This window comes from Spea bombifrons, chromosome 1 (assembly GCF_027358695.1).
Source record: "Spea bombifrons isolate aSpeBom1 chromosome 1, aSpeBom1.2.pri, whole genome shotgun sequence".
NCBI classification, from domain to species: Eukaryota; Metazoa; Chordata; class Amphibia; order Anura; family Pelobatidae; genus Spea; species Spea bombifrons.
This window is the reverse complement of record NC_071087.1, coordinates 29,027,304-29,099,392: the sequence shown is the minus strand read 5'-3', so window position 1 is coordinate 29,099,392 and position 72,089 is coordinate 29,027,304. Positions and strand designations below refer to the sequence as shown.

Sequence of the window (72,089 nt, the reverse complement as noted above, 5' to 3'; positions counted from 1 at the left end):
GAGTAACAGTATGGATAGACTGTCAAAATACACAAATATAGACTTCCTTTACAAATGCCTGCCCATACACATCCACTTACGAATGCACATTCATGCTTGCCCTTACACACAAACATCCTGGAGCACACTTGCCCTTGCAGCCATACAGTCATGCTCTCACAGGCCCTTAGCCACACTTGTCCTAACCTCCACACACTTTCAAAACAAATTTGTTTCCTTCTTCTTCAATCCTAGGGTGTAAGCGTAATCTCTGTTTCGTCAGACCTCTGCTTCACTGTTCCCTTGCGGTGTGCAAGACTTTAGTGCTGAGCGTCGGGATATAACGTACTACCCTGGCGGTCAGCATCAATCGCTGGCACAGAGTACCAGGGAACACTGAAGCAGAGGCCTGAAGGGACAAACCTCATGCTTCAATAATTTGAGCCAGGTAGATTCATGATCTCCCCAGCCGCCCTGCTTATTGGATAGCAGGCTCCCACCCAGTTAAAGCACCCCAGGCAGATGCCTGGACTGCCAGGTGCTTGTGGCACATTGCACCCCTCGCACCTTCCTTAGCACACACTTGCGCTGAATTTGCAATGCCTGTTTAGTCTAGCCCTGGTCTACAGGTATGTACAACTTCACATATTCAATACATTTACCGGGAAAATGTTTATTGGTTTGTTTGTAAATGTTTGAGTTTCTGTTATAAAATAAAATAAACACAGCCCAATGCATGGTTTACCCCAAATCACCACCAGGTGTCACCATAATATTTTCTTTTTTTCCTACGCAGCATTTTTTCGCAGAGATAGTTTCAGCCATTTTATTCTGGAATGTACAATGAATCCTAATACAAGTATCTTGAGCTTGTCAAACTGTTTGTGTAATAGACCCTTGGTTTAACTTCATAAACATCTTTATAAACATGAAAGACACAATTAGAGACTATCGTGTAATTTTGGGGAGAAAGAGATTTTTTTAGACCACAGGTTTTCATGTCATGATTCTTACATGATTCTGCAGCGTTTATAAAGACGCTTCATAATCTTGGTGTCACCATATGCCCTACATTTTTATATACAAATATACAAGAAAAATTTGGTTCTTTTGAAACAATAGAAATACATAAAATACAATCATTATTAGTGCAAAGATAATGAAATCTAAATATTATTGTATACATTACATACACATTTCATAAAACCTAATTGAATTAGACAATGTGAGAAGAAAGGGAAATTAATTATGTGAATACATATGAAGACAGATCAACTAAATGAATACAGTTGCTATTTTGTTACCCTTGTTTTTTCACGCTAGGAAAATTGTATTTTGATCAGGTTTTGATTTATAGTAACACATCCAGTTTAATATTCTATATAGTCTTTTAATGGGAAATTGAAGATTCCACTCTCTTCCCGAGGTCTTGCTTTTGGCTGTTTTGTTTTGTTATTTTTTTAAAGCTGCTTTAATGCATATAGTTTCTTTTAGATGTATTATAAATAAAGCAGTACAAATACAAATATATTATTATAGATAAAAATAAAATGGAGCATGAGAGGGTAACTACAGTGGGGCAAAAAAGTATTTAGTCAGCCACCAATTGTGCAAGTTCTCCCACTTACAAAGATGAGAGAGGCCTGTAATTTTCACCATAGGTACCCTTCAACTATGAGAGACAGAATGACACAACAAAGTCCATAAATCACATTCAGGGCCGGCCTTAGGGGTGTGCGACCTGTGCGACCGCACAGGGCGCCATGGTTGCAGGGGCGCCTGACCGGGACTTAGATTAAAGCATCGGTTTTTTTTTTTGTTTTTTTTTTTTAAACTTTATTTAACATCATTGATGTTAAATAAAGTTTAAAAAAAAAAAAAAGATGCTTTAATCTAAGTCCCGGTCAGGGGCGCCGAGCGGTTGCTCGTGAAGTTCTCGGCAACCGCTCGGCGCCCCTTACTCTCCGTGGCTCCGTCGCGGTGCCAGCATCTCATGTTGAGCGCCGGACTATACCGGCGCTCAACATGAAATGCCGGCAGAGCGAGAAGACTGATGCCTCCCGCTCTTACCGCAGGACTCCGGCAACAAGGTAAGTGGGGGGGGTAGTTTGAAGGGGCAGAGGGGGGGTAGTTTGAAGGGGCTGAGGGGGGGTAGTTTGAAGGGGCAGAGGGGGGGGTAGTTTGAAGGGGCAGAGGGGGGGGTAGTTTGAAGGGGCAGAGGGGAGGGGGTAGTTTGAAGGGGCAGAGGGGAGGGGTAGTTTGAAGGGGTAGAGGGGAGGGGTAGTTTGAGGGGGGGTAGTTTAAAGGGGCAGAGAGGGCGGGTAGTTTGAAGGGGCAGAGAGGGGGGGTAGTGAGGGGGGGCGCCAGAGGAGTAGTCCGCACAGGGCGCCACAACGCCTAAGGCCGGCTCTGATCACATTGTCTGATTTTTAAAGAATTTGTTTGCAAATTATGGTGGGAAATAAGTATTTGGTCAATAACAAAAGTTCATATCGATACTTTGTTATATACCCTTTGTTGGCAATGACAGAGATCAAACGTTTTCTGTAAGTCTTCACAAGGTTTTCACACACTGTTGCTAGTATTCCTCCATGCAGATCTCCTCTAGAGCAGTGATGTTTTGGGGCTGTCGCTGGGCAACACGGACTTTCAACTCCCTCCAAAGGTTTTCTATGGGGTTGAGATCTGGAGACTGGCTAGGCCACTCCAGGACCTTGAAATTAGGGCTGCAACTAACGATTATTTTAATAATCGATTAGTTGGCCGATTATTTTTTCGATTAATCGATTAATCGGATAAAAAAATGTAAATTTTTCATTTATTTAAAATAATTTACTAAACAAATGATGTTAAATACAAACAGCAGAATAAAAAAACTTTGATAATACATTTCTTGTCTTTATTTCCCAACCAGCCCCCCAATATATGCACATTTGAACCCAGGCTTGCTACGCTGCCTCCCAGACATGCCATGCTGCCCCCCCACATATGCCACGCTGCCTACCACAGCACTCCACGCTGCCTCCCACATATACCACACCACGCTGCCTCCCACATCTGCCACTCCACGCTGCCTCCCACATATGCCACTCCACGCTGCCTCCCACATCTGCCACTCCACGCTGCCTCCCACATATACCACTGTGCCTGATACGCCTTATATCCCCTGATACCCCACTCCATCCTCCCCAGACATGCCACCCTGCCTCCCAGACATGCCACTTCTCTACCCCCAGATATGCCACTCTACCCCCAGATATGCCTTATACACCCTGATACACCACTCCGTCCTCCCCAGACATGCCACACTGCCCTCCCCACATATGCCTTATATACTGTATATGCCTTATACCCCCAGATATGTCACTTCACTGCCCCCAGGATTTAGATTCCCCTAAATCAACCCTAAACTCCCCATTTACCATAACTGCCCCTAAATTAACCCTCACCCCCTTAACCACAACATCCCCTAAATTAACCCTAAAGACCCCATCAACCACAGCATCCCCTAAATTAACCCTAAACACACCATTAACCACAACTGCCTCAAATTAACCCCAAACACCCCATTAACCATAGCTGCTCCTAAATTAACCCTAAACACCCTATTAACATAACTGCCCCTAAATTAACCCTAAACACCCAATTAACCATAACTGCCCCTAAATTAACCCTAAACACCCCACTAACCATAACTGCCCCTAAATTAACCCCCACCTCCCCTAACTTTCAGTAGCCCAAATATATATATATATATATATATATATATATATATATATATATATTACATACATATATACACATATATATATATATATATATATACACACACACACACACTATATATATATATATATATATATATATATATATATATATACTTACAGTTAGATGAGTGTCACAGCCATGTGGTTCTGGCCTGGAGAAGGAAGGGGCGGGGCCAGTTGTCACAGTGATTACAGGGAGGGGGAGTAAGTAGGAGCTGCTGCTGTGAGACGGTGAGTCAGACTAAACGGATTATATAATGAGGGGGATTTTTCAGAGCGTTTGCTCTGAAAAAACCCTCATTTTATAATCGATAATAATCGATTCAACTAATCGATAATGAAATTCGTTGCCAACGAATTTCATTATCGATTATTATCGATGTTATCGATTAGTTGTTGCAGCCCTACTTGAAATGCTTCTTACGAGTGGCATATAGGGGTATAAGGATTTCTGGAGGCAGAGTGGCACATAGGGAGTCAAAAGGCATATCATGGGGCACAGAGGCATTTAGAGGGTTAAAAGGTGTATCATGGGGCACAGTGGCATTTAGAGGGTTAAAAGGCATATCATGGGGCACAGTGGCATATATGGGGTATAAGGCATTTCTGGGGCAGAGTGGCAAGCCTGGGGGCAGATGTGCATAACTGGGGGGGGCAGGTTGAAAAAAAGGAAATAAAAGCAAAATATTTTTCTCAATCGTAGCTTTTATTAACAAACAATTGTTCACATAGTTTACATGAATTAACATTTACTGGTAAAACTTTTTTTCCTATAGGGTCGTCTTATATTCAGGCTTTTTCTTTTTTTCATAAATTAATATTCAGATTTTGAGGGGTCGTCTTATAATCAGGGTCGTCTTTTAATCGAGCAAATAAGGTATTACCTCTCTGGTTTTTTTTACTTGAATATTATAAAGATTTTCATAAAAATCCATGAACATCTCCCAATTTTGGTCTGAACGCTTGCATATTTTATTTCCATGTACAATCTTATAAATTCTCTGATTCAAATGAAACCTTTTGAGTTGATTTGAAAATAGTTTGTCTGCATGGTTACTCATAAGGAAACATTTCTGTTTAATTTTGACTAGAATTCTGTTAGCCTTTAAATTTGATTGGTCGTTAACAACTTGATCTATTAGACTATTTTTATCTGGACCACAGACCCTTTATTGATTAGGTCAGGTTATTTAATCTGACGTATAATTCAGCAAAGTTTTTTTTTCTTTAATTTCTTCTAACATTATTATATATTCTCTAATTACACTTTTATATGTGCACTACTCTTTAAGTAAGGGAAGATTGCCCGTCAAATTTTCTTTAAAAAAAATCTTGATACATTTTCTAGATTCATGATTGTAGAATTATTAACGCTCTGTGATCTTGCTGTCCTTGTATAGTTAATCCTAGCCCTCAAGAATCACTGGCTCATGATCAGAACAAGCAACTGGCCCTGTTTTAATGTCTTTATAATCTCTGATGGATTTCTTGTTAGTTAGAATTATGTGAATTTGAGAGTTTGATCGGTGATGGTGAGAATAAAACATATAGTCTCTTCCTTTAGGGTTTAAAGTTCCCCACCATGCGTCGTATAATTTATGTTTTCCTAAGGTTGTTTGAAAAGATCTGGCCAGACTCAGAGTACTGGGGTTTTGTTCCTTGCTGTTAGAGTTAGATTTTATTAGAAGCAGTTAAAATCTCCCAGGCAGAAAAGCTTCCTTGAATATAATCCTGAATTTTACTTAGGGTACCATTGATAAAGTGCATTTGCCTTTTGTTCAGCATGTATAGTATACATTTAATATTGAAACAATTTATTGTCCAATTTACATACCAAACAAATAAACCTGCCTTTTATTGTCTCATAATGTATACATAAATTCATATTAAATTTTTTTTGAAATAACACTTTTTTCTGGATTTGAAGGAGTGCTCCAACACAAGAAAAACATTTTTAGCAGATCTAGTGTCTACTACAGACCAAAAGGTCTTTTTGTAGGCAAGTCACGTCAATCTTGTCCTTGTATAACATACCAGCCAAGGTCAAACCTTTTTGTGGAGCATTTAGTTCATAGACACTAAGTAACATAAATTGTAATGTACTGTATTTGCCTAATTATAGGCCGCACCCTTAAAGTTTGGTGCTATTTTAAAGAACAATTTATTTTTAAAGAAAAAATATACATTAGTGGAATAATAAAACAGTATTGTATCTAATAAACAGGAATACATGTATCTTAACATTTTTGGTATCTATTATACAGTTAGTCAGCATATGTTATATACAAATAGAAATATGGAAAACGAATAGCCATTTTAAGGTCCCCCCCTTAATTCATAATGCACCTTACTTATAGATACACCACTCTGCCCCTCAGATATGCCACTCTGTCCCCCAGACTTACCAATGCATCCTCAGGATTTCCTCCGTGCTCCAGACTCCCTAGTGTATAGTGGGGGCAGCCGGTGGATGTCTGCGCGATGCGCATAGACAACCTCTGCTGCTGCCCGGCAGCTCCGCCTGGGCTTCCATGATGTAGCGCTGGCGTGACATGACCTTCTGGCGCTCCGTCATAGAAGCCCCGGCATCGTGCAGACGTCCACCGGCTGCCAGAGAGGGGGATCCATGTTCCTTGCAGTGCTGCAGGGGACCTGGATGAAAAAGATTTTTAAAAAAACAAAAACACCTGAACGGCACCTGGAACTGCATGTCGGACGATATGAATTGCGCATCCCTGCGGTAAACCTCAATTTTAGGCCGTGAAAAAAGTGCAGCCTATAATCTGGCCAATACAGTATTTCTCATGCTAAGTGTCACGGACAGGGCTATCGGCCGAGCCGTGACGTGGGAGTATGGGTATATCAAGGGTTAAACGTCAACCAGACTTCCGGGCGCGTTTGGCCACTTTCCCCGCAGGGCACCAAGCAACCACCACCAACCCCAACCAGTCACCCCAAAACTCCCAGTGTAAAACATGCTGCCACCACCAGGGGCGTAACTAGACGCCTCAGGGCCCGGGTGCGAGAATCTGTTAAGGGCCCCCCCACCCCCTCACCCCCCCACCCCCTCACCCCCCCCAAAAAAACATGATTTTTACCCAACAATTTTTTTTCAACAAATTCAACAAATTCAATTTACATATTGAATCATATCTGTAAAAAAAAATCAAAGAAAAAGGGGCGCATGTACAAAGGGCATAATCAAAGAAAAAGGGGCGCATGTACATAGGGCCCCTTTTGTACATGCGCCCCTTTTTCTTTGAATACATAAATAATGTATGGAAGCATAGCATAGCGGATATAGATCAACAGAATAACACACAAACCCAGCATTGCAGATATAGATCAAATAGAATTCACATAAAAACTCTGCATTAAAGGTATAGATAAAACCCCCTAAATTATAGGCATAGATCACAGGTTGCACACCCCAAAACCAGCCCTGACCAGCACCCAGATAACACATGTAGGGTTTGCCATCTTTGTCCCCAAACAGCCCATACTGTGCCTGGCTGGATGGGGACAAAGGTGACACTGGGGAGCTGAACTTGTGTGTCTAATCTATATATAAGTGTTTATATATGTGTCTAGACAATTATATCTATATAAAAATAAATCTAGGAATCTCCATTTTTTTAAAGAATTTTTTTTTAAAAAAACTTATGCGTTTTGTCCCCCTCCACAGACACACACATATATTTATTTTTATGTTTATAATTGACACCTGAGATTTTTTTTTAAATTTTATTATAGTTTTTTTTACATACTAGCAGTAAAGATAATTATTTATTGCATGTTTCAAAAGAAAGCCCTACTTTTTCCTGACAAAAGAAACATATATAATTTGTGTAGGTATATCAAACATGGAAAAGGGGGGTCTTAATTAAACCAATATATAGTAAAAATGGCAAAAACATACATTATATGGGGTATTAAAAAAACCCAGTAGTGAAGGGGTTAAACAAAGTGTTTAATAATAAACATGTCTTGCCCTTTGGTGTTAATTTTTATTTTTTTCTAAAAAAAAACAGTGACTCATTCCCTTAAAATTCATAATTAGGGCAGTTGCATGTTTACATAAATACAGGATGTTTGTGTTTTTTAACCCTTATATCTTATTTTTTAATATGATTACTACACACTATTTCACTTTGAGCAGCCATCACAAAAAATCAAAACATAAGATCTAATTTTCAGAACCATCAAATACCTTATCAACCTTTGATGCCATCCGGTGCTCCTGCACTCTGAGCGTGAGGGGGCGGAGCTTTCGCCCCTCATGCTGCATCAATGACTAGGCGGCCGTCGCCAGCTCCGTGGCCCGGCTTGCCTTATTAAAAAAAAAAAAAAACCCGGAACAAAGATCTTGGGCCCCCCTGCCGCCGGGTCCCGATTTCGGGCGGCCCCTTGGCTTGGGCCCCCCTGCCGCCGGGGCCCAATTTCGGGCGGCCCCTTGGCTTGGGCCCCCCTGCCGCCGGGGCCCGATTTCGGGTGGCCCCTTGGCTTGGGCCCCCCTGCCCCCGGGGCCCGGTCGCAGTCGCGACCCCTGCGACCCCGGTAGTTCCGCCACTGGCCACCACCAAGAACTTTAAAACCGGGCGTCTTAGGTTACCCAAAAACAATCAGACTGCGATAACTACACAATCCCCAAACTGATATCTATATAGTTAACCGCTTAGTAACATGACATATCTATATGTATACAAAAGGCTATCTCTAGGCTGAATTCGATTAGAGAACAAAGACAGAACTGATTAAAAATGTTTAATCTGATTATAAAATGGGTCACAGTGCTGTTACACAAAAATGCATGTAAAAAGAGACATAGACTTAGATGCAAAACAGTGTAAAATAAAAGGGATAAAACAGAATATCATTCCATACTCCCTTGGAGCCTTGATGTTGTCTCTGTGATGGTAAATACAGGCTCTTTTTCCATTACCAATTGCCCACCTTTTTATCTCTCCTCAAGACCGCCCTTTTTCTGTTACCTGAGCAAGGGGATGGGAGTAGGGGGTTCGGAACTATGACCTTCTGAAGGCGGGGTTATATCTGCTCAACTTTGGTCTGAGATCATAAAATATGTAATATGACGACGGCCGAGCTTGGCATAATTATGACACCAAGATCATCATAATTCTCTGGTCCTAGTGATCATTTTCATACCAAACTCCACACCTGTATCAGTTGGCACAAGGACACGTTCGCATAACACTTGCTATGGACATGCCTGCATGGCGTGTTTGGTCTCCCTGAAAACAGCACATCACAGGCATAAGGATGCAATGTACGATGGGGCCCAAAAGTTATGCACCCATCATATTTTGGACGTTATGCATTTCATAATTTTACCCTGTGTCCCTTGATACCCTGTCTCTCCACACCCCAGGGAGATGTAGCCAGGATGTCTGGCCCTTCACTCTTCCACAGGCATACCTTCCTGTCCCAGGTGACAATACCCAGCATGGGGTAATCAAGTTATATTTTGGGTTCTGACTCCAAAAGGAAAGGTGTGAACAAATGTTACTGGACTCAAATCCCTTAACCCATTCAGTGCCAAACCCCAGTTACTCATGCCATGGCATGACACTAAGTCTCTCCCATAATTTACTTTATGTGGATTCATCACTGATTGCAATGCACAGGACACAATTTTTTTAAAAAAAAACATAGATATAATAGGAAACCCAAAGGAAAACTTACACTTTCCAAGCGACGAGTATCAAACTGTAATGTCAAAGAGAAACACTGGGTTAAATATTGCTTATAGTAAAAAGGAAGGAAAAAAAACATGTGCATCTCTTACAGTATGATCCTGCTTACTAGTAATTTACAATTTCTTAAAAAGCGAGATCCATATAGTTTAAAGCAATCTCTATCCTAGTGAAATGTTCTATATTTAGTGTATAAATAAGTGTTCAATTATAGTAAACAATTATGTTATGTGAGCAGCCTTGCTATCTATGTGGATATGAGGAAAAAGAAAGGAGAGGGAAAAAGTGCACCATTTCTTATAGCGCTGAGGATCAGTGTTGTAACGACAGAATGTCTATGCATAAGTGTATGTAATCATCCATGTCTGTGTATAAGTGTATGTGAACATGAATGTGTATGTATAAGTGTAGGTGAGTGTGGATGTCTATGTATAAATGTATGTGACCATGCATGTAAATGTGTAAGTGTATGTGATCATGCATATCTATGTATAAGTGTATGTGATCACTGTGGGGCATGTTGCTTGGTGAAGTTGGGGGGCCCGGGGCAGTTTTCGCAAAGCGGGGCCCTGCGGTTTCTAGTTATGCCCCTGCTGAGGATATTAATATTAAAGTGAATAATGGTTCCTTTGATGCACCTACACAGTATATTTATAATGTTATGGTTGGTTCTTGGAGGATTATTTCCCTTACTTGCTTACTTATGTGCCTGCAGGGCCAGATTAACGTAGGGGCTGATGAAGCTGCAGCTCCAGGCCCCTACCCGAAAATAGGCCCAGTCAGGGCTGGACTGGCCCACCGGGAAACCTAGAGACTTCCCCGTGGACCGGCCGGTCCGGAGGCTAGTTGAACATAAGTATTCAAGGTAGTAGGGGTAATAATACACAAGAGGGGGCTGGCTGGGGCATTACGTAAGTCAATACTAGGGAGTGGTGGCTGGGGGTACAAATACACATTGTGGGGCTGGCTGGAGGGCACAAATATATGTAGGGGCTGTTGGCATCTATACACAAGGGGCACAGCTGGGGCCATCTCATCTCATAAATCAATACTGAATGGAGGGGCAGGCTGGGGCCATAAATATACATAGTGCTGACTGTGTTGAAAATATATATTTTTTATTGTTATAACTTCGCCTGTCCAGATTTTGGTGCCAGACTCTGTCCTGGTGTGTGTGTTTGGGTGTCGGTGTGGCAGAGCCTGTCCTGGTGTGTGTGTGTCTGAGTGTCAGTGTGGCAGAGCTTGTCCTGGTGTGTGTCTCTGGTTGTTGGTGTGGCAGAGCCTGTCCTGGTGTGTGTATTTGGGTGTTGGTGTGGCAGAGCCTGTCCTGGTGTGTGTGTTTGGGTGTCGGTGTGGAAGAGCTTGTCCTGGAGTGTGTGTCTGAGTGTCAGTGTGGCAGAGCTTGTCCTGGTGTGTGTTTGGGTGTCGGTGTGGCAGAGCCTGTCCTGCTGTGTGTGTTTGAGTATGGCAGAGCCTGTCCTGGTGTGTGCTTTGGTGTCTGTGTGGCAGAACCTGTCCTGGTATGTTTGGGTGTCAGTGTGGCAGAACCTGTCCTGGTATCTGTGTTTGGGTGTTAGTGTGGCAGAGCCTGTCCTGGAGTGTGTGTCTGAGTGTCAGTGTGGCAGAACTTGTCGTGGTGTGTGTTTGGGTGTCGGTGTGGCAGAGCCTGTCCTGCTGTGTGTGTTTGGGTATGACAGAGCCTGTCCTGGTGTGTGTTTTGTGTCTGTGTGGCAGAACCTGTCCTGGTATCTATGTTTGGGTGTTAGTGTGGCAGAACCTGTCCTGGTGTGTGTGTGTTTTGGTGTCTGTGTGGCAGAACCTGTCCTGGTATGTTTGGGTATCAGTGTGGCAAAACCTGTCCTGGTATCTGTGTTTGGGTGTCAGTGTGACAGAGCCTGTCCTGGTGTGTGTGTGTGAGTGTCAGTGTGGCAGAGCTTGTCCTGGTGTGTGTCTCTGGTTGTTGGTGTGGCAGAGCCTGTCCTGGTGTGTGTATTTGGGTGTTGGTGTGGCAGAGCCTGTCCTGGTGTGTGTGTTTGGGTGTCGGTGTGGAAGAGCTTGTCCTGGTGTGTGTGTCTGAGTGTCAGTGTGGCAGAGCCTGTCCTGGTGTGTGTGTGTGTTTGGGTGTCTGTGTGGCAGAGCGTGTCCTTTTATGTTTGGGTGTCAGTGTGGCAGAACCTGTCCTGGTGTGTGTGTGTTTTGGTGTCTGTGTGGCAGAACCTGTCCTGGTATGTTTGGGTGTCAGTGTGGCAGAACCTGTCCTGGTATCTGTGTTTGGGTGTTAGTGTGGCAGAGCCTGTCCTGGAGTGTGTGTCTGAGTGTCAGTGTGGCAGAGCTTGTCCTGGTGTGTGTTTGGGTGTCGGTGTGGCAGAGCCTGTCCTGCTGTGTGTGTCTGAGTATGGCAGAGCCTGCCCTGGTGTGTGTTTTGTGTTTGTGTGGCAGAACCTGTCCTGGTATGTTTGGGTGTCAGTGTGGCAGAACCTGTCCTGGTATCTGTGTTTGGGTGTTAGTGTGGCAGAGCCTGTCCTGGAGGGTGTGTCTGAGTGTCAGTGTGGCAGAGCTTGTCCTGGTGTGTGTTTGGGTGTCAGTGTGGCAGAGCCTGTCCTGCTGTGTGTGTTTGGGTATTACAGAGCCTGTCCTGGTGTGTGTTTTGTGTTTGTGTGGCAGAACCTGTCCTGGTATCTATGTTTGGGTGTTACTGTGGCAGAGCCTGTCCTGGTGTGTTTGGGTATCTGTATGGCAGAGCCTGTCCTGGTGTGTGTGTTTGGGTGTCGGTGTGGAAGAGCTTGTCCTGGTGTGTGTGTCTGAGTGTCAGTGTGGCATAGCCTGTCCTGGTGTGTCTGTGTGTTTGGGTGTCTGTGTGGCAGAGTGTGTCCTTTTATGTTTGGGTGTCAGTGTGGCAGAACCTGTCCTGGTGTGTGTGTGTTTTGGTGTCTGTGTGGCAGAACCTGTCCTGGTATGTTTGGGTACCAGTGTGGCAAAACCTGTCCTGGTATCTGTGTTTGGGTGTTAGTGTGGCAGAGCCTGTCCTGGAGTGTGTGTCTGAGTGTCAGTGTGGCAGAGCTTGTCCTGGTGTGTGTTTGGGTATTGGTGTGGCAGAGCCTGTCCTGCTGTGTGTGTTTGAGTATGGCAGAGCCTGTCCTGGTGTGTGTTTTGGTGTCTGTGTGACAGAAGCTGTCCTGGTATGTTTGGGTGTCAGTGTGGCAGAACCTGTCCTGGTATCTGTGTTTGGGTGTTAGTGTGGCAGAGCCTGTCCTGGAGTGTGTGTCTGAGTGTCAGTGTGGCAGAACTTGTCGTGGTGTGTGTTTGGGTGTCGGTGTGGCAGAGCCTGTCCTGCTGTGTGTGTTTGGGTATGACAGAGCCTGTCCTGGTGTGTGTTTTGTGTCTGTGTGGCAGAACCTGTCCTGGTATCTATGTTTGGGTGTTAGTGTGGCAGAACCTGTCCTGGTGTGTTTGGGTGTCTGTATGGCAGAGCCTGTCCTGGTGTGTGTGTCTCTGAGTGTCTGTGTGGCAGAGCTTGTCCTGGTATGTGTGTCTGGGTGTTGGTGTGGCAGAGCCTGTCCTGGTGTGTGTTTAGGTGTCTGTGTGGCAGAGCCTGTCCTGGTGTGTGGGTTTGGGTGTCTGTGTGGCAGAGCAAGTCCTGGGGTGTGTGTGTCTGAGTGTCAGTGTGGCAGAGCTTGTCCTGGTGTGTGTTTGGTTGTCAGTGTGATAGAGCGTGTCCTGGTGTGTGTGTTTGGGTGTGGTAGAGAGTCCTTCAACTTCAATGCCAAGGCCCTGACTGAAGGGCAGGGCAGGTCTTATAAAGGCAGGGCTTCACTCAGGCAATAAGGCTCAGCTGTACCTGATAATTAGCTTCAGAGCACTCCAGAGGGAGGAGGGTGGCCACTAGTGGTACTAGATGATATGCCTGAAGTATGATTCAGCCATGGTTCAGGCAGCGAAAAGTGGACCCTGACAGTGGCAGAGCCTGTCCTGGTGTGTGTGTTTGGGTGTCTGTGTGGCAGAGCATGTCCTGGTGTGCATGTCTGAGTGTCAGTGTGGCAGAGCATGTCCTGGTGTGCATGTCTGAGTGTCGGTGTGGCAGAGTTTGTCCTGGTGTGTTTGGGTGTCAGTGTGATATAGCCTGTCGTGGTGTGTGTGTTTGGGTGTGACAGAGCCTGTTCTGGTGTGTGTTTTGGTGTCTGTGTGGCAGAACCTGTCCTGGTGTCTGTGTTTGGGTGTCAGTGTGGCAGAGCCTGTCCTGGTGTGTGTTTTGGTGTTGGTGTGGCAGAGCCTGTTCTCTAGTGTGTGTTTGGGTGTCGGTGTGGCAGAGCCTGTCCTGGTGTGTGTTTGGGTGTCGGTGAGGCAGAGCCTGTCCTGGTGTGTGTGTTTCGGTGTCGCTGTGGCAGAGCTTGTCCTGGTGTATGTGTCTGGGTGTCACAGTGGCAGAGTCTGCCCTCGTGTGTGTGCTTGGGTGTCAGTGTGGCAGAGCTTGTCCTGGTGTGTGTCTGAGTGTCGGTGTGGCAGAGCTTGTCCTGGTGTGTGTGTGTCTGAGTGTCAGTGTGGCAGAGCCTGTCCTGGTGTGTGTGTTTGGGTGTGGGTGAGGCAGAGCCTGTCCTGGTGTGTGTGTGTGTGTTTGGGTGTCGGTGTGGAAGAGCTTGTCCTGGTGTCGGTGTGGCAGTGCCTGTCCTGGTGTGTGTCTGGGTGTCGATGTGGCAGAGCCTTTCCTGGTGTGTTTGTTTGTGTGGCAGTGCCTGTCCTGGTGTGTGTGTCTGGGTATCAGTGTGGCAGAGCCTATCCTGGTGTGTATTTGGTCATTTCAATTAAAGGTTCTCTGTTATTTACTCTATTTCAATTTGCATATTGTATTGAAAAGGATTAGTGGCACTAAATTGTGGCTTCAGGCGTCCCGTGGATGATGGCATTTGTTTTACTGTACTGATGTACGCCCAATCCCACCACATAAGATTCTATTCTATATTATGTGCCTAGCACTGATGTCATTTTATCCAGTACACGAGGTGCCTAATTTATTTCCATAAAAAGGCCCACCCAAAACCTCAGCACCAGGCCCATGATGCTCTTATTCTGGCCTTGTGTGCCTGGCACATTAATTGTCATCAATGGGTTAAGAATTTTGGCCCACTTTCTGAAGCTTTTATGAGTGTTTTTATAGCAATTCTATATATAACTACAAAGTTGAATTACAGACTCTGTTCATTAAAGAGTAGCGTTTCAACTGCCTCTCTTCACTGATCAGTATGCTCTGACAGGTTTCTGCAGACAAAATGGCAGAGCTGGCCCTTTATAATGCATAGTTCAATTAGTAAGGTGAAATCCTAGAAATATCCAAGACTAGCTAATCTCTTTTTACAGCATAAATTACTTGGAGTGGATTTTCATAATGTACACTGAAGTCTCCTTTGATTAAGAAGGACCTTAGGTTGCATTTGTGATGACAAGATGCTTTTTCTCCACTTTTATGGGATTTCAATGCAATCTAAAAAGAGAGGGTCAGATCTTTAGTAAAGTTTAGTAAAGTTATACTTCGCCAAGAGGGTTGTAAATAGAATAGTCTCACGTCAGAGGCTGTAGATGCTAATACAGTGATAAGCATACATGTGACAGACGTAAAACTATCCCAAATCTAAGACAAGACCAAGTGCTGATAAAGTTCTGAGACTTTATATGAGGACAAATGGGTAGACCAGATGAGCCAAGTGGTTCTTATATGCGATCAAATTTTATGTTTCTGTGCAGCTGCTGCTTTAAAACTGTGTTGCCGGAAGTGTTCTTGCTCATGAGATTTTAGGGCAGTGACAGTCTTCCAGGGGTATACAATAAGAATCATGCGTATCAAATTTTACAGAATTATTTAAGTAATCTGAAACATGGTACACATAATTTCATTCAGGACTCTAGATTTCATACTAGAGGGAATAAATCAAGCATGCCTAGTGTTTACTTTACTGCTTAGCTTACAGGTTTCTTCTGTTATTTTGTACACCCACATTCTTAGCATATATTAAAAAACTGATGTGGTAGGTAAAATTATTTTATATAAACATTGAAATGAGAACAGAACAGTCTTATAGAGAATATGATGATATTCTGTTCAGGGACATATGCTATTTCATTGGGCCCTTTTTGCCATTGTATGGTGTTAGAAGCAAGGGCTCCAGAAGTGCTTCATGGACAACAAAGTTTTTTTAAAGAAAAAATTGGGTATACAGTAGACTTGTGCATTCAGGGTTTTTTTTTTTTACAGAATTTGATGCCGAATTTTTGTATTCGTATAAAGCCCCAAAAACCTGGCCAGAGCCCCCACGTATCGGACAAAAACTGAGCAAAAAACTCTGATTAGAGGATAGAAAAGAGGAAATCATCCGACGTGCCACCATATTGCCCTTAGTTCAACTTAGGACAAAATGACAGCGCTTTCAGTGACGTCCTTGCCCCCGTTTAAAGGAGCAAGGAGAGGACGTAACTGCAAGCACCGCCATTTTGGTTGAAGTTCCTGCCGGACTATGTCCCTAGAGATGCGGGCAAAGATAACAGAGAGCAGAAGATGCATAGAGCAGTAGATCTAGAAGTGTAAGTAGTCGACAGAAGCAAAGGTGAACGTGAACGTAACCCTTATAAACAATTAATTAATGGTCATGTTTGTCATGTCATGTTGTTTTCTCAGCTGGGGTAATGTTTTTACCACCCCTAGTGACTTCTGTTATTGATCACTATTCTCCATTTAGCAGGATGTCTATTGGGTAGTGGACCATCCTTGATAAACACAGAAAAACCAGTGAGCATAAAAATCCGCCCGCATTCTCAACACACTCTAAATGACTGCCATATTCTGTTGAAGGATATGTGCATTTTGTTGATTTCTCAACTATTTCTAAATATACACAATCTCTACATCAATGGAACCAAGGCTCAAACTACTTGTCTCTCATTGGTCTACATCAAATGAAGGGTATTTAACAAGTTACAAGTAATTAATGAAAATTATTATTAATTATTAATAAATAATTAAATATCGCATACATGCATACACCCAGTCTAACATGGGTCTACATTAACATTAGGAAATACTTATATATGTATAAGGAAATTAAATGCAAAATTATTCAATATGTTCTTCAAATATTTGTTTTCCAAAGATTTAAGTGCCATATTTCTCTGACAGTGACTAGCGAATTAATAATGGTATTTGTATAAAAAAGAACCAGTAACTACCAGTAAGTACACAAAGTACACCAGTGTGTTTATTACATTTTGCAAGCACTTTGTTCTACATTTCAAAAACGCCACCATGAAGCTGTTGGCACATTTATGTACAAAACAGATTAATCATAATGCCTGCTACAAAGCATTCTTTGTGAAAATACAAACTCTAATACCAGAAGATAGCCAGAAAAGCATCAACATTATAACACTGATCCATAGGACATTTGGTTAAAAATCACAAACTGAGACACAAAACGGGAGCACTACAATAGAGCATTTGAAAGAGTTTTACAAGAATATTGTTGGAAAGAAGTTTTATTACTGTGCATATATGAGAACTGTTGACAGACTAAATGTGAATATAAAACCAAATAACTAATACTATCAAATGTTTATGCATGCAACAACTATAGTATTATCATGGTCAAATCAAAGGACCGCTTTACAAAACTCATCATAATGAATGAGCAATATTACAAAAGTCAGATGATTTAAAGAGCTTTTTATAGGAGTGATGCACTTACATTGAGAGGATTCACACTGATCATTAAGGTGTACAAAATAATCGAGGATTTTTAACACTGACAAAAATGTCTTGTCAGAAATCGTAAGTTTAAAAGACACTTGATAGCATTCATATAGAGCATTCCGGAGGCAAAGTAGATGAAAACATCAAAATTTGGTCCATTAACACAGTTATGTTGAAACCCTACAATATAAGTAGCTCTGGGTCATAGGAGAAAGACGTTATTTACATATATGTTGTCAGTAAGTGATGTAATGGGACTGTTTGTATGTCATACTTTGATTTGGATGCTTTTTTTTAGATCAGAAAACACAAAATAATAATGGTGAAAATGTAAGTAGTATATATATATATATATATATATATATATATATATATATATATCTATATGCTAAGGCAAATCATATTGAAATGATTTAATGCATATTTTAGCAATGGGAATTTTATGGGCAAACATCAATTACAGGTTTCAATAGCTACAGGGTAATAAATATATTTTTAAATGGGTAGGGCCCATGCGTTTGCATCACAGCATGCATGTTCACAATTTCAGAACTAGTGGGAATAAAGAATAAGCATATGGAAGTGTTAGTAGCAAACAATGATACTAATGTGTTAACACCAATAAAAAGCACCTTGTCACTCGCCAAATAGAACATGAGCTTATGACCACTTCACACGGAGCAACACTATCAAGATGCCCAAAATGCCCATGCACGAGTCAGAACTGTACGCGGTTGTACATGCGTTCTGTACAACTGTCCCTTTGACATTTACCTGTAGGTAAAAGTAGATTTCAAAACTGAAAAGTATAAAAAGCTTTCTCTTTCAAAAACATAGGAAACAATGCAAAATGTTTATGTAAAACACATAGAAAGTGGTTAAAAAAGGATACAACTGTATTAACAGTTACTTTTTTCATCTAAGAAACCAGTCACATTATGACAAATTTGGGAAATATTACGTAAGGGTGCTCCATAGTATGACATTGTCACAAGGACCACTGTGAAGAAGCCAAGTGCTGGTCAACCAAGGTTATGTAGATTGGTGATAAACAATGCACCCCGTCTTGTAGGAAAAGTACTTAATTTTCATTATACAATGGAAGGGAGGCTGTTAGTAAAACAACAAAGAATTGAAATGTTATAAATGTGCTGGACATGTGTTTTATGTGTAAGCATTGAGGCGCTCTTTTGAGCGGGTAGAATGAATGTCGTGAAGTTCCTGTTCTTCCTTGGACTTGATATCTTCATACTTCTGCATTCGGCATGCATCTTTCACATAGGCCCAGTTAGCTGACAGAACCATTAGGTAGTGTACCTATTAACAAAAAAACAACAGATTAACAGTTACTTAAGTTATTTTTTTTTTACTCGCTGCCAGGTGAAGTAAATACGTTTAATTGAATCAATTAAATGTTTACAACACTTTCATTATGACCATAACGGAGCAGAAAAATCATAGTACTGAGAAGTAGACATTTTTCATGGAGTTTTTGTATCTTTCTATATTCTCTCATCTGCCATATTTAAGGTTTTCCTCCCCATCTTTGTAATAAGGTTTATGCTTTACTTTAAATTAAGCTTAGTAACCGTAGTAGATACTATGGTTAATGGTTGGAAGTTCATACACACAAAACAATTACCGGTAGTTTTACTTTCTCATTACAGGAACATTTTTATATATAAATGTGCAACTTGCCTATTGATGAGGCTTGTCCATAGCCTATTCTTTTATGCATTTGTATATTTTTTATTTCTATTTTATAAAGTTGCTTAACATGTGAGGCTGTTGTATTTTGTGGTATTTTTTAACTCCGCTATTCACTACAATTAGTGTTGACTTCACTGCAGTTAGGCTTAAAAGTCTCCCACAGGGTTGTTCTTAAAAACCGTAGGCTTGGTCAGTTTGTTTATTGAAAGACTTATCACTCTTGGCCAACAGGAGTTGAGAGAATGGTGATAGTCATATTGATCTATGACAACTACCTCCCAGGAACATCTGCTGCCACTAAGGGTCACCAAATGCCTCAAAGGCTTGAAGCACAGAGGTTGTACAAACTGTAACCACGTCCATGGCTAACAGAGTTTATGTTGCGATGCACCATATAGCAGACAGCAAGCTTCCACAAAAACATGCGATATCTTTTCAACTAAACAACTCTACTAGTTGTTCAGCAGGGTTTGGCTGAAATGATTTTCTATTACAACTTGAAATGCAATAAAGTTTCCTCTTAAGTTTCAAAGTGCAATTTTCCCAGTGACTTTGGAAAAGGGTAAAGGGATTTGTTCAATTTTTGAATATTTGCCACACTTAAATGTTTCAGATAATCAAAAAAGAATGATATAAGACAAATAAACACCAAATGCAGTAAATGCTGAATTTCCGTATTTTTTCACTAGAAACACCAAAGCAGAATTACTTCCAACCCTAAACATCAATTAAATAAAACCTGCCATGCAAAGTGAAGTAGGCTAAAAGGTCTCAAAAGCAGAACATGATGTAAAGGAATTCAAGAACAGAAACAATGTCATTAATTTCTATCAGTCTGTGGAATGACTAGAAAACCCTCCAATGTGGCAGCATTAAAACAATTCTGCCAAAAGTCCTCCAAAGAGATGTAACAAACTCATTGCCAATTATGACACGTTTGATTGCAGCTGTTGTCCCAAAGGGTGGCACAACCAGTTTTAAGGGAGTGCAATTATATGGCTGATACAGGTTTCAATAAATGAAATGATCATTCAAAAGCTGCATTGTGTGTTTACTCACATTGTCTTTGTTTTATATTAAAATTAGCTGGATGATCTGAAACATTTAAATGTGACAAATAAGCAAAAATAAAAGGAATCGGGAAGGGGCCAATACTTCTTTCGCGGCACTGCAAGCAACGGCTATTCACTTATATGATACTGATTTACAGATATGATTTTCTTTTGTAGACTTTTGTTTCTTTTAGGATTGTTAAGTAGCACTTTCAAAGTTATAAATGCGTATATAGATCACAAAGTACATAAAAGGTCATGATACACAGCTGAGGCACCATCTGTATGCGAGTCTAGGGCTCCCAGATTTTAAGCAGGGAGCTTCTCCATGGCTAAATATGCCATACCTATTAACCCCTTAATGACAAAGCCCATACATGTACGGGCTCAAAATGCATTGTTTTCAATGGGTTTAGGGGCCGCCCATTGTCCTTAAGGGGTTAATGTTGATTTTTGGTGGCAAAACACTTGAGTTTTATATCTTCATATAATTCAATCAGTGTTATATTTATAAGAAAACTCAATCCGTGACAATTCGAATCTATTTTTTTTCCAGTAGTTTTTCATACTCACCTTGAAAAAAGTTTTGGGGCTTTCAATATAATGTTGCAGATCATTTAAATTCCAAGAGTGTAAACAGGGCTGACACTGGTGTTGAGACTACTGTGCTCCTAGAAGTCTTGGCAATCCGGTCTGAGCGCTATCATATATACCCCAGATTTGGCTATAGTATTCTTAGTGGTTCAATATAAGCTGGGTTAGAACTTGCAAGAAAGTTTTCAATTAGTTCCTTTTACAGAATTTCTATTAATCACCTGCTGCTGACTGATGCTAGGATTACTGCCCAATGCTGGCAATTTCTATACAACTGCATGCTTTGTAGGGTGCAGCGTCTTCTATCTGCAGAGGTTTTGCAGTCTCTAATACTTTATTGTGATGATGGATTGGACACTGATGTGCCAGAAGCTATTCTACTTGTCATTCTCCCAAGTTGCCAAGGAACGGTTTTCAGCATTTAAGGACATGTCAGATGTTATAATTCTAGCTTTGTGTGATGTACTCAGAACTGGATTTTAGTTCTACATATATCAGATACTTCCCCAAGCTACATTACCATAGAAACACAAGGGGCAATGTGTGCATAAAAAAACTACTGCAGACAAAGGCATGGCTGATTAATTATAGAGCTCATTGTAAGAGGGGTATTTAAAAGGGGCTGCACACAGAAGGGTAACGGAACCTCTTACAGGTTTCACTCGTGTTTAATTCAATTCTTGGGGCATGCGACTACGCAATTCAAACAGAAATTCTATTCCCTGCTGCCAACCTCACATAGTGTTAACATGTTAACCCTCTATGATCTGTTATCTATCATGTTTTAGATCTACATGATGGCATCCTGAAACATGTCACTGCTCCCTGTGTGAAATTGCTAATCACCTTTATGCATTAATATAATGCCAAATACTTTCTACATGGTGGTAAGAAGTCATTATTCTTATATTATTATTAACAGATGTCATTAGCGCTTCAAAGTGCTCTCCTGTGTACCAACAAGCTTTTGGAGGCTTCCTACACCACAGAGACTCAGGGGGTCTATGTTATACCCACCTATTCTGAGCTTATATTGCAGAGAGTTTGCTAAAACTAACATACATTATAGAATGGCATATTTGAAAGGCTCTGTGTCTTTTGCAGAAGCAATTTAAGAATTTATGAGTCAGGCAATGAAGGAAGTGTTGTATTCTTAAAACATGAAATGTCTTTTCCGAAGGCAGTGAATGCAGCCAGCATTAATTTCCATGCATGGTCCATAAGATGGGGTTAACATTGTTCTTGAGGAACTGAGAGACACGACATTAGAAATGCAACCCCCCACCAAAAAAAAAACAGCAGACAGTGAAGAACGTTCACCTGTTGGTGGGCTGACTAACATTAATGGGTGTAATTTTTTACCCACAGAATTCTGGCTGATAAGAACATAGGTAAAAAGAAGCACTGGTTTGCGACTGAGTGAAGTTCTGACCAATAGGCATGCAGGATTTGCTAAACGGCTTGGAAATCAATTAATGGTCACAGACAACCCAGTTATGGTACTTAGGGCCCATAGATAAAAGTTAGGTAAAGGACAAGCTGAGCATATCCAGAGAACAGTATGGTGATTTATTAAACTATCAGTGGGATTTGTTGGCATTTATAAAAGATCTGTACTTTTACTTGGTGGTGCTAATTAGCTTTAGGAATAGACTGTAAAGTTGGAAGGAGACTTGCAGGCCACCAAGTTGAGTGCAAGCGACTGAAGCGGACTCAAATCTAATTTTCTCTTTGGATAACTATGTTGTATATATCAGATTAAAGACTGTGCAATAACCTTATCAATTATCTTTATTTGAAACCACAAGTGTTATGGCACAGTTCTTGTAAATGTAAAACTGTAATTGTTGTCATATCGTTTAGGGCTGTCAGGAGTCCTTTAAAGATCCCCAATACAGAACGAATGTAGTTTAATGTTGATAATTGTGATGATATTACCTATAGATGCCTTACCATTGCAATGACTGCAGCTCCGGCTCCAGCAAGAGCAACAATAAACAGATGGAAAGTCATGTTCAGCTGTGGAGGAACAAGAGTATAGGTTTATGCTGCTATCAATTGCATGTCCATGGTTTTATAAAAAAAAAATAGAAAACCTTAAATCAGAATGAAAAAAATACATTGTATAATTGTGTTGTCACAACAAGTTCCTTAAACAAATAATAGGTTCTCTTTATAACTTGGCTTTAGTGTATGTAAGTATACAAAGCTCACCTCTGTAGATTCACACATCCTGAGAAAATTTTCAGATGATGTACATAATTTCCTCTCTTCTCCAACAGATACAATACCTATACAAAAAATATTTATATAGTTAGGTGAAGAAAACACATTATAATGTTTATGACAGTTTGTAGCAATATAGATGGTCATGACATAATAAAAAATTAGTACCTCAACAGTAAGGGCATTTTAACAATGTAACAACATCAGTGTAACACTATTCAAATCTGTATTATTTTAATTTATCAGTGAAATGTTAAACAATTATTAAAGAATAATAACTCATGAAAATCCACTCTTGTTGATATGTTTTGTGACTATTTGTTGTATATATTGCTTTTCATTGTGTGACTGTACTATACTCACCTTTTAATGATAGCTATATGGGGTATTTGTTATGAAAGATCTTATTAAAACAATGAAAATATTGTTTAAGGGGTCATACAAACTTGCTAAAGTGGGTATTTCTGTCTGTTTGGCAGCAAACGTCTTAATGACCATGTTGCATAGTGTGAATTTTAGTTTAACTTGTCTCTATATATTTATATATATTTATATATATTTATTTATTTATATTTTCTGCCTAACATTTAAAATGTCCCATTAACATAAGACGGAGCAGTCATTTAAACAATGTATTAAAAATAAATCACACTTGTGCTTGCCCAACGGATAACAAAACTTATTGATCGCAATATATACCTTTATCTCCTTGTGTGTCGTTTGCATTTGGTATGATGTGGATATGTGGCATTCCAACAAACTTGAAGCCAGATTATTTAGCTGTATGTGTGTGTTGTTAAGTTATAATACGTTTACAGAATTTAAAAGTATTTTTTTTTGCATTCCCTGTGATTTGTCCAAATAAGGCAAATAGTATTGGCACCTGTTAATGTGAAATGACATGGGTTTGAATTGTTATTCTATGTTAACAATGTCAGAGGCATTAAAGTGTGAAAATGTCTAAACAGGGCTGCATGAAAAATGGGGAAAAAAAATATTTATAGCATTTTTTTCCACAAAATGTCTTTTATAAAATATTTCCTCAATGTTGTCATATGCTTCTTTTTGTAATTTTGCCCCTAAGAAGGCAATTTAAAAGAATGTGCAGTGCACACGTTTTTACATTTTTATTTGCATGACTGATACCTCCCCGCTGATAGCCACAACTTCACAAAGGGTTTTTGTTGGAGACACTGTTGGAGATACTTGAGGACTGTCAAGAATGCTACACTTAAAAAAAGCACCACAGATGCCACAACCAGAAGTACATTATAATTGTGTTGAGAGAGAATTAGAATGAGAGCTGCTTTCGTATGTAACCCCTATAATATGTTTTTCAGTGCTAGCTGTTCGGTATAAACTCATTATGCTGAATGATCTTGTTATGTCGTGACATTAGTGACGGTATATAGAATGCAAATACACCATCTGCAGCATCTGCCAGGCGCAGTTGCCAGCTTCACTCACAAGCATGAACAGGGCTAAAGCAAGTTTTATTCATATTACATAAAATGCTGCCTAATTCTCCTAAATATTATACCGATATATTTTCAGTATCTTTACTTTTATGCCAGACTTTGGAATATATATATATATATATATATATATATATATATATATACACACACATACACAGTATATACATATGTGTGTGTATATTAAAGACTTACTATTGATCTTGCTCTCTAAAATGACACTTCTTATGTTTATTGTTTTTAAACTAATGGGCACACATAAATGAGGAAACCTCTCTTTAAAAAAAATGTATTCCTAAATATTTAATTATTTTCCTTTGACACAGAACACAAATGTTTTTAAATATTTTATTTTGCACCATTATACAACCTTTATCTGCAGACTGGAGGCTGCCATTGTTAAGTCTTGTTATATTTGGATGGCTTTCCATGGCCAAATATCACACTGAGCTCATTCTTAAAAGAAATGCGGATGAACTCCTGCTTATCTAATGAAGTCCTTTACTCTCTATACTTTCATTAATCAGACGGTCCCTAAGTAAAACTGGTAGAACATATAGAATAGTTTACCAAAAGGCAATACAGTAAGGAGCCAGTGTGTTTGTCTAAAAGAACACATACACATGACAAATCTGCAGATGTCTAAAAGACATTATTGTTCTAAAACAGAAAACACAATATTTTCAAAAACTTGTTTTTCATGCTATACTATTAACGAAAAAAAAGTAGGAGATAGTATTAAAGCCATCTGACAAGGAGCAGGTTTGACACAGTTCATTAGTTATTAGTTCAGCTCTGCACAATAGGTTTCTTGAAGCTGAAAAATCTGTACTTAATAACAGTCACTAGGTCAGAAGGATATAATGCATTACAGGTACGGCAGACTAAGTACGATATGTATGGCAGGCTGAAACATTTCGTCCCGCTGTGATATACTATGGGACAATACACTTCAGAACAAAAAAATGCACTTCAGATAAGTGACTATTATCATCCGCTGGCAATAAAAGGAGCGAACGTAAGGAGTTATAATAACGATTCCTTTATTGTTTGACCTGGGAACTAAATCACAAAAATGACTTCACCAAGACTAGAGCCGTTTAAAAGAAATGTGTTACTTTCCTTACAAGGGTCACTGGTTTGAACAATGTATCGCAAGCTTTTTTAACCCCTTAATGACAAAGCCCGTACATGTACGGGCTCACAATGCATTTGGTTTTAATGGGTTTAAGGACAACCCATTGTCCTTAAGGGGTTAAAACAAATTCTCTGTACAATACCACATGGCTGCCTCTTTCAGTTGTACTTACGATTGTCCCAAACACATATTTTGCTTAAGAAAGTGGATTATACATATTACTGAGGGTTGCCCAAACTAACTAGTTTCAAAATTATCCAACAGCCCTTTTATACTTATTTTTAGACTGCTTAACATTTTCTCGTTTAAACAAATCATTTCCTAACTATGGGTATGAGTAAGAAAGGTGGCTGAAAAGAACGCTAAAAGCTCTGAATTGCAGACATTGGATAAAACTGGTATTTATGTGCAGCGAAAGATGGTGGGAGAACTATGTTAGCAATGGTACGTTGGTTGAAAACAAAGTATTGCTATTGGTACTTGGGCAGGAAACGGATAAATCACAATAATCTAGATATTTTAACACCAGGGGAAGCTTAAACATACTATACTCACAGTAACAAAATGATTGCCATGAGGCCAACACATGACCAGATATTAATTTGCCTGCTGCACTGCCATATTGAAGTCTGACATTATCAATGGGTTATACGATGTACAGGAGAAGGTGGCACTCCTTATCATAAATCACAGCAACAAACAATCAGTTTGAACCCAGGATATACTGACTCGTGATTAGCGAGACGTGATGTGGAGCACTTGGACAACCTCCTAACAGTGGAAACCCTGTCTTTGTGGAAAAGTTGAAGTTACTACTGGATGACTGGAGTATTTCTCATTTGGCATAAATGACTTTGGCTGGTTTATGTCTGGATGAGCTTTGCAACATAACTTGTCTTCAATTCTCTATTGGTAAATAAGTGCTGTTTTTTGGTTTTATGCACTAGCGGCTTGTATACATTTTCTTGAGGTGGGTTTTTAATGGAAGATTCACATTACATTTTTCCATGATAGGAGCAAACCATCTAAATATAATAGTGGAAGTACTCCTTGTTTTTCCTGTTGGTTTGCATGTTTTCTTTCTACTTTAATACATTAAGTATTAACCGGTTGCATACTTCTGGTTTCCTTTGGGGAAGACACCAGTGGGTGTAACAACCTTGTCCCTGAGTTCTGAATTAACTTACTTGTATATACGTTATGCAGGTCCATCCAATAAACCAGCAAGTACATTTGCAGGAAATCACTTAGAAACACCAAGTAAGAAACCGTAGGGTACTTTCATCATTTTGCTTTAATTTCATTCTGTTTTAATGCTTTAGCTACAATATTTTCTGTTGAATCTTCTCTTTTTCACATGTTGCAGGTAACCCAGGCACTGACCCCAAGCTCCACTAACCACGTGGATGCTAGAGGTATGTGCATTTCACATGTGTATATGTTTTTTTGCATCCAACAGGAATCCCTTTAGCATTACCCCTTTACCCATCATGGAGCTCTGCCAAATATGATGGCACTAGATAAACTAATAAATAGTACTACAAGTTCTTCTTAATTTGCAGCGCCCTATAGACCTTAGATGTACACCGAAATACACCTTTAACAACCACTGTATATGGCTCCTTACAGCTTAAAGAAAACTACCCCTCCTCCACCTTACAAACCAGCTCATCTGACTTTTCTACTTGGCTGAGGTTTTCTATGCTGGCAAGAATACAATGGACTAGATAAAAGATTTTATGTTCCCACATTACACAGAGCAGAAAGTGACTGGATTGGTATGCCGTGTGCGTCTGCGTAAATCCCCTCCCAGACCCATATTATTCTCTCCTGGACGCTTCTACACAGAAACACTTAACCAGCCTTGCTAGCTCAGTTAAGAGCTAAACCACAGAATCTGGAAGCACTAAATATGAGATCATGAAACATAATGTATATACTGAAGCTGAGTGAACCACAAACCACTTAATGGCACAGATATGACAATGCATTTTATATTTCAAAGGTTAATGCGAATGCACCTTTATTCATAATAATAAACATGAGAAGGGAAAAGTGTAACCTGGGTATTGCATTAAAAAGTGCTAAGTGGCATTATAAAACTGCATGTCACCGTTGTATAACAATAGTGCAAGCTCAGTTTGTAGATATTCACCTTGTGAATGGAGAACGATTTGAGGTTCTTCCTGGACTGCAAATACTAAAGAAAGCAGGTCAGAAGCCCTCATGAAAAATAGGGGTGCACCCTTTGCAGCATTATATGAAATATTACACTGGTGGATAATTAACCTTATACATAACCTTATACAAACCAGGCCAGCACAGCTACAAAAAACATGTGTGTGGTACAGGGGCACTGTGTTCTAACAAGGAAAATTGGTCTCCTTCTTTCCTTGCTCTCCAAGAAGACAAAGAACTTATGTGATTAAATGGACACTCCACTAAGTTTAATATACAAGAAAGCTGAACGATACCCCTAAGCATTTGCCTATTTCATATTTATTGTATTTGTATGTCTGCTCACTCCCTCATACTGCTAGACTGTAACCATACAGACTGTAGCTCATTCAAGCTCCTTAAATACTCATTACCAAATGTGAAAGCAATATAAACTATATGACCAAAACTATGTGGACACCTGATCGTCACACCTTTATGAGCTTGTTTGACATCCCATTCCAAAGCCATAAATATGGAGTTGGTCCCCCCATTGCAGCTATAATAACCTCCACCAAACCTAGATTCGTCCAACAGACTTTCAGCTTGTGAAGCACCATTCAACACTCCAGAGTCCGCAGTCCCATTTTTTGGAGTCCTGTGCATGGTGTGCTTTACACCAAACCAGCTGACTCTTGGCATTGTGCATTGTGATTTTTGGCTTGTGTGCATATGCTTGGCAATGGAAACCAATTTCACGAAGCTCTTGATGCACAGTGCTTGTGCTGATGTTTCTTCCAGGGATTGGAATGCTGTAGAAAGTGATGCTACAAAGTGATTTTTACACACTACGTGCAAACCAGCTCTGGGAGTGTGCGTGGTCTAATGCTTTGTAGCTGAGCTGTTACTCCTAGAAATTTCACAAACTGTCTTGTGGTAAAAGTGGCATACTATGACAGCATCATGTTTAAAGTCACTGAGCTCTTTAGTGCAAATGGTTACAAGAAAGTAAGCTAAGGGAAGACCAAAAACACTGACTTCAGTGGAGCAAGTTATTTTACAAGAAATCTGACTACTGTTTTTAACCAATACCAATAGTTTTAATGGGTTTTTTTCTTGCCTGTTCTTAGATTTAAAATGACCTGGAGTAGCATTTGAGAAGAGTGGGTCTCATCACTACATCAATGTTATTTGCTCACATGGTTTCTAAGTGCCTCTATTGATTCACAATCGAGAAAATGCATCACTCCATCACCATGTGATTTTGATTAACAGAATTTGCAACACATTTCTTAAAGCATACATGGTGTTTTGTATTTTCTCAATAAGATCTGTTTATGAATTTGAAAATTAGGGTCAGGAAAACAGAAAGCTCTCTGTAGAGATCACAGACTAACATTAAATCCTCACAACTGTATGTCCACAGCACATGGGGAGCTATGTGTTGATTACTCTTGCTTACATTAGCCTCGGTCCTGCAACAACTCTAGACAGTGATAGTATAGGGTACAAGTATTATAGGAGTATGTAGTAAAGGCTTTTACAGTAAGGGGATTTAAACTTGCGTAAAATAGGCATAACGCTATCCTGAACAAGACCATGTGCCGAGTAAGATTTGAGGTTTTTACAGTAGGAGAAAAATAGGCAAGATGGGCCAAATGGTTCATATCTGCTGTCAAAATTCTATGCTCTATTCCAAAGAATCAGATGGGCAGTGCTACCTGCTCTTATATGACTTTTCATGCGTATTACTCCCCAAAGCGACACGTTTTTTTTGTGCTTTGCTATTTTAAATCAGCACAGTTTACCTACCAAACTGACGAAGATCCAAACAAAGGTTAGCTTCATCAACTAAAGTTGCATTTCGGCAAATGGTCCACAGATTGAAGTACATGTAGACGGGCAGAGAGGTAAAAGCTGTAACTCCAAGCCAGGCAAGCATGAAAAGGTATGTCAGCATAATGAACTGTAAATAAACAAATACATATGAAAATAAACACTTTAAGACCTAAGTAGAAAAATAAAATTTTTAAATGTGCACTTTTCACAGATAGTTCAAACATTTTAAATGCAACATGGTCTTTAAGAATTCGTATTGCTAACTAGTAAAATGGCCAGTGACACTGGCAAGGAGTGCTTCTTGATGCTATCCTCTTACTTTTGGACCTGACCAGCTGTTCTGCTTACTGCGTTGCATGTATCAAACAGCACGTTGAAATTACCATAAATACAATGGTGCCCAATTACAATGGCATGCATACAAATGGTGGCCTGAGTCAACAGTCTAGTCCCCAAAATTGCAATATTATTTTATATGCATTTTGCATGGACTACAAACGCAATTACTCCAGGCAAATTGGAGCATCCATTATTTATTGGAGTTGGGACAAGCCACTTTATCATTTATGTCCACTCCTGGATGCCTCAACATAAGGGTATAAACTTCTTGCATATTATCAGTAAGACTGACAAGGTGCAGGAAGTCACTGATGCAGCAGCCAATCACATGTATGCTAGCAAACCACAAGTGTTCAGATTGCATGCATGTGATTGGTTGCTGCTACTCACATTGATTTAAATGGGATTTCTAGTGAGAATGTGCAAGAAACGTTCTACAGTAAGCTCCCTGTGTTTATGTGTTTATGGGGTAAAATATTTGAAATATTTTGAATATATATCTATTGCTTCACTAAGCCTCTTATAAGAGGGCTTACAGTGATGTTCTAGTTGTGTGTCAGAATTTCAGATGCCTGTTCTTCTCCTTAAAAAAATTAAACATATAACCTTTAAAACATGGCTAATAAGACCAGATCCCTTACTTGCTTCTTTCATCTTTATTCACTAAAATAACAGATTAAGAATCCTCTAAATGTTTATAAAGATGACCTGCTCACAGTTAAGGTCAATGTTGATGCCAAGGAGACGGAAAACAATAATGCCAGTGCAACACCATTAAGATATGTGAAAATTACTTGACCTGAAAAATAATTAACACGATTCCTTTTTCTTCACTGATTAGTTTCAAGCTTCTGCTATGTTGTCTAATGAGCCTATTAAAGGACAGCATGCTCAATAACAGACAAAGAGAAGAAACACTGGGAGTCGCGCACGGACCAAACATCGCAAGCTGTGGGCAATTTAGGTTAAATGTAGGGAAGTTGAAATATTGACATTTTTAGTCAAAATATAAATACGAGAACAAGTTTAAATGAAGCCTGTGATGCTCTCCAGAGTTTTGACACAGACAGATAATTTTATTAGTCAATTATATTTTTCACACTTGGTAGCGCAGCTGAAAACACTTCAAAGCATCTCTACATCACTTTGAAACTGTGATTTTGAGTTTAGCGTTTCATTCTTTTCATATCATTTCTGATGGAAAACGAAGTTTTATTTGTTTCATTGTTTGAATAAGAAGAATATAGCCAGTAAATGATGCAATGAATTCTAAAAGTTATTTTAGGTTACTCTTCTGTTGGGATATCTGCTTGTAGGGTCAGTACGTGCAATACCTAAATGTGTCATAAAACCAAATGTAAGTTAATATTGATTATTGTTTAGATAGCACCATCATATTCTGCACTGCTGTATAATGGGATTTAGGGGATGTTGTCTGCTGGCTATGATTTAACAATGGGTTTTCCTCTTCTGGAAAACACTTACCGAATCAATATGTGGAAATGTGGAATGAAGCCTAAGAGAATGTAATGGCTAACTGCAAACATTTGATTGGAGAGAATAACGGGGAGCCATATTGAGTAATTTTACTGTTTGCTGGAGGCCACTCATTACTTAATGCAAATAAACCGCTTTATGGTTTGTAAATTTAGTAGCAAGACAGTCTCAATCACAATACTCTGACATTTTACATACAGGACCGACTCGTTGCTTCTGGAGAGCATGTGTCATTTGAACTAAGAGTTCACAAAAAAGTTGACCACTATAAGGGAAACGCACTGTACAACAGATAATAATAGTCTTAGTGGAATTACATATCTATTATGCACTAATGTAACTACATGCTGAATTGAGCAAGAGAGATTTCTGTAAATTAAAACTTCTACTTTTTAAAATATATATATATATTTTACAGGCTTTATATAAACTACTCCTCAATGCATGGGAAGGTCAACAGATTTATGAACTTACCATTCCTGTTTTACACAAATACATTGCTTAGATAACAATTATTACTTTCACTAAACCTGATGTTCCTTACAAAACAGCCACAGTATGTCATAATTGGCAGTTCTTCTGTAGACCTAAAAATATCAGAATCCCATAAGCCTACATGTATAATTCATACAGGAAAAGATAACAGTGGCAAGCATATGCAGCTGCAAATATAAGGATTATGACGTACCCATGCGCTCACACATCTCCCACAGTTGGTAATTTTGAAGTCCCCATAGAGATCCTTAATAGCGCCAGTTGTAAAGAATCCTTCCACCATCAGCAAAATGCCATAGACAAAGAAGGCAGTTGCTATCCCATAAATCACGTACTTGAAGATATCAATCCTGGTGAGAGAGCAGATTCTGTAAGTCAACTGAAAATCTAACTTAATACCACAACACTTAACATAGCAATATATACATAGATTAATTTGCTGATATCAATGCACCACCTTTTTATATAGAACGCTGACTATGGGTTCTGTATCATGCTCTATGGCTACTCAATATCATGTTAGAGAAAAGCTGGACAAGTCCACAATTACATCCCTGGTGGCACTAGACAGTGTTCTGCTTATGCTCATTGCGAGGTGGCCGTATGGGACCGTATTGTACAGACCTTCATTGATTTTACAGCTTTGTGGCCCATTATCCTTTCTACAGTAGGCAGTAGGACAGATACCCTGTACAGAGGGACAGTGCCAGAAAATCAGGACTGTCCTGCTAAACATGGGACTGTTACGGTCTAGTTCAAGGAAAAAAAATGCAAATGGCAGCACATGACAAATGGATAAAACCAGGTGAAACAGAGCAGACCAAGCAGAGTTAACTTGTTCAACCCATTAAACTTTACCCTTTTTTTTAGACAGGGCAACTGTCTAGCCCGGCCTTGTGATGACACTGTATAAAATGTATAAAGAATTGGGCAGACACATATAATTGCAGCTTGTTTGAAATACTTAATTCATCAAACCTCTAGAAAGGTCAATAATTATTATTTCACATATAACTCGATGGCATATTTGGTTAGAAGAGTGGCTAGGGAATTTTTAATGAGGTTATAAGCCATTAATTTTATTTTTAATAGATGGCTCAGTATTTAAACGTGTGTTATTTACACAATATAAGTATAGATAAGAACATTATCCACTGTATATATATATATATATATATATATATATATATATATATATATATATATATATACTGTATATTTTTGTTATTGTCAGGGCAATAAAAGCAGAACTCTAGCCTTCCTAGTTCCAAAGACAAACTATGTTTCTGGCTCCTTCTGGCTTCATAACAGTGGAAAAATCCAACAACATCCTTGGCAGCTGCGAGGATTGTCTTTTTGGTAGGGTGGGCACAGCCTAGAACACTGTGATGCACTCAAACCCACCAAACATTCTTAACGACGTATACTTTTCAGAAAAACATATACTCAGTTATGTAGTCTTTATTTTTTTCCTGATTTTATAGGGTTTTTATTTCACTTTCATTGCAGAGAACCAGCCACTATAACAGGCGGACCACTACTGGACAATAATTGGACCACTCTCTATGTGTTCTTGACACGAGGACTAAAGTGCTATGTGTATAGAATAAGGAGCATGTCTGCTTTGGACTGACTGCTCGGCTTCTTGTTCGAGAAATGTTTCAGTTTTATATTTTTACTATGTGCAGACAGAAATTCATCTGTTGCACCCAGCTCAAATGAGTTCACAGCCTTCTTTCATACTAAGCCCAAAGCAAATTACCACGGCTGCACTTTCTTCGTGATGGACCTGAAATTAAGGGCATGTATCAGAAGATGACAACCATTTCAAAAGACCCATATAATAAGATGTGACAGTAGGAAAGGGGAAAAAAAGCATAAAGGAAGATAATTTGAAGCAAAATTTAGAAAGCAAGATAGTCGCTTGCTTTTGAACCCAAGAAAAATAAATCTCCAAAGAAATTAAAGAAAAAATAAATCTCTAAATAATGTTTAGGAAGTTGACACAACTAGAATAAGGCTGTAAAACTTTATGATCTAATTACTAAAAAAAAATACAAAACCGTAAAAACACATATCAAAAAATCAGTAAACATGCATAATATTAGCCAAGGGATATTTTTATTCTTTTCAAGGACAAGAGATTTTCAGCTTTTGGGGTTTGTTTGTGTCTAAGCGCAGTCAGAGCTCAAGATTTACAGCTTGCAATGTGGAACCATGATGAGATAGTGAGACATAGATGGTTATTTATAAAGATTCCTGTTGATTTAACCATTCTTTTGGTTGCTACGGTGATAAGACAGCTTTCAAAATTTTGAAGAAGGATACATTCAAGTTGTCCTATTGAAAATGATTTTATTGGGTAAAACGGTAGATTGTGAAGATGCAAAATCAAGGATGATTTCTGATGTAAAATAACGATGTCTATTAAGTTCTTCGGTGGGTGAAGGGTACTGATATCATTACAGGGAAACGGCTGGAGACATGGACTAAAATCTTGTCGTTATCTAGAAATATTATATTATACAGTTATATTCAGAATTTACAGCTGCAGCATGGGATGTGCAGGGGCAAACAGTGCAAAAGGGGAAATATACCTGGATGAAACATGACATAATATTCAATAATATTCCTGCTAGACACCAGGCAAAGGGCTAAAATAGGGGTTAATACGGAAGGAAGATGGTATAACTGAAATTGTTATTAAAACCCATTTTAAGATATGCAATGTATTAGGAGAACATATTGTATAGAATATATATTGTTCCGGGACCTATTTATGATTGAAAACTGATGAATGGATTAAAGATACTTAGTTCCATTTATAGTCTAGGATCCAAGCCCGGGAAGTAATGTGCAGCGTGTAATGTTGTGACACTAGAGTATTATTAATTTCCACTTATCGTTATTACTGCTATGTGTAGAGGAGACTCAATACTACAATAATGCAACGGAGGCATTAAAACCCAAGTTCAGAGAAAAGAATATTTGATACTGCCCTAACCTCAACGTTTGAGGAAAGGGATTTAGGGGTAATTATTTCTGAGGATTTAAAGGTAGGCAGACAATGCAGTAGAGCAGCAGGTAATGCTAGCAGAATGCTTGGTTGTATAGCGAGAGGTATTAGCAGTAGGAAGAGGGAAGAGCTCATGCCGTTGTACAGATCACTGGTGAGACCTCACTTGGAGTATTGTGTACAGTACTGGAGACCGTATCTCCAGAAGGATATAGATATGTTGGAGAAAGTGCAGAGAAGGGCTACTACACTGGTTCATGGGTTACAGAATAAAACTTACCAGGAAAAGGATGTTAACATATATATAGCCTGGAAGAAAGATGTGACCGGGGAATATGATAGAAACATTTAAATACATAAAGGAGGAGAGTTTATTTAAAAGAAAAAAAAACTACTACAACAAGAGGTCAACAACATAGTTTCAAGTTAGAGGGGCAACAGTTTAAAAGAAATATCAAGAAATACTAGTTTACTAAGAGGGTCATGGATGCATAGAATAGCCTTCTAACAGACGTGGTAGAGGTTAATACAGTAAAGGAGCTTAAGCAAGCATGGGATAGGCATAAGGCTATCCTAGATATAGGATAAGGCCAAGGACTTAGGAAAGTATTCAGAAATTGGGCAGACTAGATGGGCTGAATGGTCCTTATCTGCCGACACATTCTATATTTCAATTTCAGTTAATCATATTTCTTGGATGCTGTTTTTTCCTTGCCTCCCTCTCCAGAGCTGATTTGTACATAGACTGCAACCTCTAATCTCCCGTACCACACTGACAGGTTGTATGGGGAAGATAGCCAATTTTATTGTACATTACGGAGGGTCAATCAATTTCTTGTAGGCAAAGTGGCAAAGCTGCATTGGTGACTTTCAAGAAATGTCACTGATATAACTATAGATCATTTTAGATCATTTATTTATCGCATATAAAATAAAAACACAAAAGACTTGCATTTATATTAAATTTAAAAAAAAGCTGGCTAAGCTTTGATGGACTACAGCTCCCACTTACCTCAACCAGAATGCCAAGTAGGATGAGGGGAGGCATAGCCCTCACATTACGTTGAACGAGGGGTGCAAACAAATGTAATATATGTAGAAATGTGTATTTAATACCTTATACTATGTATGCCTGCCCTGCGTTGTAAGTATACAAGTATATAGTTTTTCCTACTTAAAGTGTAAATTGTTTACATGGCTGTGGCCTAATTCTAACTATAGCGAAACTACAAAAACTAGCCAGGTCTACTGGGGAAAATGGTTAAACAAAACAAAGGTTTTTGAAATTACTATTCTTTATGAAGGGCCAGTAATGGTAAGCAGAAAAGGCTGGGTAGGTGACTTGATACCGAAGTAACTATGAACTATGCAAGGCCAGCTCAACCCTTGTCACACGAGAAGTCAGAGTTGTCACCTTATAAAGCAAATGTCCTTGGTAGCAAATATATCCCCCAAATCCAAAATTAATAAATGACAAAAAATAATAGTAATAAAATAATTAAATCAGGTGTTAGCAGAAAGGGCGAAATGTGAATCCAATAGGATAATGCTGCATCTTGTATCTAGAAATGTTTCAAGTGCCAGAAACTGAAATGTAACGAAAACCCCAATATCAAGTTAGCCCCTTAATGACAAAGCCTGTACATGTACGGGCTCAAAATGCATTGTTCCTACCAAGTTCTGACCAAGTGACTTTTTTTTTCTCTTTATTATTGCATTGATTGGCTTATAAGAGTTGTGGTGTCAGATAAGTAGTATGATCACTACTGGCAATGAATGGGCTAGTACAGCAATAAGTAACAATTTGTAAATAATATCATCTACACTGACTGATTTAGTAATTAAAAAAAAAAATCTCATGTTATCTACCATCCAATATTGCTTTTGGGTAACTTAGGCTTATTTTAAAATCATGACTCACATGGTGAAGACATCAAGTGTGTCTCCAGCAGTTCTTGCCATTTCAAAATAGCTTTGCAGAATGTTGACAGTGCCTGAAAGAGCCTCGTGACCACATCCACAGAACAGGGCGACCCCAGCGTACAGCAGAATCGTAGCAATCAGTGAGGCATATGGAATACCCCCGAGGCATTTTATGCAGCATTCAAAGCAACCTTCAAATGAGACAAAAAGAGAGATACAAGGTGAAATTGACATTTATATTTAAAAAAACAAAACAAAGGCACATTAAACAAAATGATCAGAATTTAACATGAAATATATCTGACTCATTTCCAGCAACTTTTATTTAGAACACTATTTCTAACCCATATACACATTTTGTATGTTTGAAGACAACAAGTTTTGCAAGAAAAGCACATTTTTAATTGGATTTCATTTTAATGTAGTATGGTTGTCACCATGTAATTTATTACTGCTTTAAGCTAACTGATGAACAAGCTGGAAACATTTTCATTGGTTATATATTGTAGACGATCCGTATACAAGTTGCACGCCTGAACCCTGCTACTAGAAGAAAATGCTTTGAACCTCCAATATCTGTGCCCAAGCAAGTTCCACTAAAGGGAGAGTTTGCAGAAGAACTGGGGTTTCAACCCCTTCATGTCACTACTGATTATGAAGGGTTAACACAGCAATGTCTCTACAGCTAGGTCTGAGTTGGCCCTGCACAATGTGTAATCTAATGGGTGAGAAGATTTTGAAGAAATCTGATTTAACTATAGACTGCACAGAGCCAGCCAAGCTTATTGAGCATGGGACTCAAGAAGTCACAATTACAACTCTCCAGCAAACTCTCCAGCAAACTCTCCATTTGGTATGGGCGCAAAACCACTGACTGATCAATGAATTTGTAATCTAATCAAGAGTCACTAAACCTGCTTGTATGCCTGCCATATGTTAATGTGAAATATAAAAATGTATTGTAATGTACCAAAAAGAACAAATTACTTATGAGCTATAAGACTTATGCCGCCCACAGCAGTCAATCAATTAGAGCCACTCCAGCCACCACATGCACTTTACTGTATAGAATAGCTGAGTGTCCCTTTTAAGTTAACTCTTTGCTCCCTTTGTAAATGCATGGAGGGGTCCAGCAGATCCCCTCCCTATGCATGCACCCTCGTTCCATGCCCCCAGTGACTCAGCTTGCAGGAAATGTAGTAAATAACATATACATTTGCACACATATTTACACATTCTCACAATCTACTTAAACACACACACTCATGCTAACATATTAATAATTACACATTTACTATAACACACACACTCTCATACACACTTACTTATGCTAACACACTTGTACTTATACACTCACTACAACACACACACAACACAAATTGCCCCCTGAGCCTGCCCGCCCGCCCCTACTCACTCAAGAGTTCCAGGCAATCTAATGTGGAAGCAGTCTCATTAACCACAATAGTAGCCCATTCCAGACTGTCTGCTTTAAGCTGCCACAACTGGTGTGAAAATCTTAACACTGAGGCGGCTGCAGCTTCTCCTAACGGAAGGTGATTTAATTTTCTTATTTTTATTTCAGGAAACAAATCCATATTAATGTATTTACAAAGTACTTTAATACACATTCTTCATTGGTTGGAGCTGCATATGGTCACTGGAGTGTTTCTTTAAATGGTTTTATATTGTTCAAAGACTGATTTCTTCTATAAATCATACCTTCATTTTCCCCAACCTTACAGGAAAAAATCGAAAAAAATAAAATATACAAGATTTGGGGGGGAAACCGCATAAACATTCACCACCAAATTAGGTGACGCAATTTGTTGTTTGTGTCCCTGTAAGCAGAAGGCTCAAAATAGGTTTTAGAAACTGACATCTCTGTCATTACAACAACATTATATTCCAGTGTGGGAGGATGAAAGGTACACGAGCTAGATGGAGCACCCTGGAAAGCTTCTGGCAAAGTGAGAAAAGATTAAAGAGAAATGATTGTGTGCCTGTCTCTTGTAATGATTTAAAAGAAAAAAAATGAATCTTCTATTTGCAGAATGTGGGAAATATAAAGAGAAAATGTCAGCAAGTTACAGTCAGGGTTTTTAGAAAGTACTGGCTATTGCAACAATGTTTGAAAGAATTCAAGGTTGCACAAAATATCTTTGCTGTGATAATTTATATACGCAGCGAGTCTATTCTTTTACAAAATAGAACAATAAGGTACGGAAATCAAGGATACAACAGTCAATTATTCTAGAAATCATTTATAAGATTATACAACACAATTTATAATCACAAAAATGGTTGAAATTTGATGAAAATAAAAAACCTGGCAATATATCTCAGAAATGAAGTGTCCAAGGCAAAGTTATGAATAAAATACATTTTTACATGATTAAAGAATTCCTAATGTAACATTTAGTCACAACCTTCCTTTCACTACTGCCCAAGGCCACCAGCCACAGCTCACTTCTTGGTACTCCAACTTTTAAGGACGTCCAGCACCTGGAAGAAGTGAACTATGGATGCTGTGTTGACTCAGCACAGTCCTCCATGGTGTCAGTGGGCCGGTTTGGGAGATCAATGTTCTTCCCTTTAACGGGGCCATTCACCAGCGGTGCTACAGGGAGCCTGATCACCCAAATGGGGTCAGTTATGCTTGCAGAGGGGCTGCCACCTCCATAGCCCTGCTGCCCTGGTTGATGGCTTTTCCCAATAGTTGATTTCCTTTGGATTGTATAAAGTACAACTAATGTCTCTAGTGTACATTTATAAATTAAGTACTGTGCATTTCAGGATTACCTATCTGTAATAAAATCTACAAGCAGTGCCTTTGGCCCAGCCAATGCAAGTTTCAATGATCTGCATTGAATTTGCAGGTTGAGGAAGGTGCCTGTGTATGAAGTCTGCCTCATGGGGTTTAGGATTCTTCAGTAACTGAAAGTAGTTTATGAGCTAAACGATAGAATCTGGAAGGCAAAAAAACAAATGAGAGAAATATTGTAGAATGCAGCTAAATAAAACAACCCATGCAGACACTAAAAAGAACAAACATCTGCTGGGACCTTTTAGAAGAAGTCTGTACAGCTGGCTAAACATAAATGGGAAATCCTCAAATAGCATAATTACATCTTTGCAGAAACTAGATTTATTGTGAATAGAAATCCACTGTGACTGTGAACATGTGCAGCTAAGTGAAAAGAAAAATTGCAGGGCAAGTTTATCTACTCTGCAAAAACTATTATATCAAGAACAGGGTTTAGTTATTTTAGCCTGTATCTATCTACCCTGTAATCTAGTGGGGATTGGTTAATCTTGTCTGTATGTAAACACCCTGTCACCTAAATTCTTAGTTTATCTAGTCTGTATGCACAGTACTTTTTTGAAAAAAAGACATGTTAATAGTTTTTAAGAAAATGCAAAATGAGTGACCAAAAGAAAAATCTAAATCCAGTCAATATTTGCTGAGAATCTGTGATCACCCTTTGCCTTTGAAACAGTATCAATTCTTCAAGGTACACTTGCACACACTCAATGATGTTGAGATTAGGGTTCTGTGGGGGCCGTACCATCACTTCAGGGACTTGTTCTTATTAATGCTGAAAATAGTTCTTAATGACTTTGGCTGTATGTTTGGGTCGCTGTCATGCTGCAAAATAAATATGGGGCCAAACAGATGCCTCCCTGATGGTATTTGCGTGATGGATAAGTATCTGCCTGTACATTTCAGCATTGAGAAGACCATTAATTCTGATCAAATCCTCAACTTTATTTGCAGAAATGCTGCCCCAAACGTGCAAAGAACCCCGCCATACTTCACTGTAGCCTGCAAACACTAATTCTTGTACCGCTCTTCGGCTCTACGGGAAGCAAATTGCATTCTGCTACAGTCAGATACTTAATATTTTGACTCATCAGTCCAGAACACCTATTACCATTTTTCTGCACCCCAGTACCTTTGTTTTTGTGAATAGTTGAGTCCCTTGACCTTGTTTCCACTTTGGAGTTATGGCTTTTTGGCCGAAAGTCTTCCATGAAGACCACTTCTGACCAGACTTCTCCATGCAGTAGATGGGTGTACCAGGTTCACACTGTTTTCTGCCAATGCGGAGCTGATGTTACTGCTGGACATCTTCAGATTGCAAAGGGAAGTAAGCATTATGTGTCTTTCATCAAGTTCCTTAGACGACTATGGTGTCGTAACATTTCTTTGTGCTTCTTCGAAAGAGCTTGGACAGAACATCTCAAAAATGTGTCTGCCTTTAAATTTCTGCCTATGAGAGACCTTGCTCATACAATATACCTTGTGTCTTGTTGCTGTGCTCAGCCTTGCCATGGTGTAGGACTTATGGTATCAACCTCACCTTGTGAGTTTGGCTGTTCATTAGCCAGTTTTTTTCCCTCCTACTAACTGTTTGTTTCAGTTAATGATTGTGTTTCACCATACCTATTAAATTGATGATGATTAGTACCTGTTTGGTATAATTATTTATTCGTACACTTTATGGCTACAAAATCCTAGAAGAATTGATGCTGTCACACCAAACATTGATTTAATTTTTTGGATCTTCTGTTCACTCATTTTGTTAAATTATAATCTATTGACATGTTTTTTTTAAGCATTCTTATTTTAAAGCATTTTTATACAGTACTGTAGGGTTTCCCCAGCTCCATACTCCCAGTAATATAAAGTAGGGTTTAGTAAACTTAGTCTGTAGGAACTCACAGGATAAGGGTTCTAATTAGTGTTTCTGTGCATACCAATTACTCTTTGGCACAATTTTAATCTAGAGTGTTTGGCATGTAAAACATGGCATAGTCAACCTAGCCTGCGTGAACGCAAACTAAAAAAAAACCCGTATAATCCTTTGTACTTTATGTATGTCTTGCTGACACCAAAATGCTCATTTGGCCTGAAGGAAAAGTCTCAATTTTACCCTTTTCACATATTTTTTTTATTTTGTGCATTACAGAGCTCTGAAATATCCACTTTATAAAAGGTGTTTCTCAGTGGAAGCCATCATAAAATCATGCCACGGAGGCATCGTTTTCTGTCTCCGATGTACTGTACAAGCATAAGAATAATGGGAACAAAAATATACAGCTTCCAAACCGGAAACCACTGAATATAAAAAAATGCACATCTTCTTCTTCTTCAGTATCATAGAGTACCTTCCTGAGGGCATGTGATTTCACTTATATCAGAATCATAAGCATCTTCTACAGGAGAGAGAAGTTGGTTTTGTTCCTTACAAAGTATTACAACAGCTCCCCAAGGAAAACTGAAGGTGAATTTGCAACAGAGCTACAAATAGTAGCATTTCTGAAAATTGCGCTACATTTATTTCACTAAATCATCTTATAATTCTGAAAATACTTTTGATGAAATTTAGAGATTTTACTACTAAATAACATACTTATTAATATGTTGCTTGTTCTATGTTGATTTTGTAGGTAAATACATTTCATTATTATGTGTGAAATGCTAAAGCATTAGGAAAGGGACAATTATGCTATTTTTAAGGGATCACTACTGCAAATTAGGTTTGATTCATTTCTAAAAATGATATGATAACAAAGATGCCTTGGTTATATCTGTTGCTTTTCACTTACACTTTTACATTAGTTAATAACTTTCTAGAACATGTTCCTTTTCTAATCGTTTAGATTAGCAATAAAAAATAACGCCACATATTGCTACTCCCTAACCAAAATAAAGAATAAAAAGGAATACACACTCTCTCAACTATGGAAATCACATCTTAAAATCTAAGTTTACCGCAGATAATGTGAAATTGTATAATGAAAAGCCAAAAGTGGCATAAAAATACACCGAAGAATACAAGGATGCAGTAATACCCATTCAGTAAGTCGACTTCGAAAGGCTACTACTATTTTTAGCCAGTAATACCCTCTTTTTTCTTTTTAAATCCTTTCAGTTGCTTATTTGAAGGTTGCTAGGACATCTGTTAAACTAAATGGTACCGTCAGCCCTCTTGATAAACACAGGGCAAGGTGGAACAGGGTATATATTTATAGAAAAAGAGAAATATTATGATAGGTGGTCACAGAAGGTCAGTAAGTACAATTAATGTTCATTTTCCCTAAACACTAATGTATAAAACAGTAAAAAAGTGCTGCTCTATTTACACTGCTGGATTTAATAGTTTTACAACTAAATGTAGCAATAAAATTTTCTAGTCCTGTTGCATGCCCAAGCCTTCCCTAGAAATAATTATTTATGTAACATTTTGTTCCATAATTTTTGATGGGAACATGTGTCATGTGGCTCACCGGCAGGCACTAAAATGCTTAAACAGCAGCGCTCACTTTTTGGGGGGTTTGGATTTGAGAAAGAAATGCACTGGACATCAATAACCATGTTGGAGTACTATTGGTGAAAGCGCTTAAAAGGAAAAGAAGGTGATACTGCTATAGTACAATACAATACAAAAGAGGTAGGTAGATGCAATATAAGGGTGATTTAATACAATAATAAATATACAAGACAGTGATAAAATATAATGTATAAAAACAAATACACCAAATGGGTGGAGCCCTAGTGCAGCACAGGAGCCCTGACGCGTTTCGCCATCAGGCTTCCTCAGAGGGTCCCAGCTCGCAGAGTACATCCCATTAATTAAATGCACTAATGATTAAAAATACAATTTTGAAAAAGACACTAGCAGATTTTATTAGTGGCAAAACTGAAGAAGTTAGAACAAAGCTCCAATCCGTGAACAATTGTATTCTGTAGAAACCATTTAAACATTTATATTTTGCTTCAATAAATCTGACCTATACGGTATAAAACACATTTGCTTGACATGAATAGTGACATCATGCATTGAAACTGCATAGTCCTATTAATGAAGTATTAATCTGAATTGAACCGCAAAGGCAACCGAGCAAAGGAATACTAATATTGTGTATATTAACAGTTTTTGCGTAATGTTGCACATTAGCCATGTGTATGTGTTCTTGTTCTGTTATCTTCACCTACTCTACTAGACAACTACTAGTAGACAAACATCTTGGCTTTTTATCATACTAGTGGTCAGAATTACAATGCTTCAGACATGACTGGCAAAAACGGCAGCTTCCAGGTCTACATATGAAGAAAGCTTATTGTAATAAAATTAGGTAAAAAAAACTTGTTTCTGTCAATGTTAACCTATGTTATTGTATAAAGCACTATTTCATGTTTCAGAATGTTCTTTTCTATGGTACTTCCTTTTATATAACAGCCACAAATTACGTGTTAGTGTGCATGGTCTTAAAACAATAGTGTATAAATGGGATAGGCAAGCTTAGCTGGTCTATGGCTTCTCAGTAGTCATGCAAGAGTAATGTATGCTCTGAAATTGTATATTAAAAGAGTGAAAATAGGCTCTAATGTCTGACTCACAGGGACAGTTTCATCTAAGATGCATAATTTGACTTCGGGGAACATTGCTCATCCAGTGTAGGAGCATCATCGTCAGCTTCGAACACATTTTATATATTGTTTAACAATATATCAAATGATCTTAAAGCTATTGAGGCCAAAAAAGTTTACATTTATTAAAAAGGACTGGCACCTCTACAATAGAAGAATGCATATTAATGTAGTATGCAAGTACTTTGATATGCAGTTTTCCAAAATGAAAGGAATGAATAAAATAAAACACTTACCTGGCACAGAAGTCATATCAATGCTGCAAAATATTTATTATTTCTCCATGATCTGAAATGTATTGCCATTAAACAGCTGCTTAAGCCATCAATCAGTGGCAGTAAGTGAAATAAATGGGACTAAGTCTTGTCACAGCTTAAGCAGCCACTGAAATCAATGGGAAGACTTTATACATACACAAGGGGGTCTAAACAGACCCCTGCATTCAGAAGAGCCAGCGCATGAACTGTCTGGTGAGTACATCACGTGCAGGGTGATGCATTCGGCCAAATGCATTTCCTTCTGGGCATTTAGCTGGAGGGAAAAGAAAAAACGTGGCAGGTGAGCTTAATTATGCATTGGCCAATTCATATAACCAAAACCTCTCATTTATATTATGTTTATATATTTGTTGCCAATTGAGCCTGTGACTAGCTTAGCGCACCGACATTTTTTCTTTTCCCTGTTTGCACATATTTGAGGTTGTTGGCTCCTCATCAGTCTGGTTGCAGCTTGCTGCCCAGGGGTTAATAGGCAGGAGGTTTAATTGCACCTCCCCCAACACATTAATAAGGTTTTGGTAGCAGTATAACCTGCTGTGTGCCCACTATGTAGGAGGTGAGAGTAGGTTCTCACCCTATTGAGAGTGTGCCTTGACGTGGCGGGTGAGCTTAATTATGCTTTGGCCAATTCATATAACCAAAACCTCTCATTTATATTATGTTTATATATTTGTTGCCAACTTTATTAGGGTAAGAAGCGCAGACAGTTTTTGTTTCATTTAGCTGGAGGGCAGGGAAAAATTAAATAAAAAAAATGTAAAGTGCATATAAAGGCTGGACTGCCCCTCTGGAAAAGTCCTATTTAACTACACAGTATTAACCACATTATTAAAACAGCATATTCACCCTCTGAAAGTTTCCCATCACAAAGACAATGATTTGATCTGATCGATTTAGTATTTTTTAGCCTAATAAATCCACATACGAACTTTACCACAGTTTTATAAATGTTCAGTTTCGACACCAATTCCTACCCACTCATAATGTCCATCAACCAAAGCCCCTGCAGCTCTAACAAGCGCAGTCACAACCACCTGAATGTCGCTCTAACATTAACCGCCCGATGTGACGAGTAACCACATCTAACAAAATCATCTGTTAAATGCAAACGCAATATATGGCACAAAATAATACTTTCTAAATGGAAGATGGATGGAGTTAGAATTCCCAAAAGTATAAGTGACAAAATGGATCATATGAAAGATTAATTTATTAAGTTATCAATAAATTGAGCATATTTGTCTCACCATAAAATGTTCTTTGAACATTAAAGAATGCATATATGGGCATTTTTCAATTGAGTTCAATTGAATTCATCTTTATTTTTCATAAAAGGTGGGAATTAGAGTGAATGAACAACGTTTAGAAGAAAGTGGATAAGAAGAGCAGAAAGGAGGGGAAGAGTTCACAAAACTAAGGATCATGGTGAAGCTAAAAGCTACCCATACGGGTAGGACTTGCAATCAACGTTGAATCTCCCAAAATGGCCGAAGAGGGACGCTTGTGTGGCTACAGGGCAGGGGCTTTAAAGAGACTTTTTATTTAACTTAAATAAACAACTGTCAATATCTAACTGATTAAGGCATTCAGAAAAAAAAAATATTTATTTACACAGTGAAATTATGTCTGCTTGCTACCTTTTGTTTTAGAAAATTGCTCTGTACATGCTTATATCCACTAAACATGCAATTACCATAAAAATGGACCTCTTTTTTGCATTTTATTTAAATTTACTTGTACTATATTTGTTCTTAGTCCATGAAAAAGCAGACTTATACATCTGGCTTCAAACATCTACATACCCTATGGTTATTTGACATTTTGACACCTGACAATTTTAACCAACAATAACATTTATAAGCAACCAAACATAATAAAGAATATTATATCATATGCAAGAACTAAAAGGTTACCATAGAAACATAGAATTTAACAAAACTAAGAACCACTCAGCCCATTTAGTCTGCCTATTTCTGATGTAAGACTAGGTTTTTTTTATCATTCCCTGATCTTGTCTTAGATTCTGGAGAGCTTTATGCCTATCCCATGCATGTTTAAATCCTCTTAGTGTATTACCACCTCCCTCTTCCTGCTACTAATGCCTCTAGTTATACTATCTATCTATCTATCTATCCATCTATCTATCTATCTATCCATCTATCTATCCATCCATACACACATACATATAAGCAACAAAGCAACCACCGGTCACGTGAAAAAATGTATATAAATAAAAATGTATCCTACACGTTCTGCAGCTCCCAGCACACATACATATAAATAAAATTAGTTTGGCAGGAGCTTCTTGTGGTAAGCCAATGCTGTTTCTCACACCTTGTAACCTGTTCACATCCAGATATTTAACAATCCTTTCCTTGAGAATGGTTTCTGTTATTTGCCATCTACCGACATATGACTTACTGCTCTGTAGTTGGCAGTTGGAGTATTCCCTGGTACCTTTTTTGTGACGTGGTACCACAACTGCCAACTTCTAGTTCTCTGGAGCTGCTCCGCCAATAGCGACTAGTTAAAAAATGTTTTTGTCCAGACAATCTGAAGCGCTTTTAATAACTCCCTTCATTTGTCTTGAGTTTAATTATTCCTGGTTTATGTTTCCTTCTTTAACATATGTTTTATCACCCCCTTTTGCTAATCTGGCAATTGTCTCCATCTAATAACATGTTTTGCCTCCTTTATATTTGCTCCCATTTTACTCATTTTTAATCTGTTTATAGTTCCTACAAGCTACCTTCTCCTCCAGGCCAACAAAGACTCATCAACATATCTTTTCATTTCAGGAAAATCAAACTTTGGTTAAGGACAGAGGTTGTGGTGTGCTGCACTAAAACTCATTGATTGATTATCACTGCAGCCCCTAACACTCCTATAGTAACATCTGAAATAAAGTCTCCATTTATAAATACTAACATCTTGCAGTCTCTGTCCTATAAGGTTCTTCTACCGATTGCCACAGACACAACCCCTGTAAAGCTTTTAGGATGTATCTACCCTTGTATGAGCCAATTTGTTTGGTTTGTCTAGGCTACATCAGGAAGATTAAAGTCCACCATAACACCACCTTTCATTGACATCTAAGATATTTCTTTAACAAACAGATGATCAGGCTTCTCTGCTTGTCCAGGGTATCTATATGTCACACCAATGCGAATAACTATTTCCAAGCTCTAACGTTACTGAAACCATCTCTAGGCTCTCCTCCTTACCTTTTATGCGATTAACCTTAACCTTCTCTATCCTTTTTGTATAACACATATCTAGGTATGATAATATTCCAATCATTCAATATCCCAATAACCAGTCACTCAATCCACACACTTATTAGTTATCAATACTGAAAGTTTGGGGATCTTATTCCCTAAACTGCTGGTATTTCTATACATCTCTCTAACTCTACTGTTTTTCAACTTGTGTGTCACAGACATAGCTTGACTTAATTGTTGTGAGGGGCAAGTAGTGTTACCCTGTAGCATACCATTGCCCCCTCTACTAGTTTAAATGCATGTTAATACCACTGTACTGCTCACAGAGAACATTTCTTTTTGCTCAAAATAGGACTAGTGCGGGGAATAAATCCAAATCCCTGTTCTTGATGACATTTCCATAGCTATAAACGAAAACCCCTAACGTAATGTTTATAAGTACGGTGGACACCACTTGCTGCAGATCCATAACTAATTCACCGAAAACTACAGATCTGCAGCAGGGTGCATCCACAATCTAAAAATGTTTCTAAATATTTTGGAAATTCTACCAATACCAATTCAACACCACTCAGCTAAATGCACTGCAGGAGATGCATTCCGATGAATATATCTTTCTGCATGTGATGTACTCACCTCCAGTTCTGGATCTGATGAATGTTGTGTGAAGGGCAGTGGCGGAACTACCGGGGTCGCAGGGGTCGCGACTGCGACCGGGCCCCGGTGGCAGGGGGGCCCAAGCCAAGGGGCCGCCCGAAATCGGGCCCCGGCGGCAAGGGGCCCCAAGGTCTATGAGTTATAGACGGCCGTAGAGGCCGCATAGGCCCAGTCAGGACCGGACTGACTGGGCCTATGCGGCCTCTACGGCCGTCTATAACTCAGGGCAAAAGGGGCACTTGCCCCTTAACCCTGCAGCAGCTGCTACCGGGCCCGCCACTCTAGGGGGCCCGGGCAACCCCCACGATTAATTCCGCGGGGGGCCGCTACTTACTGGCAGACGAGGATGCCGGGGGACGCAGGAATCCAACAGTCACGTGACGTACGTGACGTACGTCACATGACCCTGCTGCGCATCTGCTTCCCCCTATGCACTGAACAAGTTGGTCTGCGAGCGCCGAGCGGCACATACTTTTTACATCTTCGGTTGTTCAGGTAAGGGGAGGCTGCATGAAGGAGTATTTGAGATTGAGTGAGAGAATTAATGAATATCTGTGAAGGAGTGAGTGAATGAATGTTTGTGAATGAGTATATGTAAATGAGTATCTGAATGAGGGAATTAATGAGTATCAATGTATGAATATCTGAATGATTGAATGGATTATCTGTGAATTAGTGAGTAAATATTTGTGAATTAATATATATATGTGTGTGTGTGTGTGTGTGTGTGTGTGTGTGTGTGTGTGTGTGTGTGTGTGTGTGTGTGTGAGAGATAGCATGGATGTGTAAGGGGGGGGCAAAGATACCACAGTCAGGCTGTTTTGGTGGAAAGATGCCACAGGAGGGCTGTTTTGGGGCCAAAAATGCCACAGGAGGGCTGTTATGGTGGCAAAGATGCCACAGGCGGGCTGTTATGGGGCCAAAGATCCCACAGGCGGGCTGTTATGGGGCCAAAGATGCCACAGGAGGGCTGTTATGGTGGCAAAGATGCCACAGGAGGGCTGTTATGGTGGCAAAGATGCCACAGGCGGGCTGTTATGGGGCCAAAGATGCCACAGGCGGGCTGTTATGGGGCCAAAAATGCCACAGGCGGGCTGTTATGGGGCCAAAGATGCCACAGGCGGGCTGTTTTGGTGGCAAAGATGCCACAGACGGGCTGTTTTGGTGGCAAAGATGCCACAGGAGGGCTGTTATGGGGCCAAAGATGCCAAAGGCGGGCTGTTATGGGGCCAAAGATGCCACAGGAGGGCTGTTACGGTGGCAAAGATGCCACAGGAGGGCTGTTATGGTGGCAAAGATGCCACAGGTGGGCTGTTATGGGGCCAAAGATGCCACAGGCGGGCTGTTATGGGGCCAAAGATGCCACAGGCGGGCTGTTTTGGTGGCAAAGATGCCACAGGCGGGCTGTTTTGGTGGCAAAGATGCCACAGGCGGGCTGTTTTGGGGCCAAAGATGCCACAGGAGTGCTGTTTTGGGGCCAAAGATGCCACAGGAGGGCTGTTTTGGGGCCAAAGATGCCACAGGAGGGCTGTTATGGTGGCAAAGATGCCACAGGCGGGCTGTTATGGGGCCAAAGATGCCACAGGCGGGCTGTTATGGGGCCAAAGATGCCACAGGCGGGCTGTTATGGTGGCAAAGATGCCACAGGAGGGCTGTTATGGTGGCAAAGATGCCACAGGAGGGCTGTTATGGTGGCAAAGATGCCACAGGCGGGCTGTTATGGGGCCAAAGATGCCACAGGCGGGCTGTTATGGGGCCAAAGATGCCACAGGAGGGCTGTTATGGTGGCAAAGATGCCACAGGAGGGCTGTTATGGGGCCAAAGATGCCACAGGCGGGCTGTTATGGGGCCAAAGATGCCACAGGCGGGGTGTTTTGGTGGCAAAGATGCCACAGGCGGGCTGTTTTGGTGGCAAAAATGCCACAGTCAGGCTGTTTTGGTGGAAAGATTATTTATGTATTCAAAGAAAAAGGGGCGCATGTACAAAAAGGGCCCTATGTACATGCGCCCCTTTTTCTTTGATTATGCCCTTTGAACATGCGCCCCTTTTTCTTTGATTTTTTTACAGAAATGATTCAATATGTAAATTGAATTTGTTGAAAAAAAATTGTTGGGTAAAAATCATGTTTTTTTGGGGGGGGTGGGGGGCCCTTAACAGATTCTCGCACCCGGGCCCTGAGGGGTCTAGTTACGCCCCTGGTGAAGGGGTCTGCTTATGTGTAAAGTATTTATATGTTTTTTAACTGGAGCACTTTTCTATCCATGATTGACAGTTTTAAATGGCCAATCAGTGGCAAGAATTGTCGGATCATGCAACATGGCTGCAAATTCTGTTTCAGGTAGGCGCTTTACTTTTCTTTTCATTTTAGAAGAATGCATACAGTGTACAGTACTCACAGGGTACTTTAATATGCATACAGTGTACAGTACTCACAGGGTACTTTGATATGCATAGCAACAGATGCAAGGATGAGCAGCTCTTTTAGTCGCTATTTAAGTATAATTACAGATCCTGCTGAATTCTACAAGAATAATCACAGCATTACACCTTTAGTCATTAAATACTTCTACCACGGAGAAATAGTATATTAGTTGTTGAATTATTTTGTTTACATTAACTTCATTTAAGAACTGTTATGAAAACAGTAAGTTATTGTTGTGAAAATTCCACAGGATCAGGCAACCATTCCTCTACATACATTGGAATTCATTTTCATGATTATTTCACCTAATGTACGGCTGAACACAGATCTGTGAAAATAAACTTTCAATGTTGTCTTTCTTCAAAGCACTAAATATAGAGGCAATTGAATGTGTCCATGGCAACTGAATCATACAGCTCAAAAATCTCAGACTTGCAATTTGACAAAGGAATGGCATGCTATTATATATATATTTGAACAAAACAAAAAAGTGACAACCTTGGGACATTCCAAATGTCCTACTAAAAAGTGAATTTCTTCCCAAGCTTCAATTTTTTATTTAGTGGACTGAGGCAGGTTCTTCTGCAGCATCTTTCTTAGTTTTGCACCAGATATTCCTCCTTCAGTTAGAAAAAGGATATCCAAGCCCTGCTGATGGGAAGCATTATGATACTATCCTACCATAATTGACTTAAGAATGTTTTAAGCCATGAACAGTGTTTTTCAGGCATGCGCAATGTTAGGTTTGCGCCACACATTATACCTTGAGTTTGATCTTCTTGATTTCTTCTGTCAGTACAGAGCAAGCATGAGGAACACAACTGCAGTCATCAAGGGTGGCAAGCAAGCCAGTCATTTGGTGTATACTTGCCTGAAAACCTGTAGTTTCATTATTGTTGTCATTGTCATGTGAATGCTTAAGTTGGATGTCCAGAAAATTGCAGCCATTAAGGACCGAAGTGGTGCACCACTGATCTAGACATAGCTCTAGTAAACGATGTTGAGTGGATACACTTAGTGGATACAGAGGTTACTGTTACACGTCTTGACAAGGAATAAGCAGCACAAAAATGCAGAGAAGATATTGGTTGGACTGAGGCTGAAGATCAGATGAGAGGCTCTATTTATGAGCACTGTTTCCTGTATTCTTGTATGTTTTAATCTAATTGGTAATGCTGTACCCAATGTGTGTTCTCCTTTAAAATAAGAGTCTCCTGTCACATATTCACATGTCTGCCAATTTTTATTGCTGAACAATTCTTATTATGTTTTTATTGAATTGCAGGTAACCAATGTTATGTTAGAAACTTAGTATATCACTTTACAAAGTGACCAAGTGGAACAAATGCAGAGGAGCCAGTGAGCAAAGGAGAACAGGAAAAAATAATCTGATGTGGGCTCCATGGCACATCCTTAAAAAGTTTGTATTCACTTTAATGTGCAGTGAAGAAATACTGTAGAATAACCACCCAAAGTCATGGGTGAACTCTGGTTCATTTCAGATTACAAATTCAATGACCCAGGCACTTCAGAAACATAATTTATCCAATGAGGATGAGTCAAACACATGATGTTAAGAACCCTTTAATAAGCCAAGGGACTAGAAATCTCTTAGCCCTAGTTTGAGTACTGTAGGGCTGTACATAAGGCAATTGATAACGAAATGGACTTCCCTAAGATTGCCAATGCATTCCTCAGCTACCTTAATCTTAAAAAGAGGACGTTTACTGCAGGGTTTGATAAACCCTGGGATCCAGGTCGCCATGGCGACTGGAAAACACTTTCCAGCGTCCAATGAGTGAACATAGGCAGCAGCATGGCAGGTCTCCACTGTAATGGGATGGGTAAAAATAACAATAAAAGTGACAGCAATACCCAGAAATGTTTTTTTTTTTTTTTTTTTAAAAAGGATTACTTGCCTATAAATGTGTTGGGGGAAAAAATCTGAAATACCAGAAATATGTTAAAAATACCATATAAGACTTTTAGGTCTGTAAAACAAAACAATGATCCTACCTTTATATTTTTGTACAATTTAGTCACCACATACTCTATAATACATGTGCTATTCGTGTTACGTTCAATACAATTCAATAGCCAGATAGAAGCCCTCATAGACAGTACAATATAAAATAAAAGGCAATATTTTAGATTGACTGCTCCACATTTACTATTTTGCACCTGCGTCATAACCTGAAATTATGTGGAACCCTATTAACACGGTATAATGGATCACATTTCTAAAAAGCAAACATTTTTAAATGTGCCCCTTTATACCAGAAAAGAAGAAATGCGAAAAGATGCATATATAAACTATCCACCTATTAACATACAGTGCAAATAAATATTAGTTTAATAAAACCTTTGTGACTTTGGTGACATTAAGATCCATAAGACACCAATCAGTATTCGATTCAACAGCAATAATGTGCAATTATGACACTGCTACTGCTACTCTACAAATAAAGTATTTGCAGTTTCTGAATAAATATAGGTGTAATATGTTGATTCCATATCAATATGTTGAGTAAGTACTTTCACAGTTTGGCTAATTAACCCCTTTCACAGACGGTCAGTATTTTTCTAGTTACCTTATTACGACATATGGTATTTAATTGACTGCTTGGTACACTGAATAGCATTAGTCTAAATTTATTTATGTAGTAATGATGGGTTAGTGAGCTAGTCTATTGCAAATTTTAACATAATTAACAGTTTCAGCAAGAAACAAAAGAGAAAGGTAATTGGTTGTAAAAGCAACAGCATTTTATTTACAGTATCAGTTCTTATAGAAACTGAACGGAGGAAGAAGTGATAATCAGTACCTGGGCACGGTTATTACATAGAGAGTTTACAGCTTCTACAGTGAAGAGAGAATCTTAGTTAAAATTATTTGTCTCTTTGTGGCCCCATTCTGTAGCATGCTGGATTTTGAAGTATACCATTTTGTTTTGCTCCCCAGTTATGGTATATAGTACTCACTAGTTTGTTCTTTTGTATTATGTCCACGTGCCTTAGTGCACTAATATATTACTTAAAAGTAGGGATGCACCGATATATCGGTGGCCTAAATATTTTGGCCGAAAAGGGCATTATCGGCAAAATGTTGAAATAAAAAAAAATAATAGTCCGCAGGGGCCAGACTGCTTACCTGTGCGTTTGGTTGCACAGTGTGCGAATAGCGTCTCTTGACATGAATGCATGTCACATGACTCTGCCCCCTTCCTTCTTCCCCTGGGGGCAAGACAAGAGAGCGGTCTGCGAGTGAGAGATCTGCAGTTCAGGTAAGGGTGTGGGGGAGGGTGTATGAATAAGTATGCGTGATTAAGGGAATGAATGAGTATATGAATGAGTGAATTAAAGTTTGTGAATGAGCGTGTGTGTGATAGCATGGATGTGTAATTGTGGGGGGGGGATAACATGGTATAGGGAGTTTGTAATCACACTCCTATCATGCCCAAGTTCTAGCATGTACTGGCTGTCTGGGCATGATAGGAGTGTGATTGCTGTTAGCAATTATATATATATATATATATATATATTATTGTTGAATTTGTTTGTCCTATTTTGATGTGTTAACCACACTTTTATTAAAACTAAGTAACACACCAAAATTGGACAGAAAAATTCAATAACAATATTAAGATATATATATGATTGTTCACACCAATCACACTCCTATCATGCCCAGGTAGCCAGTACATGCTAGAACCTGGGCATGATAGGAGTGTGATTGCTGTTAATCATATATAACATATATATATATATATATATATTAATATTGTTATTTAATTTTTTTTGTCCAATTTTGGTGTGTTGTTTTGTGGTGTGTGGTGTTTTTTTTTTAAATGTTCTTTTTTTTTTTTTTTTTAAAGGTGGGGGCATCAGTTTCAGTTGCGGTCCAGAATTTTCATTTCAGTGCATCCCTACTTAAAAGTACAGTCTATTGAAATGTTTTGGGGGGGGTTGCAATTAGGGTTAAAACATTTTACCTATGTCTAATTTTACATTTGTCTCACCAGAAAGCATATATTTCTATATATACTATGCTTCACCGCACAAGTGCTGTGGCACCCGTTGAAGTCAATGGGAGTAGCACCAACCAATCGCATGTTGTATAAGCACTGTAGCTCTTTCAGGCAGAGGGATAAGGAAAAAGTCAGAAGTCTAATTTTATGAGACCAATAGCAAAATAAAGCATGCACAAGGTTTGAATAGATTAAATTGCCTTTGCAGTTCATCCATGGACACCATTATTTCTTTTAGTTAAATATAAGTTGATTCTTCATTTAATTCAGCACTATTCAGCTAGCACACATGGCACTGCCGCTAATCCTTTTGACTTCAATTGGAGTATTACAGTACATGCTCAGGAAGCGTACTTAAGTATGCTTCTTGTCTTAAAAGAGTACTTTATTATACATTCTTCAGTAGGGTTGTCAGGGATAGTAAACTATCTCTTTAATGTTTGTAATAGAAATTCATTTAATAGATTAATTTCCAATTAATGTATTTAACAATTATTAAAATTATGAATGTGTTTATCTTGTGTAATTATTGTTGGAAATAAAAAATCTAATTGTTAAAGAAAGCAAATTTGTCAAGCCTTTATATATATACACGTCTGCACATTGGTCATGCATTATATACAAAATCCCCAGGAGCCTGATCGAGACACTAGTTCTCATTTTCTGTTTTTATTTCTAATAATTTCAACATTATCGGCAGATCATGTAAATTGTGGCTGGTCTGTAAAATCTTTAAAGATTACGTATCTTTACTATTTACGATTTATTTACAAAAAAGGAGAAAAAGATACAACAGGATTTTTAAATGCAACAATAAGACACATTTAAAGGTTTTCATATGTGGAATAGGGCTTCAATATTTCATACATAGGGCCTAACGTTGCTGTCATAATTGCAAGCACCTCTCGATTATGGCTCTAATCCCACCCACACAATAAAAACAGCATAACGTGTGCAATGCCAGATGCTACTGCAGCTGAAATCAGTGAACACAGCTATTCGTAGCTACATGGCCCAGCACTAGATGCACACATGGTGTCTCTGAAAGGGAGAATCTTGGGAACCTGATGAAGGGAGCGTGTATATGTATATATGTATGTATGTATGTACATCTGTGGCTGAGTCTTGTTAAATTATGTGACACGTATGTTTTAAATACTTGTCATTTGTTTGAAAATACTGTGTGCAGTAGTTTGACCGACAATGCTAACTGTGTTTGAATGTATGTCGGTATGGCTGAGAGTAGTCAGAGATGTACGATATGTATGTTGTTTGAGTGTATTACACAAAAGAGGTACATAATGTATAAATCAATCCCCAATTTGCATATCTTGTAAAGCCAACCAACAACAAGCTATCTAAGCTACATGCATGATTAAACAATATCACACAAGTTCACCTTGCATATGCTCAAATTTAAAACAGCAAATAGGATACGTGACATACATGGAGATCTCGGCACAATCTTGCTACAGAGACAATACAGTTACAAACATCTTTCATACAGTGTTCTTGCAGTTTGCATTTAATGGCTTTCTGAGCATTACATGTCAGCTAAAAAAAAAAGCCCAGTGCTCTAAGAACAATATGCCTTACAACCAACAGGATTGACGCCACAAATTAATATTTTATTCAGTAAGCGCAAAAAAACTCATTAAATCCTGTCTAGAAGAGTACCTTTTGTTAACCCGGCAGACTAAATCAGAACACCTCACGCATGACCATCTGTTAGACTTCAGCTGCAACGGTCACTAATCCTCATGAGACAATTGTTCCTAATTATCTAAAGATTACAATGTCTAGAAGGAGAAAGGCCATTATTCAGTGTAAGTGGTTATAACAAAGAGGCACTGAAACTGTAGAGAGAGGACGCTTCCGTGCTGTGATTGCTACTGACAAAAGTGACGAGACGCTGAAATACCCAACAGATTGTTATCAAGACAGGGTGAAATTCACTCTTCTCTTATGTTCTGTTATTACATAGATTAAATGCATACAGAGATTTAATCGGTTCGGTCTATTTTTTTTCCAGTACCCTCTGAAGGTGATTTAAGAATACGTTATGGTCAGAACCTCTTACTTGGTACATGGTTGCTTAGACCTATGTAGCAAGGAAGAACAGAGAACCTAAAACCATGGAACGTGCTCTGCATTATTATGTCGTCAAAGACACTCTATAGTTTTGTCTGCTCCTGTCAGAAGCATTTGGTAACCAAAGGCTTCCAATCCCAATGTGCGCATGTTTAATCGACCACCGTGGTTGCCATGCCAACAGGGAAAGGGAATTCAGAGCTTACAGTAGGCATTTCAATACAGTGACCCAATTACTGTCAACAAATTCATGGGGACAATAGCGAGTAACGCATTACTGAGATTAAATCTAACAGAAATATCTCGATGGCTGAAAATAAAATCTTATATTTAGAGGCATCATCTATTAAAATCCTTATTATGCTTTATAATCTCCCCATACACAATTAGACACTGTATAATCACTATTATTGAGTGCGGTACATTTGTACTTACCTGACAGAAAACAATAACTACGCTCCTGCCAATCATAGTTTTAACCAATAAAAGATTCACCTTGTTTAGTTAACAATACAATATTATACACAATTTGGAAGCAAACACAATGCTTTCCAGGATTTAACAATGCAGAAGGAGTCCGAAATGACAATTTATCTTTGCATCGACAATAAGAATTTAGCTATTTGTTTTCTAGAAAGCCACAGTTTAAATTAGCTCATCATTTTTGCAATTACTACGCAGGGAAAGGCTTTCAAACGCATTATATCAGCATACTAGGAGAGAAACTCTCGGCTCCCATAATTAGTAGTTGGAACAATCATTAGAATGCTTATTTATGTATTTTATCAGATGCATCACAGAAGTGCTGATGCTGGTTAAACGCAAAGCTTAATGACTGAGTAAATAATGCCGAGGTTTCTCCCTGATGAAAATACAGTGTATCAAGAGGTTGTCAACATCCGTAATGATTTGTTTAACCAAATAAGAAAAATACTACCGCAGTTCTACTTCTGATGGGTCCATAATAATTTACAGACAAAGGTTAATATCAGAAACAGTATCTAGAGACATACCTAAGCCTGTGTTGCTCAGTTCATGCAGTCAGAACGTTGTTGACAACCCTTCAGTGTCTCCTCAGAAGTTCAAGTTGATGTTGAAGTGTGTATAACTCAATCTACAGGCAAAGCTACTCTTTTTTCCAATTCTGTCTTTCCTGCGATTCCCACCCAAATCTACATCCAAATCCCAGCAGCACCTAGATAATATACTCTGTGCACCCCTATGAGATTATTTAACCATTACAGGAGGACTGTACAGGAAACAAGTGAAGGATGCCAGAGCATACTGTCCACTTGTGTATGCACAAACATAAAACAGGGGCATTAAAATGTACAGTAAATGTGGGATAATACTGGCTGCATGCTCAATGTGTTTATTCACATAAGAGAGTTTGCAGGAGAGCTGTGGATTCATCTTGCGCGTCACTAATCATTAGGAAAGCCACAGCTGGCCCTGTACAATGTATAATTCAATTTAGAGTAGAGCCCTGCGCGGGACTGCTTTTTGAACCTCGCTCCCGCTGATTTTTTGCCCAATCTCGCCCGCTTCCGCAATGTGGGTGTCCCACTTCTGCCCGCTCCCCCACATTTGTGGCCAATCACGCCCACCTCCTTACCTGAACTGCAGATTTCCTGCGCAGTCCCGCAAGGCTGCCCTCGAGTTGCTCCCTCACAGCGTCTCTTCTCTTGCTCCGCTCAGGAACAAGGAGGAGTCACGGGAAGTGACGTCACATTACGTGACTCCGTTTTGTTCCTGGGCGGAGCAAGACAGGAGACACTGTAAGGGAGCAGCGAGAAGGCAGCCTTGCGGGACTGTGGGGGATTACGAGGACCTGCAGGTACAGTGTCTGACCACCCGCCCACAGCACCAGCAAGACTGCCTGTGCCCGCAAGATTTTTGGCAGGTCCCGCGGGACCCGCCTCAATGCAGTCCTCTACTTTGGAGAACTCTCCCTATTACTGCAGAAGAAGCTCACTGGAGTTGGACCTTCATAATGTATAGTGGAGTTCAGGAGTTGGAACTACAGCACCCCAGACCTTTCCCTTTGGTAAATAAACCCCAATGAGGTAAGGTCTTAATGATACAAATGTGTACAATCTCGAATAATAGCATATTAATAGGATCCCCACATAATACTCTCCTTTCTAAGATGTGCTTTCCACTTTAGCACGCAATACTGAAACAAAATCTTCATAAGGCAAAATAGTGGACATTCAATTCATAATTCATTTATTTCTTCCAAGGATATACCAGATGCATACCAATGGAGTTAAATGTCATGAAGTTAATAATGTCAGTAATGCAAAGCACTAAGTAATGCATACCCTCAGGTGAGGAGAAGTGATATATAATTCAATTCAAATAGTATCATTAATTAGCTTTTCTAGCTTTAGCCATACATTGGCTAAAATTTTAAAAACCACAAGGTATGAAGTTTAACAACCAAGATCATTAAGGCTACAATGCATGTTTTATTCAGAGAGAACCAAATGTGAGATGATGACATCATATAACACATTACTGATAAACAATGTTCATCAATCAGATTCATTAGATTCATGTTAGATTCATATTCAGAGGAATAGAATGTAATATACCGCTGGTATAGATTGTTTACGGTTTGAGAGGAATATCGGTATATCATCAGCAAAATCCACTATTTTTAATTCAACTTTGCGTATTTGAAAGCCCTGGACGCTGGTGCCCAACTCCAGCATAAAAAGCAATGATGGCTCCAGTGTTAGATCAAAGAAGAGTGAAGGGAGGGGACAACCCTGCTTCACTCCGTGCTTGAACCTGTATGGAGCCTGTGCACAGCTTCCATACAGTTCATAAAAGGCAACGTGCAGCTTTAAGATACAGCGTGCTGGAATATTAAATCATATCCCAGCCCTCTGCTTCTTAAATTGCAACAAAGATGGTGACCATGGAGGAGGAGGTCTACTTCAAATACATCATATTACAGATGACGTTACATACACATTACATATTTATTTAAATTACATTACATATTACCTTAACCCTTTATACATCAACTAGTTAACCTGAGGAGCAAACTCAACTAAAAAATAATCGTCATAAAGTGTTTCCTATGTAGTTTTGAATAATAATCATATATCTGGTTTATTTGTAGTTTGCATCCTTTTGCTTAGACATTGCTCTGCCAGTTTACTGGCTTGTGCCTAATGAGCTTCACCTGTGGAAAAAATCCTTCACTGTATAACGGTAGAGCTCTCATAAGGGGGGTATCCAAGCATCAGGGCGGGACTATGAACCTAAGGAGTGTGGTTAGTGATATGAGGGGCAGGGCTAGCCCTAAATAGCATTAATTAAGTTGAGAGATGGATGGGACTTAGATAAAGAGGAGAGCGATCCAGAGACCCTGGAAAGCAGCACTTCACCCAAAGACTCCACGTCAGACGAGGAGAGTTCACGGGTATGTGTGTTCTGCATAAATCCAGATTATCTGTCAAAAGTAAGTATGCTTTCAGCGAGAATATGACAGAGAGGACAAAATTGGTGTGGTCAATGGTTTGTACACTGTAGCCACTATAGAGGGAATTGTCATGAGAATTTGCAGGAGACTTTGACTCCCTCAATAAACTATACATTATGAAACGCAATCCACGGCAACTTTTTTTTTCTTACAAGAATGGCTGAGCTAGTCCTGCTTAGTGCATAGTTTAGTTATTGAAATCACTTTCAAGAAATCTCACCTCTTTAAACATACTTTGTACAGGGTCACCCAAGCTATTATAGGAGCAAACTCTCCTGAAAACTCCCTTTTAGGTGAAAAAATCTCATTTGTGTCTCTTTATCCAAAGATTCTAACAACTTCTTTCTCAAAAGAAGGTAGGAGACAGTGTGGTTCAGCCATGACTCTAAACAATTAAAATAGCAGCTACCATACCTGCAGTAGTTTCATTTAAATATAGTTCCTGGAGCATCTCCTTTAAATGCAGTCTCAGTTTTTGTCCTATGAAAAGCCTGCCCTGAGAGTTGAATTTTGTCTGTTAAAGAATATCCCAGTAAATCATAGACATGTTTTTTGTGTGTGTGAATGTACAACTTGCGAAGTTCCAAAAATGTGTTGAATTATATAAAACTTTTCCATCACAATAAACAAAATACAATACACCAAAATGTTAGTACTCTCAGACTGCTCAGGATAGATCGGTTTGGCCAACGGTGATATACAAATTACCGTATTTGCTCGATTATAAGACGACCCTGATTATAAGACGACCCCCCAAAATCTAAATATTAATTTAGGAAAAAAACAAAAAGCCTGAATATAAGACTACCCTATAGGAAAAAAAGTTTTACTAGTAAATATTAATTCATGTAAACAATATTTTCATATTTAATAAAAGCTATGATTGAGAAAAATATATATTTTTTTATTTCCTTTTATTTGCCAACCTGCCCCCCCAGTTATGCACACTCTGCCCCCAGAAATGCCTTATACCCCCTATTTGCCACTCTGCCCCATGATATGCCTTTTAATCCCCTATATGCCAGAGTGGCATATAGGGGGTTAAAAGGCATATCATGGGGCAGAGTGGCATATAGGGGGTTAAAAGGCATTTCTGGAGATATATATAACTGCTAACAGCAATCACACCCCTATCAAGCCAAGGCAGCCAGTACATGCTGGAACCTAGGATGATAGGAGTGTGAGTACAGCCTCCCTATGCCATGCTACAACCCCCACCCTTACACATCCATACTAACACACACTCATTCACAAACATTTAAATACTCATTCATTCCATTAATCACATATACACACACACGCTCAAACCCCCCAGCCCCCCACCCCCTTACCTGAACTGCTGATCTCTCACTCAAGACTTCTGCAGGGGCCCGCTGTGCGTGCAACTTCTCTGGCCCCGCCCCCAGAGGAAGGAGGGGGAGGCAGAGTTTTGTGACACGCTGCTAGCTTCTTGTTCTCCTGCTGCTCGCGACCAAAGCCCGGTAAGTAGCATGGCCCCACCGGACATTTTGAGGTCTGATTAGTAGACGACCTCGATTATAAGACGAGGGGTATTTTTCAGAGCATTTGCTCTGAAAAAAACCTCGTCTTATAATCGAGCAAATACGGTATATATAATTCATATGAGTCTCGTAATTTAGAACTTGTTAGATGTGAATTCTATGATAATGTCAACTGAGATTCTGTTAGCACAGACAATAGAAAGCATTCTTTTCCTTTATTATGTCCAACATGGGATCTCAATATAAAAGAAAAAAATGCACAGATGTTGCTGTTCATAGTACAGACGATGGTAATGGTCTTAACAGATTGTTTTCAAACATCCGTGCATAATAGTTTTCGACATAAGGAGTGCACTATATCGGAAAACTTGTTTAAGATACCCAAGTAATGTAAAAATACTCAACAGATATGTGCCTTAAATAAATATAATTCTTCCTGAATTAAATAGCGTGAGACTAGATAACTTAATGGGTACTAACCCTCTTCTACAATGGGATAGAAATCTAGGGCTGATAATCCATACAGATGTTAGTTTGTAGCTCAGGATGTGTTGGTAATCCACTGTCTCCATGATCCATCAAGATACACTCTTCCGGTTATAACATCATTCCCTTTAGATACATCTTTCTACACACCACTTGATATCCTGCAACTCCATTACACCAGTAGGTCTGGCTGTGAAGCACATTTTACCAGCTTCAGCAATAATATATCTTTTGAATTTTTAAAACTTACTCTAGAAGCCACTAACCAATTCTCCAGAGAGCCGTGTAACATCACAAGGAGGTAGAAACTACTATACATCAACTCCAAGCTTCTAAAGGAAGCACGGAAATATGTCTTAGAGTACAGTCTATCAGGAAGCTTTCTTTAAAAATGTATGAGATGCTCACGCTCCTCTAAAGTAATCTCACAGAGGCAGATGGAAAGGTTATGGTGTGAAGAAATACTAATAACAATGAAATGATTACACGGAATGATAGTTGTTAGTTATTTAGGTAACCAAATAAGTAATTTACAAAATGCATCTAACACAAAATAGCACATTGTGGCTAAAAACTAGTAATACAGGGCTAACAAGTGATCATCAATGCTCTATGTGAAATGTCAATTCCTAGGAAGGTTACTCAACTGGTAAGGATAATAAAAAGAGAAGGGAAAGTTAAAAATAAAACAAAGCAGTTGTACTAACAGCACAGTGAGTGATATGTAGATATGAAACTTAGCCATGGAATTTTTAAAAAAAACAATATAGCAGAAGTTTTTGGGGAGTTAAGGTAATATAAATGATGGTTTTACATCTTCTATTATTACTAAGATTATGACAAAAGTAAAAAAAAAAATACAGGAATAACAAAATATCCCATATTAAAGGTTCCAATGTTGGCTGAGCTACGAAGAAATCATTAAAAGAATTTACCACCAGATTGTGTTAACACGGAAGAATGAAAAACGTCAGATGTGAAACACAGGAGTTGTGAACCACAATTAATAAAGTGTTGGCAGGGCAATGGTGTGAAGTACGGAATACATTTGAAGACGTTTCATTTAGGGGAAGGGTGAGTCACACAGATAATACGGCATTGTGTATCCAGCTCAGTCTAGTCAGCGTTATGTGTAAATTATTGTAACACATACTTTTTAAAGAAAGTAAAATATCACTAATAAATTGAGTTTTTAAGAAATATTAAATTTCACAACCTAGATGATCTCCGATCTTAGTTGTTATGTCTATTTGCAACATTTAAAATATTAATCATGTTTCTTATTTTCTCTAGTGGGGTATATGGGAGCTGCCATGTTACTGCGGCATCACTCATCTCAAAGACCATTGTCTCTGATGCTATTTGCTAAAACAACAGTTCCAGAGTTCACAAAGTATGTCACAATGGTGACATCACTGCATAATTATTTTTAAATGTTACCAAATTTGTATTTATTTTTATAACTATTTTCTTATAGGTCACAGTGTGTTCTGGAGTGGGTTTTCGGTGTCACTGAATTCCTCACTATCAAGGCATTTCAGCGACACCACTGAAGCTTAGAAGGCGATCAGCTACGTTCTTTTCAATCAGGCGCCTGCTGCCATATAATATATAGCAGCAATACCGTTTAAGCGAAGGCTTATTTACGCGTTTTAAGCAAGATTTATTTAATGCCAGGCACGTCATTGGTCGTTAACTGACCATTTTTTTGTGATGTGATTTTTCCGTGATGTGTCCAGGGTTAAAATGTTGCATAGAACCCAAGAGTATATTTATGTATTTATTTACTGTGGGTGTTGCGCTCTATGTGGGAGGCTGTCCCAACTTTTGTAGATTAGTTATATTTGACAACCTTTACACTTTACCTATAAAAGCCTGTATTCATTTTTATCAGTTAACTGAATATTAAGTAAGATATGGGAGTGTTTTCCCAGGAAAAAAGTATTCAAACACAATAAAACGTAACTTTTGATAAATCAAGTAAAATTCCTCAATTACATTTTTTTTGCTCCTGACAAAGCCGGTACATGAAACGCACTTTGGGTGCTCGTTTCTCTACCTCGTTCCGCTATACCTGTTTATTTCAATCAGAGCTGCTCTCGATTAATTTATTTGATTAGGGATTACCGGGACACACAACATTTCTGCTAATGGTCTCCTGTGCTCCATCACATTTTCCAAGAGGTGTAAATTACGGATTGACTCTATCTGGAGTGTTGGGGCATTGCTTCAAATTCAGATTAGCTTTGTTAGACGGTAGCGTGCAGGCTAGTGGATAGTCTTTTTTCCTTCCCCTAGCTCCAGTTTCATTTGGGGCTAGAATTTTATTTGGCATTTAAGGATTTTACATGATTTATTAAAAGTGTAAAAAAAAAAAAAAAAAGCCCTGGTCCTGACATGAAAAGGAGTGCATAGAAAACCCATAAAGCCCAGAAATGATCCAGTAATATCTTGGCTACACTAGATAGTTATATGTGGAATTGTAAGTTAAATATAAAAAGCTTCAGGTAGCCCAAAATCTTTATTTCAGAGAAGCCTGGGGGAATAGCCCTCTTGCCCCTTTCTAGTCCACCCCTGCACTTCTATTACTGTGCATTATGAAAGTCGAACTTGATTAAGCCCCCCCTGTGAGAAGGACTGCATATTGCATTGTTAAGAATGGATCAGGTGGGCTCAACTCAGCCCTTCTCGGAGAAGAAATTCATAGGGTCAACCCTTGGTAATGCATACTTCCTTTGCTATGATGCTTTATGATCACCTACAATTGAATATGCACAGAATAATTCCCCAAATGATCAAATCTAATTTAGAAGGTTAAACGTATGTGTATATTTTCCTTTATTAAATTCTATTTATGAGATTCCTGCTTTAAGGTACAACTTGGAGGGTGTCGGGAAAAGGTTTTCTACACCTTGTTTATATTTGACAGAAAAAAAAACGTAAGTGGTAAAAAAAAAACACATACTATCACGTGTTTTTTTGAGGAGTAGACATTGAGTTGTAAATGATATACACTTTATGTATGAAAACATACTTATGCTGGCCATAGGAAATTCCCCTTTAGTGTATGTGTGCCTGAAAACCAGCTCCATGAATAATACCGTACAAAATTATATATTTTATCCGCAATGCTAAAATGTGAACTATTTTTCAAAATTTGTCATAGCAAGATAATTAAATTAATAGCTGTCAGGGAAAAAAGCCAGTGCTGCAATTTTCCTTGTTTTTAATTATCATTGCTTGCTCCCTGGGTATGCAAACGATTCAATGTACTTTTGATTGTGCACTCAATATTTATGACTTTAATAATGTCCTAATGTTTATTCACCCCGCAAAAACAGAAACAACTTTCTATGCTTCTATTAAATGTCCAAAAAAAAAATGCTGTAATGAAAAGATTCCTTTTGCTCTCAACTTTTACCGCTAGTCACCGGCAAGAAAGTGCTCCTGTTGAAATCAATAGGAGTACTTTCTGTGCATGTGCACTTGGCGTTTGCACCTTTGGAACTGTTTACTGTTTTTACTGTTGTCGGGATTACTGTTGCTTCTTAATACAAGTCAGAAAAAAGGGCACAGTACTTGGGTAATATAGTAGAAAAACTGCTTTAATGTATTACTTGACAGCGGACCCCAAAAATCACTAATGTTTCGGAGCAACAGAGCTCCTTTATCACAGTGTACAGCCCCTGGAGGAGCTTGGTCGCTCCGAAACATTAGTGATTTTTTGGGGTCCGCTGTCCAGTAGTAGTGACAGAAAGTGTTTATACTGCGCTACCTGAGCACTGTGTCCTTTTTTTTCAGTAGTGTTTTTGGACACAAAACCTGCACAGGATTTAACCCTTTACTTGTCGTGGGTGCTGTAAGTACCTTAACACATTTTTTTAAAATATTTTGCTCCTTAGTACTATTATCTCCCATCGATGACTGTTGGCGTGGTGTTGCGACACGGTACAGAACAGGTTGGTGGTGAGTGTGTGTGCATGCGCAGTTAATACAATGTAAATAGCTGGGGAGCAGGGAAAGTGATCTTAAAGCAGTGAAACATTGGAACAAAAGCATTCCCACTGAAAGTGCACAGATGGTTGTTACGTTAAACGCCTTTGAAATCTCACGCAAGCCAGTCCTGTAGCTGGCGGTGAACATAGCGAGCATGCGCACAAGTAAGCAGGACCTGGGGCGCAGACACACAGTGCAAATGCACAGAAGGGGATTTTGATGAATCCCGTCAAGCATTTGTGCTGGAAAAAATGTAATTTTAAATTTCACAAGCTCATATTTGACAATTCTCACATTTCATTTGCATATGATCCAGGAAGAGAAACAAATACATTGAAAGAACGTAACCAAAGCCTGTTTTTTTACAGAAACAAATTGTATCAGTATGCTTACGGTGCCTGAAAACAGGTTTATAGCCGACACACTTACAAAATGGCCATATACATATTTAATAAATGAAATCGCATACAAGGGGCACTGAAAAGTACCCTCTATTACCTTTCATAGAAAGTACACACTTCCACAATGACACAATGTAACATAATGAGGGGGAGGGGAACCTGTGAGTACGCGGCAATATAATCAGGATTATAATGAGGGCCTAATGTAAGCGCAAATTGCAGTGAGCTAATTGATGTAAATGGAAGACAGCCTGCACCCTGCAGCGCTATGTGTGTCCAAAAATAATTCTATTATATTTAACCTTTGTAGATTCCCATGCAGGCTTCTATACGCTGATGAATAATAATATGATGAAGCACTGCTTTGATTCACATTTTAAAACTGTGTATATTTCAAAACAACATAAACAGTCCAGGCATTAAACAAGGACGTTAATATTCCTTAATAATTGATTCTCAATAACTCATAGGGTAGGAAACGCAATGGTGCCCTCATCAAAGCAATCAGATGAAAACGGATTGTGCTGTGATATACGTCTGCTGTAGTTGTAAACGCTTACACCGGCTGTCAGTTGTCAACAGCAATTATTATAGTGATCAATAACCCTTTGAAGAAAAATAACTGGTCTGTTAAAACCTTAAAAATATGGTCTGTAGGATTCCATTGTCAACTATAGCCGACGATGTTACACCTGAGCCAAGTGGACCATGAGAAAAGAGCTACCTTTATACAGCAATAACAATATCAGGCTAGTAATAAATATCATTAAGCTCGGGTATGTTTAAGCTCGGGTATGTTTAAAGGAACAGTGCGTGTGCCATTTTATAATGAAGAATGCACATTATTACATATTCTTTGCCTGTAATAATAATAAGACTTACCTTGTTAAAACACCTCCTCTGCTGTCCTTATCCTGTGCCAATTTGGTGCTTGATTGGTGCCTGAAGCAGCCAATCACTGACAGAAAAGCACTCCCATAGAAATGAATGGAAACTTTTGGCCCAGGTACAGTGGTATTTTTTTTTTTACAGGTAAATAATGCATATTAATGTACTTTTTACAAAGTATTTTAATATCTATTCTTTGTTGGCGAGGCTTTGTGGCTTATTATACTGTGCCTTTAGATAACTGTTGCATGTTTCAATTTGTCTTACTTTAAATTCAGATTGTATATGACACAATAGATATCACATAGATAAGTGTAGATATATTTAAAAGGAGAAAAAGAAATGAGTCCATCCAACCTTTCCATGGCACTAATAGATTTATTATTTCTGAAATTATTTAAAACAATTAAAGCTCTTCTAATAAACAAATGCTATTAGTCTTGAGCTACATTAATATGAGCTACATAACTATGACATCATACTTCAATAGCAGGATGCAACCAAAGATAGCTGAGGATTACAATTTCCCTAGATCTAAAGTGACCCTGTGTAACCCTTACTTGTTGGCAACTGTGAAACATATTTAGAATTTCATTCTAAATAACATCGCAAAATCAAAACTAACTCTGGAAGTAACATACATATATAAAAATGGTTACAATAACAAAAAGACGGCTGTCATGAAGGGTCAGTGAAACAGTTTGTAAATAATACAAATACACAAACTAAGGTTATGTATTTTTCAAGAATGCAGCTAATATTAAATTACCCCTTTATCTCATCTAAGATTAAATGCAAGAAGTGTGTTCCTTGATACAGGAGACAACCGGTCCCTTTTACTATTGGTAGTAGCTCTGCAGGTATGTGAATTAACACAAAAAGCAGAAATTCTAACATTCTTCAACACCGAGAAATCCAATCCCGAATTAACACAAATCGCATTCCTGTTTTCTATAATCTTCCACTGTGCCAAACCGTACCCTGAATAAAGCAAATCCCACAGATTGCTTCTTGTACTATTTCACAGTGACTGTCACGGCTAACGCCAATGCCTTGAATTCATATTCTTTACTACTCTTAAGATTTCATTCTATAGCCACGGCTGCAAAAATCGAAGACAAGCAGCCGAGTCGACCTCTTTATAGAGGTTGTTATATAGTGTTGATTCTCGCAAACAGGTTGATTATGTGATATATTTTCATATGGCATTTGTTCCATACTTCAGTGCTAATCCATAGTAGGCACAATAAATCAAACAATTTCCTTTCTTTAATACCGGGCTGCGGTTTTTCTGTCGCTTGAAAACTGATGAACCAAGACTTGTCAGAGAAACTAGAAGATTGTGCCAAAGCATGGCACTTACTTCTAAGTGCTGCCTCCACAGGATGTCAGTGTTGTAGAAATCGGCGGATCGGTAAATCTGTATTCTTTGCATGTTACACAAAGGTAGGGGGGAAAAAAGAGACACGACACTAGAAAGTCTGGAAGCCATACAGATTTGCTATATAAAGCGCAATTGAACATGGGCATCACGCCACACCGAATGTCATATTTATGCTAATATTTTTTTAAAAAAATTGTTTTAACAGCAATTTAACCCTTAAAGAATAAGCAGAGAGAAATAATAGTAGTGGATGAATGTGTTGATGATAAAACGCAAACACCTATAGTATGTAGTCCTGAATTGTAGTAACACAGTATTGTTACAGAAGCATATTGCTAGCTCCAACTCCGTCACAGGCATAATATTCTGTTTATAGCAGAGTAACAATTCAAACGCTATATGTTGGTGTTGAAATAGAGAGACAGCACAATCTGATTATCTGAATTAATATAAGTAGTAGCCACCGACAGGTTGTAGGATTAACAATAATAAATAATATATTCTTAAAGACTCCCAGGGCATAGTATATATATATATAGTAAAGGCGGTTGCTCTAAATGTATACACATTTCGCTGCACCTGCTAGTTACACATATGCAAGATCCTTAACAAAGACAAACAAGTCAGCGGAAAAAACGGGATTCATTTAGTGTAAGTAGGTCAGGTCTAATGAGAGAGCCCGACAGCAAAGATGAAAGATGTAGCAAATAAAAAATGACTGATCAGTCTGCATTATTCAGGAACGCGCTGTATCATCAAATGAATACAAAGATGTATCCAAGCCATATAGTCTACATGTAAGCGTGTCTGATCATGCAAAGACCGAATCATGTGTGTAAAGTGTGCGTAAGAGAGAGAGATCATGCTTACTGCATGACAGACGGAGGTCTTGTAAACAAAACATTCGAATGAAACCACTATGAGGCAGGCGATACTGGACAGCAAAAAAAGGGGTAGCATTCATTTGGTACTAAATGCCCAAGTATCAAACATCACCCCCTTTTAATAACATGCAAGACAGTATTCAAGATCACAATAGGGAAGAACAGTACTGTGTTCCAGGAGCTGAGATATATGGACACCTCTAAGACCTATGTAAATCCCATCTTAATTCAGCAATTGTCCTGCGCTCCACTGAATCATGGAATTAATGGCTGCATTGGCTCATTTAGGGGACAGAAAACAGCTACCTATACATACTGCTAGTGTCTGTCACACAGTTCACACAGAGGTCCCAATTTTCCCCAGCTAGACAAGCGTGAAAGCCTGAAATAAATGAAGATTAGGAGGTGTAGTGGGAGAGGAGGGGTCCATCCTGTGCCAGTGTAACATCCACTAAAATCTGATCCACTAAAATCTGATTTTTCTTTGCATAACAAGAGCTACAATGTGTCTCATCCTTTTGTTACCTTTCTGTGTCTGTCCTTCTTCCATGTTTTCTTCCATGGCCACCTCTTGTCTTTTTTGGAAGTGCTGTGCAGGAGAAGGAGAGTAGAAGGCGATCTGATGAGAGATGTGATGGGGTGAGCAGTAGTATGCGGGGCTTCAGAGCAGGACTAGGACTCCTTCACTGACTCTGCGCTCAGAGACAGCCTGTCAGGGGAAATTTCATTCAAACGACTGCTGTGAAGATGATCAATTTCTCTTCTCAAAGCTTCCCATTGTAAGCCCAGGGTTAGCAGGTACTGGGAAGCGTCTGGGGTTTCCTTAGCAGAGGAACATGTATGGGGTGGTGGCATGTGAAGCTGAGTTTGTTTGTTTCTATCAAGCCAGCACTTGCATGCACAGGGGGGGTTTGTATTGACGCCTGGGGTTGAAATTGGGAGAAGTCTGCAGTGGGAACAGATGAAGGGGCGTCTCTCATCAGAAAGCAGACCACCAACTGCAAATACCCCTACTTGCTGGCAAAGTGGAAAAGCCCGAATGTCTGTGGGCTCTGTCTGCTGCAGTAGATGCTGTTCTCTCAATTAGACTTATTACAGATCACATGCTATGCTAATTCTGGGGGATCTTTGTTCCATGTCTTTTATTCTTTCTATGTATGCATTTTTATGTGCTAATCCTAGTATGGAATGTAGTTAGAATAATGTAGGTTCACCGTTATGATGTCATCAAAAGGTAGACTTATAGGAGGAAATATGGATTTGAACATACAGAACACTGGTGATTGCAATACAGATCAAATAATAGCTTACACTGCTTTGTCCTCCAAAAACCATAGGGGGACATGCAGCTCACATTTAAAGTGCAATTATGAACAAGCTGGAATTGTTGGCAGTCTGATCTGAAATGCAAATCATAACCTGCAGTCTGATGTGAGCTGCTGCTTTTCATTTTTCTAAGTTCAAGCAACCTGTACATTTGATCAGGTGCCTCTATGCCATCCTAACTGAGCTGCCAGGGGTCCATCGGCACTAAATGGTTAACGCACAGCGCACTGTTACAGAAAGCTTTTAATTTAACTTCAAAAATAACTCATGTTAATGTGGTTTAGCCCATAAATGAAATTCCTTGACGACAAAGAACACAAAAAAAAAAAGCAGGATTTTTATTTTTTTTAAAAAGCATTTATTTTCTAAACCCATTTAGATTTCACCAGATTATGGCATGAACTACAAAGGATTAATTAAAGCCGTGGGTAGAATTTTCTAACAGCTGTTCTTCCAACCAATGCGATGCCATTTGGTTTTATTTATTGACGTCCCACAACATGTTTTGTTTTATTATTATTTTATTCATTATTTTTTGTTGTTAACTTGTGTGGTGCTCAACTTGCAGATGATAATTCTTCATGACAATTTGGCTGGATGTCCATTTTTTTTTTTTTCTTGTAGATTTATTTATTTCTTGGGTTTTTAAACACACTAGGTCTAGAAGAAACAAGCCAGGATTTGTAGATATGTCGGACTCAACCCAAGTGAGTTAATCGACTTACTTTGAATGAGTGGCCAATACTAGAAGGAATATCCGGAAACACTTATTTAGTGACTTTTGGGCCCTTGATTCCTGCTCTTCCTCTATTCTGTACTGTATTCTGCTCCTTATTTTTACATAAAAAAACATTGATTACACTCTCTGATGTTAAGTAAATAAACCATAGCAGATACATAATTTTATTCTTTTCTCTATCTAAAGGTTTTTTTCTATACA

At 38.9% G+C, this 72,089-nt stretch overlaps 1 protein-coding gene across 1 annotated transcript; it reads right to left on the bottom strand.

Moving 5' to 3' along the window:
• Positions 1-16,679: 16,679 nt before the first annotated feature.
• On the bottom strand, positions 16,680-70,858 carry GPM6A (glycoprotein M6A). The gene is made up of 7 exons (XM_053459635.1): positions 70,349-70,858; positions 36,652-36,844; positions 31,908-32,064; positions 29,357-29,510; positions 22,763-22,839; positions 22,502-22,567; positions 16,680-18,509 (listed from the first exon to the last, which is right to left on the bottom strand). Exons 1-7 carry the CDS (start codon positions 70,383-70,385, stop codon positions 18,357-18,359), a joined length of 837 nt encoding a protein of 278 aa, XP_053315610.1. The 5' UTR covers positions 70,386-70,858; the 3' UTR covers positions 16,680-18,356.
• Between the last annotated feature and the right edge of the window lie 1,231 nt (positions 70,859-72,089).

Coding starts and splice junctions, on each gene's coding strand:
- GPM6A (XM_053459635.1), bottom strand. CDS start 70,385: ATGGAAGAAAACATGGAAGAAGGACAGACACAGAAAG. Junction 32,065..36,651: donor ACACTTGATGTCTTCACCAT/GTGAGTCATGAT, acceptor CTCTCTCACCAG/GATTGATATCTTCAAGTACG. Junction 22,568..22,762: donor GGATGTGTGAATCTACAGAG/GTGAGCTTTGTA, acceptor GTTCCTCCACAG/CTGAACATGACTTTCCATCT.